Source organism: Oryza sativa, chromosome 6 (genome assembly GCF_034140825.1).
Source record: "Oryza sativa Japonica Group chromosome 6, ASM3414082v1".
NCBI classification, from domain to species: Eukaryota; Viridiplantae; Streptophyta; class Magnoliopsida; order Poales; family Poaceae; genus Oryza; species Oryza sativa.
This window is the reverse complement of record NC_089040.1, coordinates 4931423-4992370: the sequence shown is the minus strand read 5'-3', so window position 1 is coordinate 4992370 and position 60948 is coordinate 4931423. Positions and strand designations below refer to the sequence as shown.

The 60948-nt window shown below is 41.3% G+C and overlaps 1 protein-coding gene and 1 long non-coding RNA gene across 5 annotated transcripts; both read left to right on the top strand.

Moving 5' to 3' along the window:
* The first annotated feature begins 14360 nt into the window (after nt 1-14360).
* Nucleotides 14361-15145, top strand: LOC136357109 (uncharacterized). The gene is made up of 2 exons (XR_010742189.1): nt 14361-14563; nt 14700-15145. It is a non-coding gene; the product is annotated as an uncharacterized lncRNA (long non-coding RNA).
* Nucleotides 15146-23229: 8084 nt separating this feature from the next.
* On the top strand, nt 23230-31187 carry LOC4340386 (sucrose synthase 2-like). 4 transcript variants are annotated; one of them, NM_001402777.1, is made up of 16 exons: nt 23230-23298; nt 26202-26312; nt 26724-26844; nt 26934-27085; nt 27169-27361; nt 27511-27629; nt 27725-27941; nt 28024-28119; nt 28216-28389; nt 28474-28590; nt 28673-28839; nt 28928-29152; nt 29492-29810; nt 29941-30185; nt 30297-30435; nt 30533-31187. In NM_001402777.1, exons 2-16 carry the CDS (start codon nt 26218-26220, stop codon nt 30578-30580), a joined length of 2427 nt encoding a protein of 808 aa, NP_001389706.1. In that variant the 5' UTR covers nt 23230-23298; nt 26202-26217; the 3' UTR covers nt 30581-31187. The 4 variants fall into 4 exon arrangements, with proteins under 4 accessions (NP_001389706.1, NP_001389707.1, NP_001389708.1 ...); NM_001402778.1 differs by lacking the exon at nt 23230-23298 and adding an exon at nt 24923-25035; NM_001402779.1 differs by lacking the exon at nt 23230-23298 and adding an exon at nt 25024-25187.
* Nucleotides 31188-60948: the final 29761 nt, after the last annotated feature.

The window sequence follows — 60948 nt, the reverse complement described above, 5'->3', positions numbered from 1 at the left end:
CCAATGCTTCAGCTGTTGTACGATCCGCAACAAACGTGTCCCAGTCAGCCTGCGATATATGTCCATAATCCGTAAACGGTGGGAGATTCTTCTGAACATAATCCCGATTTAGATCGGACTTCCACTGTCGCCATCGATCTCCCATCTTTTTAAGTGCGTAATCTCTCCCCCTGACCTCTGATCCAGGAGGGAACACAAAATACTTCTGCAACTCATTCCAGAGAAGTGTCTTGATGTTGTCGTCCACTGTTTCCCACAACTTGACATTAATGGGACAACGCGTCCTGACTAGAGTGCCACAGGCGTTGCTGAACTTGGACCGCACTATCGGTGGCTCGATGGGCTTCCCATCCTGATCGAGAGCAATCACGTTATAAGTTTCCTTGGGTAATTTATTCTTGCTTCTCTCACCACGTCTTTTTTTCCCACTCCCGCCTGCACTTGTAGATGTCTCCGTACGTTCAGGTGCAGACGTAGCGGTGTCCATCTCAACTTCTTGCTCTGTCCTGTTCCTCCCGGCTTTACGTTTCAAGCGGCGTCGGACTACCATCTGCACAGAATAGGTAACTCTATACACCATTAGGTTCATGTCACATCATAGTTAGGGAATAATACATGGCTAACGATTTTCAGCACTTACGGCCTGTTCGATAGGTATGTAGTCTGGATCATCATCGCGGGGGGCGATTTGTGTTATTTCCATTGGAAACGGGTCACTTGGTGTGCGCCACGTTTCTTCACTAGAAGCGCCTGGCTGCTTATTGCTACCGGAATTTTGAGGAGCGTTACCTTCTTGAGGCGCTATTGGTGCGTTCGATGGAACCTTTTCGTTCGATATCTTCCAACTTGACGTAAAAAAATTTGACATAAGTCCCAATTTTACGTAAGTCCCAATTTAACGCAATTTCACATAAGTCTCAATTTGACATAAGTCCCAATTTAACATAAGTCCCAATTATACATAAATCTCAATTTAACATAAGTCCCAATTATACATAAATCTCAAATTAACATAAGTCCCAATTATACATAAATCTCAATTTAACATAAGTCCCAATTATACATAAATCTCAATTTAACATAAGTCCCAATTATACATAAATCTCAATTTAACATAAGTCCCAATTATACATAAATCTCAATTTAACATAGGTCACAATTTAACTTATTTTCACATAAGTCCCAATAACTTAATTTCACATAAGTCCCAATTTAACATAGGTCCCAATTTAGCATAAGTCACAATTAAACAGAAATCTCCATTTGACATAGGTGCCAATTTAACAAAAGTCCCAATTATACATAAATCTCAATTTAACAAAGGTCCCAATTATACATAAATCCCAATTTAACATAAGTCCCAATTTAAACATAAGTCCCAATTTAAACATAAATCTCCATTTAACAATCCACAATTAAACCTTCTCAAAATTAAACAATCCACAATTGCACATATCACAATCCACGATGCACAATTAAACAATCCACAATCCACAATTGCACATTTCACATTTCTTTTTTTAAAAGTAAATGTTACCGAGCGACGGCGGGGACGACCTGGCGGCGGCGACGACCTGGCGGCGGCGATGGCAACGGCGAGGGGGGAGAGGTCCGTGCGGCGGCGACGGCGACCTGGCGGCGGCGACGGCGACGGCGAGGGGGGAGAGGTCCTGGCAGTGGCGTCGGCGACGGCGAGGGGCGGGGCGACTTCGGGGAGGAGCCAGCGGTAGCGGGGACGACTTGGCGGCGGGGACGACCTGGCGGCGGCGATGGCAACGGCGAGGGGGGAGAGTTCCGTGCGGTGGCGACGGTGACCTGCCGGCGGCGACGGCGACGGCGAGGGGGGAGAGGTCCTGGCGGCGGCGACGGCAACGGCGAGGGGGGAGAGGTCCTGGCGGCGGCGACGGCAACGGCGAGGGGGGAGAGGTCCTGACGGCGGCGGCGGCGACGGCGTGGGGCGGGGCGACTTTGGGGAGGAGCCGGCGGTGGCGGGGACGACGGCGATGGCGACTTGGGAAATTTTGGCAGCCTGGCGGCTAGGGTTTCGCGGGAGCCGGGACTTAGAAAATTTTGGCTCCCCGCGCTCCCTATATATAGGCGCAGATCATCGCATGCGGGCGGCTTAAGGGACCGCATGGAAAAATATCTTTCCATGCGGTCGACATAAGCCGGCCGCATGCGAAAAAGATCTTTCCATGCGGGCTGTTAAGCCGGCCGCATGCGAAAAAGATCTTTCCATGCGGGCTGTTAAGCCAGCCGCATAGAAAGATCTTTTTACCAAAAAAACTCATATTTTTTTTCTCTAAGTAAACTGTCCATATATATTTTTTTTCCCAATATTTCGCCACAATTATACATTCCAAATGTTTTTGGCACTAAGAAAACTCATGAAAATTGCTCAAAACTCGTAATCAAATGTTACATGCTAATGATTACAACATAAGGGGGACCTAAATTCATGCACGTACATTTGCTAATGATTACAACATAAGGGGGACCTAAATTCATACACGTACATTTGGAATACAATGAGAACTAAAGGTTACGAAATAACTATGACTTAATAACCTTGGCAACACCATCTGCTCGAACGTACGACATATTTGCTTCATCGATTGTTCTCTCAACCTTCTTAATTCGCATAGGAAGATCAGTAAACAATGGTACATCGTCGAACTGGTTGTAATCATTGGGGTCTTCGATGTTGTCGATGCCGACGATCTGTTGCTTTCCGGATATGACAATAGTTTTTCTTTCATCTGAAGGGTCCTTCACATAAAACACTTGAGCCACACGCTCTGCTAAAACCCATGGATCATCCTTGTGGCCTGTTTTACTGTGATCGACTATCGTTAGCCCGTAGTCATCAACGGAAACCCCTATTGTGTCTTTAACCCATTCACAACGGAGCACAGGGATCTGGATGTTTAGGCCATAGTCCAGTTCCCATATTTCTTGAATGGTCCCATAATACGACCTCTTTTCTCCACTCGTGTCAATCGCTTCGACACGGATCCCACTGTTTTGTGAGGTGCTTTTCATGTCCTTCGTAGTCGTACTCAAGGTAAATCCATTGATGTCGTAACCTTGCCATGAATTGACAATACTTGAAGGCCCACATGCCAATCTTTGTAAAGTAAGTTCCTCCACAGAATCACCAACTGGCAGGTTTAGATCTTTCAACCACAGAGGAAAGCGACGCTTGTGCTCTCTTGATATCCAATCATTGGACCGCCCTGGGAAGCAGGCTTTGATTTCTTCTAGGTGTCGCTCAATGAATGGCTCAACGATAGCGAGCTGTTGAAGAACGCTGTTGTGTGTCGCGGACACCTTTTTGTAATCATTATCGAAGAACTGCTTCCTACCAACAGTACCCCTTCCAGACAATCTACCTTCATGTCGATGAACAGGAATGCCAATGGCATTAGCATCCTTTATGTAGTCCATACAACACTCGACTGCCTCTTCAGTTGTGTATCCCTCTATCATTGATTCTTCCGGGTGAGCGCGATTGCGTACATAGCCTTTGAGGATCGACATGTAACACTCATAGGCCCACATCTGATGTAAGTATAATGGACCAAGTTCAATAATCTGAGGGACGATGTGAACGATCAAATGCTCCATCATATCTAAAAATGATGGTGGGAAATACATCTCAAGCTGGCATACAGTCTCGACGGCAAATGTCTGAAGCGGACCTAATTCCAAAGGATCAAATACTTTCTGCGAAATTCGATTGAAAAAGTAGCACAACTTTGTTATAACCACCTTTGTATGGACTGGTTTGACTGCCCTTATAGCAATTGGTAGGAACACCGTTAGCAACCTATGACAGTCATGCGCATTGTATCCCGAAATGGACAAATCCTTTATTGATACTAGCTTCCTGATGTTCGATGCGAAACCAGTAGGCACTCTAACCCCTTGTAAACATTTACAGAAGGCTTTTTTCTCATCAAGTGTCAACGAGTAACAAGCAGGAGGAATCTCGGTCTTCCCATTTGGCAGCAGTACTGGGTGAAGGTCATGCCGTATGGACAAATCTACAAGGTCGTTACGTGACTTCAATCCATCCTTCGTTTTACTCGGGATGTCCAGCAATGTGCCAACGGTGCTATCAAACACGTTCTTCTCGAGGTGCATAACATCAATTGCATGTCGAATCTCTAGGTCCTTCCAGTAATCTAAGTATTTAAAGAAAATTGAGTGCTTCTTGAAAGGCGACGCAGTACCGTTGTCACCATCAGCTTTCTTCCTCTTTACTGTCTTCTTCTTTCCCTTTCCATATACAACCTTAATCTTCTTTGTTATCTCATACACGTATGTACCACCTCTTGCTACTGGGGCAGTGTCATTCTCCACTGTATTATCGAACAATCTAGCCATCTTACGGTACCTATGTCTTTGTGGTAGGAACCGTCGATGTCGCATGTACACTGTCTTCAAAGACGACGTCAGGTATTTGTATGAAGTTTTCTCCAGACATATCAGACATCCAGTCTTCCCTTTAATCTGCCCAGATAATGAAAAGTTTGCAGGTAGGTCATTGATGGTAACGAATATGATCGCACGTAGATTGAAGTGCTCCCGCTTAAACTCATCCCATAGTCGTAACCCCTCTTTCCAAAGCTCCTCCATGTCCTCCATCAAAGGCTCAAGGAAAACATCTATGTCGATTCCAGGTTGGTTTGGACCTTGTATGAGGATAGTGAGTAGAATGTACTTTCGTTTCTGACATATCCATGTTGGAAGATTATACATTGTGAGAAGGACTGGCCATGTGCTGTGCGAGCTGCTTAAGTCACCAAACGGGTTCATTCCATCAGTGCTCAACGCAAACCTTACATTCCTAGGATCCTTAGCAAATTCTGGGTGTTTTGCATCAAATGTCTTCCACTGGCGAGCGTCGGCGGGATGTCGAATCATACCATCTACTTTCCGGCTCTCTTGATGCCATCTCATCAACTCAGCATCAGTCGGGTTTGAGTACAGACGCTTCAGGCGGTCCTTAATTGGTAGGTACCACATCACCATTGAAGGAATCTTCCCGCGCTTACCCTTATCAGAATCTGGATCGGTACACTCTGAATCTACGGGCCCATTCCCCGTTTTATACCGACTTGTGCCACACGTTGGGCAACATTCCAATTCCGCATATTCTTTACGGTATAATATGCAGTGATTCTTACAAGCATGAATCTTTTCTACACCAAGAGATAAAGGACATATGAGTTTCTTCGCTTGATACGTGTTCGATGGTACAAAGTTAGGCTTAGGAAGCAACACACGCAACAAACTCATCAGATCATTAAAACTTGTGTCCGACCATCCATGTTTAGCCTTCAATCTCAGAAGTTCAAGCACTGAACGCAAGACTGTGAAATCCTTATCACATCCCTTCGTTTCATCGTAAAGAAGATCCTTTGATGCCTTCTCTAATGCTTGCCAATTCTCCAATCCTCGTGACCTGCCCGCTAGCACCTCTGGTTCAACATGGCGTAGCATATCCTCTAAATCAAAACCACCATCGAAATCATCACTATCGGTGGAAACATCGACAATCATTCTTTCACGCGACATGTCTTCGATTATAAAATTCTCTGCCTCATTCATCTCGAAACTTAACTCTTCATCGTCATCTTCCGGATTGGCGAATTCCCCGTGATAGGTCCAAACCTTGTAGTTGGCGGTGAATCCGTACTCCATTATGTGACCCAATATTTCACCAGGATCTACCAACAATTTCTGATTCTTGCAATGACGGCACGGACAAAAGATCTTTGTCATATTCTCCCTCAAAGCATGCTCCTTAGCCTGATCAATAAATTTAGATGCTTCCTTAATAAATATCGGCTGCGTTCTCCGCATCTCATACATCCATGACGACCGATCCATCTAATTATATAAAGGCAAAAAAGTTACAGATAAAAAAATAGACCGCAGGTATTTCATACAAAAGTTTAAATGCATTTGTCTCCCAAAAAAAAATACAACAATACATGTAACTAGTATGTACAATTGATTACATGCAAAATTTGCCCATCAAAACATATATTTTGAAGCTAGATTTTGCAAAAAATAGTTGGAACAAACCTTGTCAAAATATTAAAAAAATTCCACTTTCCACCAACGAAATATAACAAAAATGGAGCCAAATGAAGCAGGATAGAGAGTTCTTCACCTTTCGTATAGAGTTCAAGTAAAAATTTCGAGTTGAAAACCTCCCCCCCTAATTGGTGCTTGCTTTAGGAGAGAGAAAGCTTCGTTTTCAAATGGTCAAGCTCGGGCCTGGAGGAGCATATATGGCCGATCATCGCATGCGGTCCCTTAAGCCAGCCGCATGCGAAGATCCATTATCGCATGCGGCTGCTTAGGACAGCCGCATGCGATAATGGGCCTATTTTCGCATGCGGCCGTCTTAAGGAGCCGCATGCCCTAATACATGCGGCCCCTTAAGACGGCCGCATGCGAAAATAGACCTATTATCGCATGCGGCTGTCTTAACCAGCCGCATGCGATAATGGATCTTCGCATGCGGCTAATCAACCCGCCCCCGGGGGGCGGTTTTTGCAGGCGCCGCCACAAGCGGCCCGCATGGAACCTACCGACCCCCTCGTACAGAAAAACGATTTTTGTAGTAGTGTAAATTGCGAGACGAATCTTTTAAGCCTATCTGCGCCATGATTTGACAATGTGATGTTGCATTAAACATTTGCTAATAATGGATTAATTAGGCTTAATAAATTCGCCTCGCAGCTTACAGGCAGAATCTATAATTTATTTTATATTAGTCTACGTTTAATATTTCAAATGTGTGTTCGTATACTTCAAAAACTTTACATCCAAATAACCAGACACATCCTAAGGGCCCATTTGAATCGTAAGAATGAAAAAATAGAGGAATAAGAAAAATATAAGATTTTAACATAAATGTAAGTGTAAAACAGAGAATTGCAAACACACGGGAAAAACATAGAAACGATCATTTGATTGGACCACAGGAAAAACACAGGAATCGAATGAGAGAAATAGACTCAAAGGGTTCTTACCAAGAGGTTGAACCTCTTGCTAAGTTTCCTCCAAAACCTATACGCAATAAGCCATTTCATAGGAATTTTGTAGGATTTAGAAAACTTCAATCCTTTGAATCAAAGGGTTACATACAAAAATTTTCTATAGGATTTCAAACATATGAAATTTCTTCATAATTCTTTTTTTCAGAGAGACCCTTACTGTTGGAACCGTATCATCTGCCTTTACTCTCAACGACAAAGTCGTCCAACAGTGGGTCAACGATGCATGATTGCTCATGGCCCCACCTCCACTATAAATAAAAGAGAGCATATATAGAAGGTAAAGATTGTTACTGCTATCTTCATCTCAGAATAAATCTCATACGAGATGTGATACTACCTCCGTCCTAAATTAGAAGTCGCTTTGACTTTTTTCTTGTAAAGTTTAACCATTCGTCTTATTTGAAAAATTAGATCAAATATAAAAACGGAGAAGTCATACTTAAAGTACTTTTGATAATAAAGTAAATCATATTTTTGGTAATAAAGCAAATCACAAACAAAATAAATAATAATTCCATAATTTTTTTTTGAATAAGATGAAAGATCAAAAGTTACAAACAAAAATTCAAAGCGACAAGTTTTATGGGACGGAGGTAGTACATATTAATATAACTAATATGAAAATGTTCAAATTCGGTATATTAGAAGGTGTCATTCTGTCAGGGTTACGAATAAGACATACCTTATATCCTTGGAGTCATGAGAAATACGAATACGTTAAGTATACAAAAATGATCCATTTGAGTTAAGGAAATTGGTGAGTTTTTAAGTAAATAAGATTCTGTTATTCTTTATTGTACTCTGTAGTTTTTTTTATAATCCCATATAAACTGGATTAGAGCTATTACCTCATGAGGGACATGGACCAACATTGTCGACAGGGGATACTCGTAGACTGGATAAGTGGGGTATTGGGGGACGTTGGTACGAGGATCTACACGATACGACATCAAAGCAAACAAAAGACAAGGATTATACTGGTTCAGGCCCCTCGTAAGGTAATAGCCCTAATCTAGTTTATATGAGATTGATGTGGAAAACCACATAATACAAAGGGAACAGATGAATCCGACGATACCGGCTAGATCCTCGTCGATATTGTTCGACGAGGTCTCATGGCGGCTTCAGCTGATGTCCTTTGGCTTTGTAAACTATGGTGGGTTTGTTGGAGCTATGATTCGATGATCTGAACCCCCTGGGGGCCTCCTTTTATACCGTGGATCGCCTTGATCTCCAAGTAGAATATGGGGACACCGAAAATATAATTCCCAGCAATGACGTAGAAATACTCATGGTATATTATGGTTACAGATGCAATCCGCAAGCGCGTGATATATCATTGTAGTATTTCACCCGGAAGTATTCTAAGGTATCGTATTTTTTTAATCCCAGGGAAAGATATGATAAGAGAGTACTATGCTAATAGTTTGTATATTACCTGTATTTATCAAGGTCTATGTAGGGGTTAAGTAATTTCAAGGGTATGATAAAGGTGACACACAGAAGAAAGAACTAAGATACTCTCACTAAAATATAATCAAAGCTAAGTGGAGAAAGAATAAGAAAATAATTCATTCCTATACTTCTAGTATAGATATTTAGTTTACACTTGCTACTATACAGTCATGCAGCCAATACCCTCCTAACAGTGCCCTCTTGGTATTTCGAGAGACCACCCCTGGTTGCCGAGTTCCTTTCGACAACCCATCATGGCTATCCAACAGAGGCTAAATACGGAGGAGTACCATCCCCAGGAAATTGCACTTAGGATTATATACTAACATGGTGGAATACCCGTACTAAGATGTCACCATCAGCGGCCCACCTCTACTGTCCCGCAGCATATAACCCCGATTAATGATATCTAATAATCTAAGCACCACGCTTACATTATTAAATACTACTCTACATCCGAGCTCCCGACATAGAGTAACCGAATATTTGGACATTAAACCCACACATTTGCACCTCTCTGGTAAGCTAACTACACAACTATATCAATACAAGTATAGAATAAAGTCGGTACCCAGATAATATGAATGGAATAAAATACCAAAGATGTATAAAGAAGGATATTCAATTAATTCAATGAATATTACAAGAGAAGAGAGAAAAGCTTCTAGAGCCATACCCGAATTCTCCTGAAGACTCGAGGACTAAGAACACTATTCTAATTCCTACTCCACTAGCACTAGAACAACCAAACTAAATGAGAGAGCTCTTGATCTTCTTCTTGAGTGTGTGAGGGAATGAATGAGAGGAGAGGAATTTATAGGCCATGAAGTGCCTTGGGAGAGTGGAGATGCTCAAGGTATCCAATGAGCATATTCCCTCTTGCTTCACCTCCCTGTGACATGTATCCACGACGTTTGTTTCAGGTAGAAACGGTCACAACTGCCATTGGATGTCGATAACTACCCGCCTGTAGAATTTCTGGGCTATCTGGGCTGCTTTTGGTTCGAACCCTGGTCTGGCCCATTTGGCCCAGAACTTGGCAGGTGTACTCTTCGTTGATTCCTCAGCCCAGTGATGTAGTAGTTTGGGCCCATTTGATATTATTCATTGGATTTATAGGTCCATCCATCCATAAGTCTACCTCTTGACGGCTTCTGATTAATTGTTTGTTTATGTTCCGTTAATTCTCCTTCATTTATGTGTGCTTATCCTACATATATGTTAGTAGCAAAGCACATAGTAGAAGTAGATATTTTATTTGGGAATTATGCATTGCAAGCATAGCTAGTCTTCATATATTAGGTAATATTGACGTTCGAAACTAGTCGATAACGACCGTCAACAACGATATAGAAACAACCCAATCCTCACCGAGAAGGATTCCTTTAATCTCTTTACACCTGTGAAGACATTTTCCATAATACATTGATGATTTCCTTATCATATGCAGGAACAGGTCGTACACATGAAGGTATACCGTATTCGTATATTCCATAAGTCGTAGGATAGGAGGTATGCCTTATCCGTAACCGTGACAAGTATATTCATTGTCTTCTGTGTGCTTGATGTCGTATCAACGTACCCCAATATCCTCAGAATATTGTTTTGCAGGTATCACCCGTCTACACATTCCATACGAGGCTAGTTTATTTTGAGGTGGAAAGAGTACTCCCTCTATTATATATTAAAAGTTCATTAAACATTCTACAAACGCTCTCAAACCGTAACTTGGCATTCTAGAAACATTCTCAACTCGGGACGTGTTACTCTAGCAAATTAAAGAAAAAAAATCTAGCCATCGATTTTCATTAATATACGGTAGACCCATATTTTCTACCATTAGATTTATCAAAATAAAGAAAGGGAAAAGGCCCATGCCCTAACCCCAGCCATCAAATAAGTTATATGTGTACATAGTTACGTACCATGCATATACCCCTGCCCTCACCCTCCTATTTTCAAGCATTCTTAATTAGTATATGGAAACATATTTTGTGATAATAGTTTTTAATCAATTGTACCATATAATCATATAGCTAAATTATTTTATCCATGCACATCGTGAGATTACTTAAAATAAAATTTAGAATTCAATATCCAAATTATCTATAGTATGTCATATTAAATCGTTCCACATAATAAAAACCAATTAAACGCCCTTGATATTGACTCGGAAATTTGGCAATATAGACTCGGATTTGGAGTTGGATATTGAAGAGGAATCGAAGGAGATTGGATCTTGCCAAATCGGACTGCACATCGGCTGGACAACATATTGGCTGGAAACAGAGTCGGAGTATGGTTGAGCCGATATGGCAAGTAGCCGATACAGCTTGACTTGGCTTGGTTTGGGCGTCGATTGAGATAACCGTCATTGTCATTTAGAGATTGAGCTCAAGACATTTGTATCTATTAATTTGGATATTTATGTTGGTTTGAATTAGAGATATGGTAAGAGTCCGCCATGTGGACTTGTCTGTATTTTATCTTTAGGAAAGTTTGAATCGTGTCCATAATAAACATGTTTTGTATTCGGGGTATAAATATAAACCCTATATTATTGTAATTATGTAATAAGTTAGACAATCCAATCAATACAACTTTTGGCGCATCGCCACCCTTTTCTTTTTACTTTTTGACAAGTTCTTGCTTCAAGTCGGGTCATTGGCTGCGATCTCTCGACAAGAGATAACTTGTCTTGACGGCTTGCGCTATCGGGGCTATTATGTCACCTAAATGTTTTAGTCCTTATATCGTGATCATCGTTATCATATATTTTAGTTAATCTAGTCTTAGTATCTCGATTTAGTTGTATTGGCCGATTCTCGCTTTAGGGTTTATGCCAGTATCGGCTAAATCGTCTTACTAGATTAGATTAGCTAAAGTATCTACCATTCTGAAAAGTGGTTAATTCCTTGATTGTTGAGACTTTAGGTTTGTTTACATGCTTTGAGTTGCATCGACCCTAGCCTTGTCTAGAACCCTAAAAACTAATCTGGAATTAGTCATAACTAAGGATAGCGTCGGGGTTTCAGCCGATCTTACCTAATATACATGATAGTGCATGTTTCATGATCTTTTTTCATGTATATTTTCCACTTATACACATAATTTGCTTTATATAAATACATCAAGTTAGATTGATCTCGCTTAAACTTCATATTTGGTAATCGATTACTATTAGATATATTTATATGGATTGATTTGTTTATATAAGTCTGTATTGGAGTATTGGTCAGTGCATTATCTATATGCACTCTAAATATTGATCTATCGGCTATTTCTATAATATTGTCTTAAAACGATCGATAAAATGTAAAGAAACAATATTACAGTCGATAGGGCATATTTAGGGTTTTGCTTTTCTTATTTACCATAAAGCCACAGCCGATTAGGTTTACCCATATCGGCTGGGTCCTGATGATACGTCATCGGTTCTACCGGCTAATAAGCTATCGTTCATCTAATTGCGGTTTCTGTCTTCCTTGTTGGTTGCAGGATCAAACCAGCTAGCACGCTCTTGACACTCGAGGCAAGCCTTGGACCAGCACTGGAGTGAAACAAATCTCCCAGGTGTTAGCAATGGAATTTTGCATCATATTCGAAAGAAGAAGAAGCAAGATCGAAGCAGATTTGGTGTGGAATCAAGTTGAAATCAAAGTTGGACTGCGCACGGCTGGCATCGTATCGGCTAGAAACAGGACAGGGGATTGACTTAGCCGATATGGCAAGTAGCCGATACAATACAACTTGGGCTCGGTTTGGGCCTAGATTGAGATAACCATAATTGCCAATAAGAGATATAGCTCGTTTAAGGCAATTGTATCCATTAATTAGGATATTTGAGTCGGTTTGTTGGAGATTTGGCAAGAGACCACCATGAGGTCTTGTTTGTATCTTATCTTTAGGAAAGTTTTCAATCGTGTACATAATGTACTAAGTTTGTACTTGGGGTATAAATATAGACCCCAGACCATTGTAATTGAGGAGACAATCCAATACAACTTCGGCGCATCGCCACCCTTTTTTGCTTTTCTTTTCGGCGAGTTCTCTCGACAAGAGGTAACCCGTCTTGATGGCTTGTACTATCGGGGCTATTATATTGTTTTAGATGTTTTAGTCCTTCTATCATAACCATCTGCTATCATATGGCTTAGTTATTCTAGTCTTAGCATCTTAATTTAGCCTTATCGACTGGTTCTCGCTTTAGGGTGCCGGTATCAGCTAAATTGCCTTACTAGATTAGATTAACTACGGCATCTACCATCTTGAAAAGTGATTAATTCCTTGATTATTTAGACTTTAGGTTTCTCTACCTACTTTGAGATGCATCATCGCTAGTCTTGTCTAGAACGCTAAAAGCTAACCAGGAATTAATTATAATTAGAGATAGTATCAGAGTTTCAACCGATCTTACCTAATATGCATTCTATTTTACTAGTCTTATGTATATTTGCCACTTATATAGATAGATCACCCTATGTAAATATATCAAGTCTAAATCAGTACCGGTCGGGTTGCCAAACTTGGTAACTGATCGTTATTTGATATATTTCTATAGATTGATTTGTTTATATAAGTTTGTACTAGAATATTAGCTAGTACATTATCTTTATCAATCTATCTTGCTCTAAATACTATTTCATCGACTATTTCTATAGTATCGTCTGACTTATACTTGACAAACTGATTAGATGATATTACAGCCGATGAGGCATATTTAGGGTTTATGCTTAATTTATATATCAATCCATAGCCGATCCGGACCAACTACATCGGCTGGGATCACTAACAATATGTCATCGGTATATCGGTTGATCGGCTATTGGCTGACTCACTTTGTTTTTTGTTTCCTTGCTGGTTGCAGGATCAAACCAGTTAGCACACTCTTAGCACACTCGAGGCAAGTCTTGGACCTGCACTAGAGTTAAGCAGATCTCCCAGGCCACCGTGTTTCAATTAAATCGATGCATGTCATAAGAAGCCAAAAGTTTTGATGGAATTGATGAAATGTGAAGGTGGGAAAAAATATTTCACTAACATAGTGTTATAGCATCGTAGTTTTAGCACAAGCATATTACTAGTCATTTTTAATCCATCTTCTGTATGACCATCCTTCAATTATTTTTTGGTATTACATAGTGTTCTTCTCTTTGTGGCAGCAGGCAGCAGCGAGCATACGGGCGAGCGCGTGGCGGCTGGCGGAGTGGAGTGGGGCAGCGGCAGCGGCGGTGGGTGAGCGCGTGGCTAGCGGAGCGGAGCAGGTGGCGGTGAGAGGCTAGAGCAGGCGGGTCCATCTCCTCTTCCGCCTACTTTGGCTGCCCGCCGCCGCTGGCGGCGCTTCATTTCGCCAGCCGTGCGCTCGCTATATAAGACAAAAAAAGAAAAGAGAAGAAGAAAAAATAAAAAGAAGAAGAAAAGGGTGGAAAGAAGGGAGGCGGACCCCACATGATTTTTTTTTCTCACTTACATGTGTGTCCAGATTGCTGATTAGGATGTCACGCCAGCGAAACCACCCCTATATACTGCCATGGGACCTTGATTGCATGGTTTTGAATATTTGAGGGGCAAAGATTTTTGGTATTGGGGATTAGGGATGTCATACAGACTCGACGTAAAGTTGAGGGGTGGTACGTGGACTTATTCCTAGATATGTATAACGAAATTTCCACCCAACATGCATTCGGCCCTAGGCCTGTACAGGCTGCAACCCACGGTAGCCCATACGTTTAAGACGGACCAACCGCTCAGTGGACAGTGGCCCACGCCCACCAAGGTGACGACTGACGAGCAAGGCAAACATGGCCGAGTGCCCAACATCCTGGCGGCCGTACCGTAACTGGCTCTTGCTCTCCTGCTCGATCTGCTCGTGCCCTCAACCCCTCGTCCGGTCGCCGCAGGCGGCGAGATGCGCGCACTACTGCAGCTTGGGCTCCGGTGCTTCCTTCTCCACCGGTCTCTACTCCGATGCTCCCACTCTTCCGCCCACCCCTCTCTACTCCGGCCAACGAACGGCTGTCGGCAGCGCTGTTAGTAGTTCTATGATCTGGATATCTCATTTTTTAGTCTCTATTTCTCTCCTTCTTGACTGCTAAGTACTGTGATTTCCCAAAATAGCTAATATCATCAATCGATCTCATTCAAATTTTTTTTTATCTCGTAAAGGATAGAAGATGAAGAGGACAAACAGGCTATCCATTGATATCATTTTGTGCGCCAACGCCATAATCATCAAAATATCCAGTCACCCGCGGATAAGATATATATATATTGGATGATAAGTATTGCAACATTTCTCTACCATTTCTCAACACATCAAAATCCACAAGATCGATAAAGCTACCTCTTGACTATGCTATTTTTACTTCAACATCGATTAGTGAGGTAATTAAAGACGTGATGTTATTAACATTTTTCAGGCATTTTCATTTTGTTTGTAAAATATATATGACTAGAGTGTTTACCCTTTTCTTGGGCTAGGATCTTACGTAGGAGTAAATGTATTTCCATTGCAACAGAAGATATACTGTTGTGTATTTTGTTGTCTTCTCGTACCAACCTGTCTCCCAAAAGGCACATGGATCTTATTATATTGTTATATAGGTCCTGTATAGATCCCACCCTAAAATTTTTCACCATGTCACATCGAATGTTTAAATAACTATATGAAGTATTAAATATAGGCTTAAAAAACTAATTGCACAGATTGCGACTAATTTGCGAGACGAATCTTTTAAGCCTAATTACTACATGATTTAACAATGTGGGGCTACCATAAACATTTGCTAATGATGAATTAATTAGGTTTAATAAATTCATCTCGCAGTTTACAGGCGGATTCTATAATTTATTTTGTTATTAGACTACGTTTAATACTTCAAATGTGTGTCCGTATATCCGATGTGATATGACAAAAAATTTTACCCCTGGATCAAACACAGCCATAATTGGATCATATATAATGAAAAGCATTTCTGATTGTTATGTTATGCTTATCCATGTCGTCAAACTTTGTCATATGCAACCTTTTTCTCTTTAGCGTTTCAAGCGTCAGGTAATAAAGTGACACTAGGGCCCCTTTGAATCGCGGAATTGAGAAAACATATAAATATGAAAAACGTAGGATTTTGATAGGAATGTAAGTGTAAAACAGAGGATTGCAAAACGCAGGAAAAACACAGGAATGACCGTTTGATTGAACCACAGGAAAAACACAGGAATTGGATGAGAGATATAGACTCAAAGGAAAGTTAGCAAGAGGTTGAAGCTCTTGCTAAATTTTCTCCAAAATTTCTATAGGATTGTCCATTCCAAAGGATTAGATAGGATTCAATCCTTTGTTTTAAAGGGCTTCATAGAAAATTTTCCTATAGGATTGAAATCCTCTAAAATTCCTATGTTTTTCCTCCAAATCAAAGGGGCCCTTAGGTTGTATTCAGCAGTAAGAAAGTGACACTTAGGTTGTATTCGGCAGTAAGAGATTCGAACTAATCCCTCCCGTATAGAAAATGGAATGATCCATTTCAATATGATTTTTAAGCAACTTTTTTATAGATTTTCTTTTTCAAAAAATGCACCTATTAACTGTTTGAAAAGCGTGCGCGTGGAAAAAGAGGGGAGTAAAAAATACAGATTTTTCCTCGATTTCAATTAGCGCGTTTTTCAAACTGCTAAACGGTGTATTTTATCCGAAAACTTTCTATATAGAAGTTGCTTTAAAACTTTAGATAAATCTATTTCTCAAGTTTGTAATAATTAAAACTTAATTAATCATGTGTTAATAGTTATCTCATTTTTTACGTGTTTGCTTTTAATCTTCATCTTTAGAAGATTCAAACGGAGCTAAGGTCCCGTATCAAGATTCTGAATTATGCCATATTTCAAGATGGTAAAGGCTGGAGATATAAGGGTAGCTGTGGTGCTTGTCGATCGGTTTATTTAGTATACATAACAATTTAGGCCTCAAGGGGTTAGGCAGGTATACGTATACCATATACCACACCATTTTTATTGGTGTTAATAGGGCTGCCACTACCACTAGGTATTAATTACCTATACACATACCCATATCCATACACATACCCATACCCATACCCATATCAGTAAACATCAATCACTTATTTTAGTTTTAGGTATGGGCGAAGGTACGTAATACCCACTTTACCTAAACCCATTAGGTACATGTAAAAACTGCGGTTCTAAAATTTGTAAACTCGCGTTTATACACTAACAAAAAGTCAAATCTGATTGAATTTTAAAGGCATGATATATTATATGGAAGAACAGCCGCTACTAGAAAAAATATTTTCGCAGGCGGCCAAAAATGATTTTTCCAAGCGGAGGGGAGGACCGCCTGCAGCCCAACGACTGTGAAAATCAATGATTTTCGCAGTCGGGGCAATGGCCCACCTGCGAAAATCCGTTGAACGAGAAAAAAAAAATCGCAGGCGCCTTGCCGCCGCCACCACGCGCCTCGCCGTCATCGTCGCCGTCCACGCCGCTCCGCGCTGTCGTCGTGCCGCCGCCCCCGCCGGCCTCCCCCCTCCCTCCTTCGGCCAGATCTGGGAGGGAGGGGGGAGAGGAGCCGCTGCGCCGCACCACGCCGTCGTCGCCGCCGCCGCCCCCACCGGCCTCCCCCCTCCCTCCTCCAGCCAGATCTGGGGGGGAGGGGAGCCACCGCCGCCGCCCCTACCAGCCTCCGGTCTGCGCTTCGCCGCCGGCCACCGGCCTCCCCCCTCCCCCCTTCGGCCAGATCTGGAGGGGAGGGAGGGAGGGGAACCGCCGCCGGCCGCCCCGTCGCGCCCGGCCGCCGTCCACCCTTCCCAACCAGCCGCCGGCCTCCCCCCTCCCCCCTCCGGTCAGATCTGGAGGGGAGGGAGGGAGGGGAGCCGCTGCCGGCCACCCCGCCGCGCCCGGCCGCCGCGCCCGGCTGCCCCCGCGCCCGACGCCGCGCCCGGTCGCCGTCCGCCCTTCGCCGCTGGCGAGGAGGTGAAGGGGAGGGGAGAGGAGAGTTGTAGGGGAGGGGAGGGGAGAGGAGAGGTGAAGGGAGAGGAAAAGACACTTAGAAAATATCAGCCCATGTGCCTCATATATATACCACGCTAATTTTCGCAAGCGCACACCTTGTGTGGTCCAATTTGCATTTTTGTAGGCGGCTATTTGGCTCTAAGGGTTATGTCCGCTTGCGAAAATAAATATCCAATGTTGGCGAAAATGCTTTTTCTAGTAGTGAACATTGCCCAACTTTTGAGGTATTTATATTGGAATGGGCCACTTATGCCTCTTCTCTTATATCTTTTGGATTACCCATACCATTTTAATTTATTTGAGAATGGATAATCAACTTTTAGATGGGGTATGGAACTATGGATATGGGTTATTCATACTCTCTCCTCAACACTAGGTGTGAAAGTATTATCTTCCCTAAAAGGAAGTGCCACATCCATCAGTTCTGAGACAAATAGTATTATTTAGAATTAATGTACGCCATCAAACCTTCAAAATATTCGCACTAACATACGTCAACCTTAATCAATTGTCCCTAAAAGTGTTTTCGCATCAGTATTATTCAAAATATTTCATGGATACATCGATCCTTACCCAAAATAATGACTAAAATTCAAAATGTGTATAACAGAAACTGTTAATCGTCTAAGGGTCAAGTAAAAAAAAGGATATGAGTTATTTTTTAGTTCAAATGTGATTAAGCCACACGCCTATGAACTACTTTCTGCTACATTTTTTAAGAAACATAGCGCTCACATATACGAGAAAAATATAATTACCTATGTGAGTCTAACTCGTATTACTATCACATGATAAGTAAGCTAATCAACTAAGCTGTGTTCTTTTCAACTGAGTACTACCTCGAAGCGACAAGTAATATGGGACGGATGTAGTATTAACTGAAGAGCGCAAGTCCTTTCAAGCTTTAACTAGCAAGACTATTTGAAGAGACGACGCCCATGCCGGTCAGCAGAGATCAGCAACCCAATCACGGTACTAGGAACACACAATCAAAGCCCATCCATGGAGCCGATCGATCGCCATCTCATGCCTCATGCCCAATCGGAGAGCCAGAATATACAACTGCCAGGTTACTTGTTGGCACGTTCACGATCGACGACAACCATGGCTTTTCCAGCTCCAGTTAGCCGCGTGACTGAGAGCAGCTAGTAGCTATACCATGCATGTGCAAGCTATAGCTAGCTAGGCGACGACGATGGAGACGTGCCACTCCCAATTGGGACCCAGATTTAATCCCTTTTGTACCTAACTCTTCCTCTTGTTTCTGAATTCCGGCCATGGCGGCCGTCGCCGGGTTTAACCGCGAGGTCAGTCGCCGCCGCCAACAACTTGCAGATCGATCTCCAAGCCGCCAGTGCAGTGCCAGTTGCTTCTGCACATGCATAACGCGCAGTGAGATCTCTGAATATTCAGGTAGCATGGGTGCTGATGCTTTCTGTGTCCCTCTTCCATCCCTTTCTCTTTGACAAACTTAATGGTGCTTTGTTTGGACTATAGCTCCATATAATTCACCCAAGGTAAAACTAATGCAAAATGAGGTGAAAGTTATTGCCCGGTTACCTCTCGGTTACCGTACGTGATAACCTCGCGACGGTAAATCCTTTCAGTTTTAGAAACCTGTCGAGCTTTCTCAGTAACCGCTCTATCCGTCGGATATGGATAACCCTATTATAATAGTGAGGGAAAAAATGTGTTTTCCTAAAATAGTACTAAATATGTTTTTAGCTACTATAGACTGACAGTAATATCCCGGCGACTGAATAATAGTAATGCAACCTTTCACAAAACTAAAACTATGAAGATATTTGTTAGTTGGTTGTTGTCAGACTTTCAGGTTATGGACAATGTCAACAGAAAATTAAATCTGGACAGTAGTATAATTACATCTGGGGTCCAGAGCTACTCAAATAATTTTTCCTAAGGTGGGTCTTACCTATTATTGGTGATATTGTACCAGCACAAAAATTTATTAGTGATGGCTATTGAAACGAGATGGTCTCAAAGGATAAGGATTAGAGGCGAGGTGAAGCGTAGCGTGAGCATCCGATGTGGCTGCAGGTTAGGTAGTGATTGATCAACTTGTTAATGGATTAGTAGCTAGCTGATTTACCACTTGGACAATTTTTTAAGCACACACTTTAACACACGTCACACTGCACACGTACACACAATTTTGTCTGCGTCTAGCTAGCACTGTTTGAGAGTATATAGCTCCATGCATACCAATTGGACACGTACGCGTGTACAGTCCTAGAGTTGATGAACACAAAAAAAAAAACCAAATATAAGGGTTCATTTGAAACCTAGCTATGAATTTTATGGGTTTTTCATGCATGAAGCGGTCCAGTTTCTTCGAAATTCCCATAAATTTTCTCCAAACCAAATAGGTCCTGGGTATTTGAAAATCATGGCCCGTATGTGTATGAACAATGGTTTAGCAGCCACAGTAGAATATTTACACATAATATCTAAGTGATATACATAAATTGTACAATAGTTTGTCTGTTAATAAATAAATTATTTAATTATATATAGATACTATGTGGAAAATATTATGGTACTAAGCTATTTATTAGACTGTATTGCTGGTAATTAATTTACAAACCTCATCATTCTCTTCTCTCCTTTTTCTCTTAGCTCCATTTGTTTCATTTAGAAAATGTACCCCCATTTTTTAAAAATATAATTAAGGTTTATTTTGTTTCGTTAGTAGAAGATTTTTCCATCAACAACTACTTTATTAGGATATATGTTTTTGACATAAAATTGATTTTACTAGATTTGTACTTAAAAAGTACTTACTTATGGTTATGCTTTTGTATCACATAAATTATACTATCTCCATTTTTTAAGTAAATGACGCCGTTAACTTTTTGACACGCTTTTGATAATTCGTCTTATTCAAAATTTACATAATTATAATTTATTTTGTTATAAGTTGTTTTATCACTAAAAATATTTTAAGCATGATGTATATTTTATGCATTTGCACAAAATTTGTGAATAAAACGAATGATTAAATGTGTGTCGGAAAGTTAACGGCGTTATCTATTAAAAAATGAAGGGGGGTATTAGTAACGTAATTGTTAGTCACAACTTTATTCTAATGTAATAAAAACATGCCTTATAATAAAAATAAAGAGAGTACATGATATTTTCTTTTTGACGATGACATCACATCATTGCTCACGACCTAACAACACCCTAGCCAGTGGCAAACTTTCGGTACTTGGGCCATTTTTTGCCCCCTTGATCTGAAATGGCGCAAGGGCCATATCGTACAGAGAAAAGGAGGGATAAACAAAGGTAAAAGTGGAAAAGATTGCATTCACTTGTCTCTGAGAGTGATATTAAGCTTATATTATGACCAGTAGCATTTCTTTGCATGCAAAATTTTCAGACATATGCATCCAAAAATTCAATTCTTTTTATGATGTTTTGCTTGTTTAAGTAGCTGGTGTTATTGAAAGCAAGACACTTTTTTCGAGAACACATAAGAGACATACAAATATATATGGAAAAAAGGGGTCCAGAATAACTTGGATTTCTGATAACCTACGGACATGTGAGCCACAGATCTTTGAGACAAGTTACAGGAGATGCAAACACGAAAGCAACCACGACTTCATCGCCGTTGACCGTTGTGTTTGATTCATTGCCACGTATTATCAGTATAGTCAATTCCTAGCAAAGTACACCGTTTCTAGATATACCCTTTGCGTTGAATTCTTTCAGTCTATAAACTCCAGCGACGTACCAGTCGCCACTATTGAAAAATACGGCTCCAAACTTCATGTTCTACTTGTATCCGAATTTATTTTTTTTCGAATTTAATTTGTATCCGGATTTATTGAGAAAATTTCCTATGTCCCTATGAAATTTCACACGATTCTTTCTATAACCATAAGATTCGCTTGATCCCTTTATATACCTCTGAAATTTAAATTGCATCAACACAACTCAAATGGAATTGTCAATTCCATGTTTTTGCAAGAGGATCTGTTGCCTAAAATTTTAAAATCCATGGTTTCAGTAAATTAACAATTGCGCAGAATTCAATCGAAATGATCATGCTAATTACCGGGTATGATCTGAAATAAAAAAATACTACTCACTATGTGTCCTATGTCCCTCTGAAATTTCACACGATTCTTTATATAACCATAAGATTCGCTTGATCCCTTTATATAACTCTGAAATTTAAATTGCATCAACACAACTCATCTGGAATTGTCAATTTCCTGTTTTTGCAAGAGGATCTGTTACCTAAAATTTTAAAATCCATGGATTCAGTAAATTAACAACTGGGCAGAATTCAATCGAAATAATCATGCTAATTACCGGGTATGATCTGAAATAAAAAATACTACTCACTATGTGTACGAGACAGAGTTAGGGAAGCAAAATGTCAGGGGAAGCAAATTTTCATTTTGCTTCTATATTTGATAATTTGATCGATGGAATGTGATTGGATTTTAGCGTTGAATCTGAAAGGAAGACTTTTGTTGATTTATATTTCTATCTCTAGATTGGGACCTGAGAATTTGTTCTTCTGGAAATATTTTGATGGTAGTAGAAATGCGCCTAATTACGTCAACGGAAACTTTTACAATTGATTGATTTCTTTTCTTCAGAAAGATTCTCCATCTTCCATTATCTGAAAATTTCTTCAGAAACACCTGCAATATCTTCCTTTGGAGATATTCAAGATGACATATGCTGTTGCTGGATTTATTTTAGATAACCTTCTGTTGCTTGATATAAGTACTCAGTGATCATCATCATCTTCTTCTTGTGTAATTCTTCTGTATTAGGAACCATGAACTTCTGTACATGTCGATATCATCAGTTTTGACCTTTGAACCACGGAATTGCGCTGAAAATTATTCTCTTGTAAAAATCCAAACGTTTTTTTAGAAGGGACAAAAACCAAACGTTTTCACCAACCTAAACCAAGCAGTCATCCTCATTCTCAGCCCCTGTTTCTGTAGCCAGCAATTGGCGTAAAATCCAGGACAAAAGAAAAAAAAAATCCAGCACAAGGCCAATGAATACAAAAAAGAAAAGGAAAAAAAAGTTTTTTGGAAAGAGAGAAAAAAACCCTCTCTTAGTAATATATCAGGATACGTGTTTGATCAAATTTATACTTCTACTGTATATTGTCTTGTCATATTTACGGTATTTAAAAAAAAGTTGGACCACCCATAGCAATTCTGAATACGCCACTGTAGCCAGTGTACAAAAACAAACTTTACACGATTAGCATCTCACTTAGCAAAAACAATGACAGCTATAAAGGAAACGATCACCTTCTTTTCTTTCCCCCTGAATAAATAATCTACCAGAAAAATTCTCTTTGGTTACAGAAAAAAACACACAAGGCAGCTAGCACGATCGTGCAACTGCAGAGAAGAGAGGCGATCAGAACGTGATCTGCATGCACAAAACCAGAAATCCCCCAAATTTTCCTGCTGATTTGAGAGCTGGATTTGGAACAGACTGGTTACCATCTGAAAAACTGAACCTTTTTCTAAACTTTCTTTTCTTTTTCCGTGGGTCAAGCCCACAGGATTGAAGAAAATCCAGGACCTTTCGTGACTTGTTTTCGCAGGCAAAACAGAAGATTTTTTTCACTATAAAATGCTCTTCTGGCCTTCCCTGCATCTCCATCGTCGGCTCTGAATTCCGTTCACCGCCGTGTTTTTCGTTCGTTCTGTTTCTTGGTGTTCTTGAAGAGGTAATTTCTTGGCCTATTTGCTCTCCTTCATTTTCAGTGCAAATGTGCAATGCTGATTAGAGTTTGCAGATGCTGTTTGGTTTAGTTTAGATGTGGCATTTTGTTAGTGGTTTCTTTGATGAAAAATTCTTGGCTATGATAAAGTTTGCTTTCTGAATATATGAATAGTGGCCATGGTTCAAGAAACTCCAGTTAGGTGGGATAATTTATGGTGATTCTGGGCGCAATTCGGGGAAATTTTTTTTGGCGAGAATCTTATCATTGAGATAAAGAGGGCAAGAATATCAACAGACTTTTAATCTTAATAAAAAGCACTCTTAGCGTAAGAGCAAAGCATTGCAATCTCGTGTGACAAGAACGTTTCTTTTTCTCCATCTTTTTCTTTTTTACCAAAAAATGAGTGTTGCCAACTGCTGCACCTTCTTAGGCCGGTTTGTTCTTGTTTGGAACGCACGGAATGCCCGATGCAAAAAAAAAAAAGAAATGCTGTTAACAAATCACTGTCCTGACACGGCTAATTAGGTGGTAATTTGGTGCATCTGCAAAGAAGCAACAGATGCTTTCTTTCACTGAAAGCATATTTGCATGATTTCTTGTTTCTGCTTGTCCTCTCTCTGATGCTGACTGTATTCCACTCTGCGCTGTAATGCCATGTTAGTGATTAATATGTTCAAAAGAGCATAAAAGAATTGCCAATTGGATGTTAGAGATTACTGTGTTGTTCAAAAGAGCATAAAAGAATTACCAATTTGATGGTAGATGTTACTAGCACCACCTTGGTGTTTCCCCATGGTTTTCTGCAATTCTGCCCATGATCTTTCTGCTTTTCTGAAAGACCTATGTTTCAGAGGTCAAGCTTCTGGAAGGTTATTAGGAGGGATGAGTCGTCATTTTGTCTGTGGGCCCCACTAGTCAGTGTCAATAGTTGTAAAGGGTAGAAATTTTCTTGCTGTTTTTCTTGGAAACAATTTCATTGCGCCTGATCTGATGGTCGGTCTGGTAATCAAATCACCAGATCCTGAAATCCACCAAATCAAACCGTGAGATTTTTGCAGAGGCAAAACAAGAAAAGCATCTGCTTTATTTCTCTCTTGCTTTCTTTTCATCCCCAACCAGTCCTTTTTTCTTCTGTTTATTTGTAGAAGTCTACCACCTGCAGTCTATTATTCTACAGAGAAAAAGATTGAAGCTTTTTTTCTCCAAAGCTGACAATGGTGCCGGCATATGCTAATAGGATACTCCCTTCGTCTAGGAAAAAACCAACCCACTACAATTTTGAATATATATTTATTCAGATTTGTTATGCTTCCTACTCCTTCTCAGGTATGGTGAGATATTTCATAGTATAATGAATTTGGACATATATTTGTCCAAATTCATCGCATTATGAAATGTCTCGTTCGATCTATGTTGTTATATTATAGACGGAGATAGTAGATTCGGTTATTTTTGGACAGAGAAAGTACTCGCCTGTGCTAGTGACATGATTAGTGACACCATCAGATTAAAAAAACATATGTTTTGATTAAAAAAATGGGGAATTTGGGGGGAGCAATAATTTGGGGTTATCCATTGCTGTTTCATCATGTCAGCTGAAAGGCCCTACCACTAAACCAATATCTGTACTATTCTACCACCTATCAGAATTCAGAGCACTGGGGTTTTGCAACTATTTATTGGTCCTTCTGGATCTCGGAGAAACCCTCCATTCGTTTGCTCGTCTCTGACCACCATTGGGTATGTTGCTTCCATTGCCAAACTGTTCCCTTTTACCCATAGGCTGATTGATCTTGGCTGTGTGATTTTTTGCTTGGGTTTTTGAGCTGATTCAGCGGCGCTTGCAGCCTCTTGATCGTGGTCTTGGCTCGCCCATTTCTTGCGATTCTTTGGTGGGTCGTCAGCTGAATCTTGCAGGAGTTTTTGCTGACATGTTCTTGGGTTTACTGCTTTCGGTAAATCTGAACCAAGAGGGGGGTTTCTGCTGCAGTTTAGTGGGTTTACTATGAGCGGATTCGGGGTTTCGAGGAAAACCGGCAAAAAACCTCAAATCCTCGACCTTTAGTTTTGCTGCCACGTTGCTCCGCCCCATTGCAGAGTTCTTTTTGCCCCCAAATTTTTTTTTACTTGGTGCAGTAAGAATCGCGCCTCAGTGATTTTCTCGACTCGTAGTCCGTTGATACTGTGTCTTGCTTATCACTTGTTCTGCTTAATCTTTTTTGCTTCCTGAGGAATGTCTTGGTGCCTGTCGGTGGATGGCGAACCAAAAATGAAGGGTTTTTTTTTTTTGAACTGAGAAAAATCTTTGGGTTTTTGGTTGGATTCTTTCATGGAGTCGCGACCTTCCGTATTCTTCTCTTTGATCTCCCCGCTTGCGGATTCATAATATTCGGAACTTCATGTTGGCTCTGCTTAATCTGTAGCCAAATCTTCATATCTCCAGGGATCTTTCGCTCTGTCCTATCGGATTTAGGAATTAGGATCTAACTGGTGCTAATACTAAAGGGTAATTTGGAACCATGCCATTATAATTTTGCAAAGTTTGAGATATGCCATCGGTATCTCAATGATACTTACTAAAACCCAACAAATCCATTTGATAAAGCTGGTTCTTTTATCCCTTTGAAAACATTGTCAGAGTATATTGGTTCAGGTTGATTTATTTTGAATCAGTACTCGCACTCTGCTTCGTAAACCATAGATGCTTTCAGTTGTGTAGATGAAACAGCTGTTTTTAGTTATGTTTTGATCTTCCAATGCTTTTGTGTGATGTTATTAGTGTTGATTTAGCATGGCTTTCCTGTTCAGAGATAGTCTTGCAATGCTTAGTGATGGCTGTTGACTAATTATTCTTGTGCAAGTGAGTGGTTTTGGTACGTGTTGCTAAGTGTAACCTTTCTTTGCAGTTCCTGAAATTGAGTCATGGCTGCCAAGCTAGCTCGCCTCCACAGTCTCCGCGAACGCCTCGGTGCCACCTTCTCGTCTCATCCCAATGAGTTGATTGCACTCTTCTCTAGGTGAAGATCTCAATATAATATCTTGTGTCTTCTTGGAACCTGCTACTAATTGTTTTGAGTTTTCAATGATTTTATCCATACAGTTGGTTAGTTCTTAGTCAACCCAGATGTGAAACGATAACATGTTAGTATGTTACAAATTCTTAGCTGACAAGGTTATGCATCTCTTTAGTTTTAATGATGGTATCTATAATAATCTGTGATGAGCTCTAACATTTTTGTCTTGAGTCATGAATCTTAGATGATGTTGAAATATTGTTTGTTCATAGCTAGATTAAGTACAGATCATGTGGTCTTAAAAATAAGAAGTAAAAATCAGGTTTATGTGGTAGTGCCATTAACATAGTTCAGCCGCAGAAAGGATGTGAGATCTAAGCATTGGTTCTATTTCTTAAATATCACTCTATGCAGGTATGTTAACCAGGGAAAGGGAATGCTCCAGCGTCACCAGCTGCTTGCGGAGTTCGATGCCTTGATCGAAGCTGACAAAGAGAAATATGCTCCCTTTGAAGACATTCTCCGGGCTGCTCAGGTAAATTTGGCAATGAGCCAGGATGGTTATGATAGTCAACTCAAAGTCAAATACCAGTCTTTCTAACTTACTTCCTTGACTGTATGTAGGAAGCCATTGTGCTGCCGCCCTGGGTTGCACTGGCCATCAGGCCAAGGCCTGGTGTCTGGGACTACATTCGGGTGAATGTAAGTGAGTTGGCAGTGGAAGAGCTGAGTGTTTCTGAGTACTTGGCATTCAAGGAACAGCTTGTTGATGGACAGTAAGTACCAGAACGACGATTTGCAGATTATAACTGAAGCAAAATAACAGTGACTGAATTTTACTTCTGTTTTTCTTAAACAGCACCAACAGCAACTTTGTTCTTGAGCTTGATTTTGAGCCCTTCAATGCCTCCTTCCCGCGCCCGTCCATGTCCAAGTCCATCGGAAATGGGGTGCAGTTCCTTAACCGTCACCTGTCGTCCAAGTTGTTCCAGGACAAGGAGAGCCTCTACCCCTTGCTGAACTTCCTGAAAGCCCATAACCACAAGGGCACGGTAAGCTTCCAATTTGTGGAACATACCAAATGCTTTTATACTAGATGTTTTTTCTTGTGTGAATTGCTTTAAATGTTAGTCCTTTAGAAACCCACTTGACATTCTCTGTAAGTTCCACCAAATGACGGGATCCGAATTTTCTATTACAGACAATGATGCTGAATGACAGAATTCAGAGCCTTCGTGGGCTCCAATCATCCCTTAGAAAGGCAGAAGAATATCTGATGGGCATTCCTCAAGACACGCCCTACTCGGAGTTCAACCACAGGTGATTACTTTATTATTTCTCCTTATCATATAGCCCATGTTATACTACTGCAAATGGAATAATTCCTTACAATGTGATTCATGATTTGAATACAGGTTCCAAGAGCTCGGTTTGGAGAAGGGTTGGGGTGACTGTGCAAAGCGTGTGCTTGACACCATCCACTTGCTTCTTGACCTTCTTGAGGCCCCTGATCCGGCCAACTTGGAGAAGTTCCTTGGAACTATTCCAATGATGTTCAATGTTGTTATCCTGTCTCCGCATGGATACTTTGCCCAATCCAATGTGTTGGGATACCCTGATACTGGTGGTCAGGTAGAGCTTTTTAACAAATTTTCCCCTTATATACAGTACTTCAAATATTTCTAGTTTTGACCTGTTATTCTGTTGTTTGCAGGTTGTGTACATTTTGGACCAAGTCCGCGCTTTGGAGAATGAGATGCTTTTGAGGATCAAGCAGCAAGGCCTTGATATCACACCTAAGATCCTCATTGTATGTTCAAGATGTTGGTCTTGAATGTTTCAAGTTTTAAACACTTCTCAGTGCGAATTGTAGAGTAACGTGCGGACATGATTTTACTTGATGCAGGTAACCAGGCTGTTGCCTGATGCTGTTGGTACTACATGCGGCCAGCGTGTGGAGAAGGTTATTGGAACTGAGCACACTGACATTCTTCGTGTTCCATTCAGGAGTGAGAATGGTATCCTCCGCAAGTGGATCTCCCGTTTTGATGTCTGGCCATTCCTGGAAACATACACTGAGGTAAATGGTTTATCTGACAACGTCCTTCAGAGCTGAGCACAAACCATGAATTCTGAGAGCTCATCTTTTTTTTTTTGGTTGCAGGATGTTGCAAACGAAATTATGAGGGAAATGCAAGCCAAACCTGATCTCATCATTGGCAATTACAGTGATGGAAACCTTGTTGCCACTCTGCTGGCTCACAAATTAGGAGTTACCCAGGTATGTTTGGTTGTAAACCACTCCTTTAAATATTTCTTTCATTAAGTCAATTACTTATGATTTCTCTTCTACATGGATACAGTGTACCATTGCTCATGCCTTGGAGAAAACCAAATACCCCAACTCAGACATATACTTGGACAAGTTTGACAGCCAGTACCACTTCTCATGCCAATTCACTGCTGATCTTATCGCCATGAATCACACTGATTTCATCATCACCAGTACATTCCAAGAAATTGCTGGAAGGTAAAATTTTCTAAAGAGCAGTAGAATATTGCTGCGTTGTGCCAACACCTAAACGGGTATCTGATGTTTGTTTCCTCTGTTTCTTCAGCAAGGACACTGTGGGGCAGTATGAATCACACATTGCATTCACCCTTCCTGGGCTTTACCGAGTTGTGCATGGCATAGATGTTTTTGATCCCAAGTTCAACATTGTCTCTCCTGGAGCTGACATGAGTGTCTACTTCCCGTACACCGAGGCTGACAAGAGGCTCACTGCTTTCCACCCTGAAATTGAGGAGCTTCTCTACAGTGAAGTCGAGAACGATGAACACAAGTGAGTACTGAACTGCTGGTTCCGTCCCTGTTATTCACCTACCATGTAACAAATAATTAAACACTGATTTGTGTGTTTGGTCTAGCTTTGGCTCTTCAGTCTACTAAGTGCCATGCACTAGAACTTTGTAGATTTGAACTGCAATTCTTAATTTTCTCACTCCTTAGTAGACCACAATAATAATTATTGTGTCTGACCCAGCTAGTTTACAATAGTGACTTCAATGCTTGTTTTTTCCCCTTGAACAATTGTTTACTTTCTAGCAGTGGAGTTTGGCATCTAAACTTGAATACACGCTGTTCTTTTTTGTGTATAAAATGTTTATTTAATGTTCTGCAGGTTTGTATTGAAGGACAAGAACAAGCCAATCATCTTCTCCATGGCTCGTCTTGACCGAGTGAAGAACATGACAGGTCTGGTTGAGATGTATGGTAAGAATGCACATCTCAGGGATTTGGCAAACCTTGTGATTGTTTGTGGTGACCACGGCAATCAGTCCAAGGACAGGGAGGAGCAGGCTGAGTTCAAGAAGATGTACGGTCTCATTGACCAGTACAAGTTGAAGGGGCATATCCGCTGGATCTCAGCTCAGATGAACCGTGTTCGTAACGGGGAGTTGTACCGATACATTTGTGACACCAAGGGAGTCTTTGTCCAGGTATATACATACGCTGTCATATTCTACTGCTATATTTCTATTCTGAGCTTCCAGTAGCAAATGATTTCTACTATTTGTAAAGAACAGCCTTGTGCTTGAGACTAAAACTGCTTTTAAAATTGTTTTTTAGCCTGCATTCTATGAAGCGTTTGGTCTGACTGTCATCGAAGCCATGACATGTGGTTTGCCAACAATCGCAACATGCCATGGTGGCCCTGCTGAGATTATTGTTGATGGGGTGTCTGGTCTGCACATTGATCCTTACCACAGTGACAAGGCTGCTGATATCTTGGTCAACTTCTTTGAGAAGTGCAAGCAGGATTCAACCTACTGGGACAATATTTCACAGGGAGGTCTGCAGAGGATTTACGAGAAGTATGTATTTCATGATCTGCAAATATATAACATTTTTTTTTTACGATTGACATATAACTGTAGAAATCATGTGTCCAATCTATATTGATCCTACAAATTTGGACTTGTCAGGTACACCTGGAAGCTGTACTCTGAGAGGCTGATGACCTTGACTGGTGTATACGGATTCTGGAAGTACGTAAGCAACCTTGAGAGGCGCGAGACTCGCCGTTACATTGAGATGTTCTATGCTCTGAAATACCGCAGCCTGGTAAGTTACTCTCGCTGTTCAACAGCTTGTTAATTTCAGTATTATTGCACTGAGCATATCTCTGAATTCTGTTGCTACATTTCTTTGTTGAATCCAGGCCAGCGCCGTCCCATTGGCTGTCGATGGAGAGAGCACATCCAAGTAATGGAGGGGAAAATATGCATCTTCAGCAGGAGAAGCCGTCAGCTGCATTCGAATTTGATAATTTTCTGTAGTTGTCATTTGGCATCCATGTTTGCCATGGATGTGTACTATGTCTAAGGTTTCAGTACTTTTGCGAGATTTTGGGCAGTGCTTGCCTCAAATAAACGCCGGTTCCTGGTGTTTATCGTTCAGAATTCAATGCAATGTTTTATTGCCGCGCTTCCTCAATCTGTCATGTTGAATGACCACTCCCTAGTGCCCTACTGTTAAAAAAGGTTGGTTCAAAGCCATGGATGAACCCAACATTTTTGTTACCTTGTTCTTTTCAGAATTTCCTTAAGAGTTGTGATAGTAGGCCCAGTGCGACCAAAATGTTGGGTTCCTTGAGTTTTCAGTATAAAATTTCTGATATTAAATGCAGATCTTGGCTCAGTACAGAGTCTTGCAAACCATGTGGTTGCATCTTTTCTACTGCTGTAGTAGATGAAACTGAAGATACTACTTATTACTCTTTAGACAAAGTTTCATCATATTCCCAAAATCTTGGTCTAGGATTGGGAGACATCAAGAAGATATAAACTTCACACTCAGGCCCTGTTTGGCAACCCTGAATAATTTTCTTTTGTGTAATGCAAATGCACCTGTAAATTTGGGTGACCCAAAGATGCCAGTGAAATATAAATCCCATGTAGCCAAACTGTTTGTTAGAAGAACTAGAACACTCAGTAGAGGTTTTAGCTAATTACAGTTCATTGCTGATCAAGGTTGCATCAGACATAGAAGTCAGACCGAAACATCAATTTGGAGCTATAATACAAAATTCGATAAACCAATACGAAATTCAAATAAAATAACATTGTTCATCAAAATTTCTGGCCAGAACCATCCAAGAGCAGTTGTAAGCGAGAGCTCGATAATTCCCATGGTCCACAAAAAATTGTGCAGAAGATCAAATGACCAAAATCTAAGAACACGATGATTTGCACCGCACAATTCAAAATCTACCAGATTTTCCTGTTCTCTTCTACTTTTATATCACTATCTCTACTATTATAAAAATTAAAAATGTTTTTGCCGCTACTTTGGTAAGTCATCCGTGTTTTAGTCGGTTTTAATCTTACTCCTCAAAATCCGCAATTTAGAAAAGGACGAAAAGAATCACGCGGAAAAGAAAACGCACCATAAAAAAACAAAAAAAAGTCCAATTCGTACCGGAACGAAAAAAAATTGGCAATAAATGCTGGGTAAAAAAAAAAGCCGATCGACCATTAAAAAAATAAAAAAATCGCCAACTGTAAAAAAAATAAAAAAAAAGTAAAAACCTTTCCTTTTATTCATCCGTTTTTTTTCTGTCCCTATTTTTTTGTTCGTATTTTCTTTTGCATGCGGAAGGGTGTGTGTACATGGTGAGGATTTTTTTAATCTACACGGTTTTTTAGTCGTCAGGTCGAATCCTAGCTCCACCGCCACATCGATCAACCTCCTCATGCTTTCCCTTCTCCGATTAATTGTAAAAATCAATTCTCCACTACTCCATCGTCATTTTCCACATAATTTTTCTTTTCAGTTCCTCTTTAATTCACTAGATTTAATCTCTATTTAGAAATCACCGTTTATATCCCACAGTTTTGTGGATTAGCTCCAATTTTAATAAAAATGAAAAGAGGAGATTGAGTGAATCAAAAGCCCTCAACCAATTTTGGGAGATCGAGGAAGATTCGACCGGATTTGATGGGAGGATCAGTTCTTGCATCGTTCTACACGGACTATCTTCCAGAGGTTGAAGATGCCAATCGACTATGTGAGCTAGACCTATAGTTCTACTTGTGAGCTGGGGTCAAAGAGAAGCATATGGCAATCCACTATGCAAAGCTAGGTCTGTAGTTCTACTTGTGGGGCAGAGAAGCAGGCTAAGCAGAGGGAGGTAGCAGGATGGGCCGAGATTGAAAAGGAAGGAAGAAAATGAGTTTTTACCCAAAACCAAATAGTATAATGTATAGCAATTCAAAAATATTTTTACCCATTACAACGCATGGTCATTATTTCTAGTTTATATAAAAATCTAACTAGTGCACGATCTGAAGCTAAAAATGCAAATAACAAACTAAAAAACAAAATGAACATGCAAAATTGTCCCTATACACCCCATGATCCCTTTCCCCTTGATCCTTTCATGTAGTTCCTAGAAACATCAGATGGCTTGGGTGGCTTTGTAAGAAAAAACCATGAGCTGCCATTTGCACAAACATATTTGTTAACTTTACCTCGCACTTCATGCATGAAATGATATCTTGTGCTAATGTGCTTGCTTCGGTCGTGAAACTTTGGATTTCAGCGAAGCTATATTGCATATTTGTTGCCGATCTTCCAGATGATCTATATTGGCTTATAGCTTGTGATATTGCCCCCATATAGACACATCTGCAATATACTCCCTCTGTCCCAAAAAACCAATCTACTATTGGATGAGATTATTTTCTAGTACAATAAATTTGTATAAACTCTCGTCCAGATTTATTGTACTATAAAACATCACATCTAATATTAGAATTTTTTTTTTGGATGGAGATAGTGCCTTGGCAAGCTGAGATCGCCATGGAAATATACTCTGCCTGGTAGGATGATAACACCACCACCTTTTTTGCTTTTCTGATTGCCAGATGATGGGATTGTTGCTAGCTGATTGGGTGTGTTCTTCTTCCTTGGCAACAAGGCAATCACAAAAGCAGAAAGGTTGCAAGGCCAAGTACATTGTTGAGACGACCACGTTTTCCCAAGGTACAATAATATGGCTATTGTGTTTTCTATGGAACAATATAAACTCACGAGTAATAAGCCTAATATTGTCACCATGAATATCGGCAACAAATCAGCAATCTCCCTCTGCGATTTTTTTCACGACCGGAGCAAGCACATAGACACAAATTGTCATTTCAAGGTCGGCACGAAAATACTAAGCATGGCAGCCACATATAAGTTTACTTGATCTATGAATAAGAGAAGAAAAACAATAAAATAAAATAAAATGCAGGAATTTTTGCAGTGGAAACCGATCATGTTCTTGCCTTATTCTAGCCTTGGAAGATGTCAGCTAGGCTTGATCCGGTGATCACCCACTGAAATCCGCACAACATATACAGAGTAGTAGAATGGAATTGAAGCAAGAACATGATGATTTGTGCAATAGAATCCCACAGCATTTTCTTGTCTTGTTATCCTCCTATTTATAGATGAAGCAAGTATGGATCAGTCCACCATTGTCATGCGTGCCATTCGCGCCATGACGTTGAACACTCTTGAGAGCCGTTCGTTGGCTTATGCAGTGCATGTCGCATCTGCCTGAGAAATGAGACTCGCTCCAACATGGACACATTCTGATCACCTCGTCACCTCGAGCTAAACTAGCGCATGATCACACCTTAATTAGTGATGTACACTAAGATAACGTGAGAGGGCATATAGTTTAGTGGTTACGAGTCATATATAATCATTTCCACCAGTGAACCAACCTGTTGGAATCGGCGATTTTTGGCCGATGACGATTGAGCCACGACCGATTTTTTTTTTTAAGAATTACACAGTACAACACAGACACTCACAACGCACGCACACTCACCCCTATGAACGCACGCACGGTCGATTTCTGTTAAGACTCGAGGCTCAAGAAGTCAAGATGGTTGGTCCATTCCCATCTCTGATAGAGGCGGCGGCGGGCTAGGAGTCCAAGAAGCGGAAGAGGATCCTAACGAAGGCGGCGGCCCTATGGGCGGCGAAGACCTAGGAATCCAACGGAGCGGAAGCGGATGGATGAAGGTGGGCTAATCGGCGGCGCGTGTCATTAGCTCACCTGAAATGGATGAAGATGGCACCAATGGAGGTTCGTAATGACGACGCACTAGAGTCGGCGGCGTCTAGATGACTTCCACTCGTCAAATATGGCTGTTTCTAGAGAGTATGTTGGGAAGAATGGGTGTGCGAGGTTGTATTTTTTTTCATTGGATTGTGTGTTCTCCTCTTGTTGAGATATGAGTCTAAGTGCTCTTGTATTTTTTTTGCTGTGTATATCCTTTGTGGATATAGATACCGGATTAATAAAAATCATTATCTAAAAAACTTCCCATCTCAGTCTGAATGATCGTTCCTATCCTGAGGCCATGGCCGCCGATCCGGCGACTATCCTGGCAAGGATCCTGCTGAGTTGCACGCTCGTTGGCCTGAAACAAACACGCCACACACGCATCCATAGGCCAGGAAAATGTAATTAACTCAATTTTTTTTTCACTTTGGATGGCGTAGCAATTATTAAAAAAAAGTTATATCAGCTTTGCTAAAATTATGTTGATATATTTCTTAGCTAAATACAGTTAGTTTGTGATCTGTTATCTATCTTCATGGTTCGCGCAAAGTGCATCTGGATAAGCCCATAGAACAACATGCCCCCTAATAAGGTGACGACTCCTTTTTGCTTTGCATGACACGTGCTAGTCATCAGTGAATTATTTAATCAATTTACATTGTAATTACATATATAATTACAAATTACACTATAGTTTTTTTTAGATAATGAAAATGGATTATATCTCCGGCTTCTGTCATAAGACACACAGCCATAAGTATAATAGTAATAAAAGGTAAAATAAAAGTAAATCAAAATGAGAAATAAGGTGATGGGACAAATCCCCAACTCCCCTTTATTATTGACTAGCGTTAAACCACATAAAATTTTTTAGCTAACAATTCTTATGGAACTACGCCACCTATAGTGGAATAAGAGACCCTTGGCTACCGATTCCAAGAGTGTAGCACCATTGCGTATAGTATCCTGCTCCTTCTGTGGTAGCATTGTAGACCAAAAGTGGAGCCAGTAGGAAGACATGAAGATAACCTGCATAGGGTTAGATAATTGTTTACCATTAAAAACTTTATCATTGCGACAACGCCAAATTGACCAACATACAGCACTAGCTCCAATTAGAATCATCTTCTTGATGGACCTAGATACCCCTCTAAGCCAATTACCGAAAATGTTTTTGGCGTTACGGGGTGGGGGATATTTAAAAGCAAAAAAAACACACATCTCCAAACAAACTGAGCGACAGGACACTAAATAAAAGATGTTGGATTGTCTCTTGTGCATAGCAGAAAGAACAATGTTTGTCTCCCCCCCATTTTCTTTTAGCCAGGTTATCTTTCATTAGAATTACTTTCTTGTGAAGAAACCACATAAATACCTTGATCTTTAGTGGAATTTTTAAGTCCCACAAAATTTTTTTTATCCGAACATTACAGTTCATGATCGCGGCATATATAGATTTGACGGAAAATTGACCATTCTTATGGAGTGACCGTACAAAGCAGTCCTTTTCATTTGACAGAGTTATATTAGCTAGCCTGAGGATCAAATCGTTCCACTCGATTAGCTTTTGGCCAACAATAGCTCTTCTAAAAGAGATATTTAGCGGCGTTGTGCTCATGACCTCTGCCACAACTTTTTAATTACACCGTAACTTTTATTGTATTTTGACTGTAAAAATTTGTTGATAGTTTTTCTAGATAAAAGTTAATTTTGTTGTGTATTTTAACCAATTTACTTTTATTTTTTTAGTTTACAATAGCATATTAGTGATTTATGTTGTCTTTGGTTCATCCGTAACTTACCCATCTTTTTTTTAATCATGTGATCTCAAATCCGACTATGCGGAGCATAGATTTGTGGCGCTATTATTATAGATAGTCCCATGTTATATTTGGATGGTGTAGCAACTACAAGATAATGTTACATTTGGATGGCGTAGCAACTATTTATAGGCCAAGATGCAGTTACTCTATATTCTGAACTTTAGTGTAACTCCTGTCTTACTAGAAGCAAATGCCTTCCATACTAGGCAGCAATAGTGGATCAAATTAAAGATAGTACAATTTCCTCTTTATACATAAGTCGGGCTGAGGAGGAAGAGAAGGGATGTGTGATCCAAAATATATTTCGAACCAGCTGAAGGGAGCACACACAACTTCACCTCAAGTTCTGTTGGCCACACAATCTAAACTCTAGCCATGATTGCAGGATTGGGATTGGGATGCATTAGGAAACACTTGAATGGCAAAAGTGATGGCTAGTCCTAGCTCATTCCCATATTATTCTATTGCACTTACAAATTTGGCACAATCTTATCTCCATTTGCACAGCTGGTATTGGTCAAACTGTAGTAATTTTAGTTGAACAAACTATATAGATGCATACACCATAATTTTAATTTCAGTTGAGGATAAAGAGAAACTAAACATAGAGAGAGTTGATACAGTGAGACTATGAGAGATACTTCAACTGAACAAACCTTTGAGAGTTTATCATTTGTCCACACTAGCTCAAAAGGTATTGGGGCATAAATCAGCGTAATACCCAATTAATTAAACAAAGAAAGAATACACTGTACGAGTGGTTGGAAACTTGGATTGGATGAACAGCTGGGCCGGATCAAGTTGCGAAATCATCTAACAAAAACTATAATTGATTTGTTCCTAATATGCAGCCAACGGATTGAATTCAAGCTATTTATCAATTTGGCATGATCATTTCGGCTCACTATTCATTAGGGCCCATTCAATCAGTTCATGACAAGCCATAAATTAATACATGGATTTATACTCGTCTCCTTGGATCTCGCCACTCATCGCCGGAAGGTGTCGTTCGTTGCACCATCACCTTTCACCACATAGATGATACCGTCAAATCGGAGAATACAGGGTATTGCGAGGGGATGATCGGATGCTGGAATACATGGACATAAATAGACTAGGTGGAGTGTGGACAAAACAGTAAAAAAAATGTGTGGGCGCCTGAGGGGTGGAGAGAGGGCGAGGGGTGAGGGGAGGGAGGTAAGACGTGTTACGTAGCAAAATTATAAAGTTAACAAATAGCTTGGAACAATTATCTAAGCAATTCCGATGTACAAAGTTATTTTTTTTAAAAGAATCATAATTTTGAAAGTGTGGTACGAATAATCCATACCTCCATCAGCTCAAAAGATGACTACTTAACTATCAACTGCAGCTATACAAGACCTGATCTGGTGAATTATGGAAGTAAATACACGAAAGTACAACCCAGAGCCTTCCTCATATGTAGAAGAGGAGAGGGATATATACCCAAGGATATAAATGTAAGCAACCAGCAGCTTACTTTAGGGGAGGAAAGAGATTCAGACCTCAGAGAGATTCATACCAACAGAGATAAAAGCCGATGAACACTATGTATCAAAATATCAAAGCATGCATTCTCGCTTCAGGAGTAGGAATGTGATGTGTTAGGAAGTTCATCCTTCAACTCCTATTTGATTCTGGTACAAAGCAACTACAAGAGAGGAGGAGGGAAGAAATGAGCCAGAGGATAACCATCTGATGAACATGGCAGAGTGACCATGGACTGAGGTGGAAATAGTGCCCACATAGCTGTAATCCTATTCTTCTGATTCAGGAAACTTCTGCTGAGGGATTCATTGATTCCGGCGAAAGATCTCACATGGACACCTGTTTCTCTGTTCGACCACTATGGAAATGAGACTTCTTAGGTCATGACATTCAGCATGATGAATTGCAGATTACCAGTTGTCACCAACACAAAGTAATCCTAATTGTTCTATAAGGAAGAAAGGCCATTGGATACTCACATATTTGTCACCAGCCTGTGCTATATCCTAATGTTGTTTCTCAAAGTTAGGATCTGCTTGTAGAATCTAAAGCTGAACACCCTACTTGTTATAGCTGACTGATGTTGTTATTATTGTGTAATGCATACACATTAATCCAATGACCGCACTGTGGATAACAGAGGAAACGTTAGGATGCTGGCCTCTTCCTCACATGACTCATCACTCCATTACTCTTGGCCATCTGTCTGAAAGCGGACAGAGGTTTTAGCAGCTGCGTAGCTACCATCTCTGCCTAAATATGTTCTTTCCATATAGGCTAGTTAGAGCTTGCGACTGTACTATTCGATGGAACTCATCAAACAAAAGAAAAAGTTGAAGAGAAGAGATTTATTTTAACTGAACTAGCTAGCTAGTTTAGGAAAATAAAATTTCTTGTTCAGCTCAAAGAAAACATTAAAGACTGTATAAGTGTATGACCTAAGGAATTAGTGAATGCACTCTTTTTAGATGAATGTATATATATTCTTCAAGATATTTTTTAAATAAACTTTTGTCCAGATTTAATGAATAGAAGGTCTCCTGCTTTTCCTTATAATGATATCTTCAAGATCTCTCAGAAGTTAACTCGTAGGAGGGCAGGAAGTGAGATTAGACAAATACATATGCAATGGATTCTAGTTTCAGGAGCTGGTTCTGAGGAATCTGGGACTTGAACCCATAACTTTAAACACTGCAATCATCATACAGTGAGTGAACATAGTACAGTAGTGATCATACAGGGAGAATTGCAAGGTGAAGATAGAAGTAGGAATCAGAGGCATTTGGAAATGCAACGAAGGATAAGATGGCTCAGAGCCACGTTGATCCTGTGATAGCTGAGGAAGAAGCTCTGGATGCAAATCAGAGTCGTTTCCTGATTGCAAACTGGCCTGATGAAACTGCTTTCTCATCTGCTGAGCTACTCACTGATTCTAATGAATGGGATCTGATTGTGTCATTTGGGGCATTCATCAGTGTGATGCATCACAGATTACCAGGTTTCAGGGTGAATGCCGAAATACTGAAGTCCAAACATGTGGTTTTTGCATGATGCAGTTTCCCTGAACTGAAATGTGTCTCACTAAACCACCAGGTGCTTAACATTTGTTTTTTGTACCTTCCAATTTCATACTTATTGGCTCCTAATTAGCAGATCAAACTCAGATAGCACCCTCTGTTAATTGCATATAAAGATGGACCGAGGAGGAAGAGAAGGATATGCATTCTCCTGCATATGAGCGGTGCGGACCAGCATGGAGGGAGGAGGCCGTAAATCTCATGCATCGTCGGATAAACTAATATGAAACTTGATTTGACTTGGTTTGCTAACCCAGTTCAAAATCTAGCCTGCATATATGTAATTAAATCCTACGCCAAAGACTGAAAACTATCTCAATCGCACACACATACTCCGTATTTCACATTCCCACTAATTTTCAAGTTCTGGGATTATATAATGATTCCATCGTTGAGCTATCTGCTGTACGAATTGGAGATCAGTGCTCTGAATCCATGTCTGAACTCTGAAGTTTGAACAGAGCCAGTAGATTAGTTTCATGACTTCATCCATCTATGGTAGGGTGAAGATACTGTGATTGAAAGGCATGAGAGGGAAAAAAAATCAAGGAGATGGGTCTGCCATGGACGAACCCGGGGGAAAAAAAATCAAGGATGGTTCCAAATCTTTGGCGAAGGAGAAATACTGTGCATCAACGAAGGGTGGGCATGGTGAGGCGCCGGTACCGCCAGGTACTCGATTCATGACAGCCGTCCGATCATCCTAGATCAACGGCCTAAATTTAGTACCGGCGTGCACTGCTGGATGGTAAAAACTCTCCTCCAACATTTTGTAGATACCAAATAAATTGAGGGGAGATAGGAGAGGAAGAAGATGAAGAGAGGATATAGAGATGCATATCAAGTTATCAACACACGTTCTTGTGGACAACCTCATCTGAAGTTTCATTGGCTTCAATAGTTCAATTATTTCCTTGCAAATTGCGGGACCAGGACTGGGATGCATTAGGAATGCATCAATTGGGAATGTGATGGGCTGATAGCCAAGCCCCACTCCACTTCATGTTGTGTTACAACACTGTGTTGCTTTGTGGGTGCCTGGGTGGGCGTAGCTTTTGTTTTCTCAATTGAAGTAGTTACGTTGTTCTGTGATGTGCATGTGATGGCATCACAGATCAAGCCTATCCTGTATTTTGTTTTGTGTTTCTACTTTGTAAAAAAAAGTTAGAAAACATTGTTTTTTTACTTCCTCTATTTTAGGTTATAAGATGTAAAGTCAAAACTGCTTCAATTTTAACCAAGTTTATAAAAAAATAGTAATATTTTCAACCCAAGATAAATTTATTATAAAAACAAGAAAGATATCCCGCGCGGATACGCGGGCATGCATCTTAGGTTAGGTTTGAGAAACTTATAAAGATGAATTTTTTTTATCAAAATAAAGATGGAATATTAACCGAAGAATATATGCCACTGTTAATAGTACTATTTCTCCACAATTTTTTTCCGTTAGCACTGCTTATAAAATTTTAACCTATTAGTTACATTTATACTACGTCATATTTAAATAAGAGTAAAATGCACCGGCAGTCCTTAAACTTGTCAGGAGGTTTCACTTAGGTCCACGAACTTGCAAAGCACACATCGAGGTCCAAGTTTAATGTATCATCCCGGTCCAAAGCCGCGTTTGACCGTGATCTTGCCTACGTGGCACGCCACGTGGATGATGACATAGAATTTTTTTTATTTTTTTCTCCCTTCTTTTTTTCTCTTTCTTCCTTGTCGAAAAGGCGAAAATGCCTTGTACACGTCATTGTCTTTTCATAAAAGAGAAAAAAAAGAAGGAAGGAGGGAGAAAAAAATAAAAAAATTCCATGTCATCGTCCACGTGGCATGCCACGCAGGTAAGACCACGGTCAAACGTGGCTTTGGACCGGGATGATATAATAAACCAAGTTTAGGGACCTCGATGTGCGCTTTGCAAGTTCGTGGACCTAAATGAAACCTCCTGACAAGTTTAAGGACCGTTGGTGCATTTTACTCTTTAAATAATTTCTATATGCAATTGTTTATAATCTTCTTCATCATCTAAATAGAAGATAGACTTATTTTGTTTAGAAAACATGCCTACCAAATTAAGTGTAAACTAAAAGCAAGGGTTTTTCATTTTTTTAATTGGATTACTGATGTATTGGGTAGGACATGAGGATACACTGAATACATGGGTTTCTTGAGCCTGATAGACAATCCATATGTGAACGTTTCATTTAGAGTGTGTGCGAGGCTCCACATAGCCTATTATGAATATGATTGGATGGCTAAATATAATTGTGTAATAATTATTTTTTGAATGCTATATATCATGAATACATGGTTCTATAATATGATATAGTAGTAAAAAAATAGCCAACATGGTCTTGAATTGTTGATTTAATTTAAAACTATGGCCACTCAAATCTATCTATCTATCTATCTATCTATTATATACTAAAAGTCCATTAAATTAAACTTCCTATAAACGCTCTCAAGCTGCCATGTGGCGCTCTAATAAATTAGAGAAAATCTTATAAATTCTAAGAAAAAAGCAAAACATCTACCCCTTGATTTTCACTTATTTTGATGGGTCCAATATTATACACCGTTAGATAAAATTGATCTTAAAACAAACCAAATACTATGGGTCCCACCTTTCCTCCTTCTCCCGTGCATGTGTACGTGGGTATATATATACACTTACGTACCGTGTACGTACACCCTTCTTTTCTTTTTTTTCTTCTTTTTCCATTTATATAATATGGATATATACTTTTTTAAATAACCATAAATTTACAACATAAAGAATCTACCATCATAGAATCTACCATCATATAACTCACTGGTAACTAAATTAACTCTACAATTTTTGAAAATAAAATTTAAACCATTATATGTGACCATTAAATTAATAATGTAATATAGTTTCCACTTAAACATGTGTACTCATTATTTTTACTATTATTTTCAAATAATGCACTATTTTAAAATAAAGTTTACACAATTATATTGTGTACCTATCAAATAAACAGTTTAAGATGTATATTAAACCGATGGACCCATTATTTAAATTATCGGAACTATTTTTTATTACATCGGACTATTATTCTCAAATAATGCATGGTTTCAAAATAAAGTCTACACCATTATATTATGTACCCATTAAATTAACAATTTAAAATCTATATTAACTAATGTACACTTACACTAGAACCGGTGGACCCATTATTTAAATCATCTGATATATTATTTGCTAATAAATAAAGCGTCTGAAGTTCTCTTTTTTGCCCGCTGCACAATGCACGTCTGCACCTTTACTTTTTGCACGCGTGACAAAGCATCGTGTCTGAGGCATCTAAGGTGATCACGACTACCGCAGCACTACCATTTTGCTACATATCAAATCATATATAGAGATGATGCAGTGAGAGAAGAATTAAGCACTGTGGGTTGTGTTTTTTTCCAACACTTGGCTTTGTTTAAGCTGAAACCGAGAGTTGATTACAGAATAATTATAATGTATTGTGTTATGTCGTATTTGGATTTTGTACTATTTGTTCGTATAGACGAAAGAAATCATTATGTTATAAATGTGAGCACAATATTAACGAATATCAATAGCACTCTTACAAAGACTAGGGTGTTATAAGGGAGTTTAAGATCCTCTTTTTGTTCCGATTCCATAGTTTGTAAATGGTGTCTTTTTTAAACAACATTTTAACTTTTTAGAAGTCAATTTATTCGTTTATACCCTCAAATAGCTATCACATAAATCAGATAATTCATCAATTTTAGCTGTCCTAAACCCTAAGTAGTACATATTTTTTTTATGCGAGTCATGGTGATCAGTAAATTGGGGATCAATGGATAATCAAAGTCGTAAGATGAATATGTAAGAGCTACTATGAACAACTGTAAATAGGTGTCAAAATTAATTGCTACTAATTAGACATCTAATGGCTTGCTAGCCACATAATTAATTTCTCTCAACATATATATAAACATGCACGAAGCTGGAACAAATATTACCATATGCCCTATACATATATATTAAGCGGTTAATATTCTAATTACACGTGTTAAGTCCTTTAAAATTTCTTAAAACGCTCTCAAGCTGTCACGTATTAGAAATTCTAAGGGGAAAAGAGTATCAATTACTTGATTTTTCACTTAATCGGTACGTCCAATATTATAAACCGTTAGATTAAATTAATCTTAGAAAAAACAAAATACTATAAGGTCTCACCTCTCGTCCCATGGCATAGGTATGCACCTACGTACATGGGTACTTACGCTTCCCCTCCCTTTTTTTATTTTTCCCTTTCTTCTTTTTTTCCATGCATACACTTCCCTCCCTTTCTTACTATATCATGCGCCTTCTTGAGATGATTTAATCATAAGAATTTTGAGTATCTTGCTCTTGCATTTTTCATTTGTGGCCATACTACACGGTATGCATATAGATGGACTGTATGATACTTAACTAGCAATAGTTTCTTATTTACTCGAGAAAAAAAATGATTTAAAAGTCATACCTTAAGAAAAAGTTTGTAAATGGTTTTTTAAGATACCTTAAGAAAAAGAACTTTAGTTTGCCCTTCATCTATAAGACAAAATTTTTGAATAAACAATAATTTTACCTTTCAATAATAAATAATATAAGTGCCCGCGCATGTGCGCGGGCCACCTTCCTAGTGTATCCTAAATTAAACATGTAGATCGTCTAAAGATAATTGTTTATTTAAAGCACCAAGATGACTCCTATGTAAATACCTAGTGCTTGCACATTTACACCCAGATAAGTCTCCATGAAAAATAGATCTAATAATTTATGATAACAAATTATGGTGTACATGCATATCGTGTAAATACAAATAAAATTAGGAACTGGATGCATGCATCAATCGAGCACGCAGAGGCCATACATAATTATCCTGCCTAATGTCAATGATAAATCAAGCAACCAAATAAATAAGCATTGCAACTACCATATGTAATTGGTCCACATACGTACGTGTGGATCTGGGATAGAAGGGTGACGGTGGATTTGGTTTTGATCCAATGGCCAATAATATTGGGTCAACCACTTTAAATAAAAACTGACGGTTAGATGTTTTTTTTTCTCAGAATTTTCTTTAAATTATAAGAGCGCCACATGGCGGTTTAGGAGCGTTTGTAGGAGTCCACGTGGCAACTTGAGAGTATTTGTAAGAAGTTTAATGGACTTTTAGTATATAATAATAGATAAATAGATAGATTTATTCAATTATTAATTTAATAAAACTAATTTGGTAATGTAAATATTACTATATTTGTCTATAAACTTAGTTAAAATTGAAGCAGTTTGACTTTGACCAAAGTCAAAACATCTTATAACCTGAAACGGAGGGAGTAATTTTTTAGTTTAATAAATGAAAGAGCCAAAACTAAACCATGAATGGATTGCGTCAATACAATAAGATAATTTCAACTAGATAAACTTTGGAAGCATTAATTGATGGTTTCTCAGTTCTCTCCACTGGTTCAAGAAGTATATTAGCGTGATCCTCAATCAAATTAGACAAAGACAATATTCATATTATGAACGGTTGGGTTGGAGAAACAACTGATCACATATGCTACAAAATCGTTGAACGCCTTTAATTGATCAGGTCATAAGCAGTCAGTGGATGAGTGGAGTACTTATCAATTAATTTGACACGATCACCTTGCAATGCTTTGTAGCAATTACTCTCTCCGTCCTTTAATATAAAGGATTTTGATATTTTTTTTATTGTTTGGTCACTCGTCTTATTTAAAAAAATGTGCAAATATAAAAAACGAAAAGTTGTGCTTAAAGTACTTTGGATAATAAAGTAAGTCAAAAAAAAATAATAATTCCATTTTTTTCTGAATAAGATGAATGATCAAACAGTGCAAGCAAAATACCAAAATCTCTTATATTAAGGGACGGAGGGAGTACTTTGCCAGGGATGCTTATTGTAGTGCCCGTTCCGTCGTGGCGTCTAGCGGGAAAATTATCTCTAAAAACCCTAATTGCGAAATTTGTTTCTTTGCTTGTTGTCTAGTGTCCGTGCCATCTCAGATCTCAAATCCCCGATCTAACGTCGAGTTCAATCCCGAATCCAAACCCTTCCCAAATCATTTCCTCCGCAAAAGTCTATTTTGCCTCCCCCGGGGTCGATGGGCCGAATTTCTCTCGGCCCATCTTCCCCTCTCCCCCGGCCCTCTCCTCTCCCCCGGCGCGCTCCCGCTCTCCCTCTCTCTCTCTCTCTCTCTCTCTCTCTCTCTCTCTCTCTCTCTCGCCCCCTCCCCTCCCCCGGCGCGCTCCCTCTCCCCCTCTCCCTCCGCTCCGCTCCGCCCCGCCCGCGCGCCGCGCCGAGCGCCCCCTCCCTTTCCCCTCGCTCTACCCGCGCGTGCACAAGCGCCGCGCCGAGCGCCCCTTCCCCTCGCTCTCCTTCTCCTCTCCCTGGCGAGCTCCCCGCTCGCGAAGACGGCCCCCGCGCGCCGTCGTTCGCGCGCGCGCCCGCGTGGTTCCCCGCCCGAGCCGCGTCGTCTGCGCCGTCCGCGTCGCCCGGCCCCGCTGCTCTGCCGCGCCTGCAGCCGCTCGGCCCCGCGAGCCAGCGCGCGTGCCCAGCCGCGCCGCCCGTTGTCTCCCGCCTGGTCGCCGCCGCCGTCACCCTCTGCCGCGCCAGCCCGCGCCTGTCGCCCGTGACGTCGCGCCGCTCCAAACCGCCCCGCCGTCATCGCCGTCGTCATCGCCTCGGCCCCGCCACTCCCGCGCTAGCCTCCAAGGGACGGAGGCAGAGCCTCCCTCCTCCCTCTGCCGCGACGCCCCCGCTCCCTCCTCCTTTTCCCGAAGAGGCAAGGGGACAAGCCCCCTTTTCTCTCCCTCTTTTCCCCTTTTTCCCTCCCGCCGGCGTCATCCTCCTCCCTCCTCCCTATCGCCGCTTTGGCCGCGACCGCCGAGCGCTAGCCCTCTCCTTTGACCGCCCTAAGTCGGTTCCCAAACCGACATTGCCATCCTATAAACCCGAGCTCCCCCCCCCCTTTTTCCTTTCCTCTCCCATTCACCTCCGCGCCATTGCCGCCCCTCTGTTTCGCCGTCGCCGTTCGTCGTTGCGCGTGTCGGAGGAGCCGGCACGAGCAAGGACGTGGAAGGGGACTTCGGCCGCGCCCTCTCCTTCCTCTTCCCCGGCCCAAGGCCGGAGAGATTTCTCCCGCGCCGTCGGCCTCTCGTCACAGCGCCCCTCCTCACCTCGGTGATGCCTCCCTCCGTTCTTCCTCCTTGCTCCATCTCCCCCCCTTAGTTTTTGGTGGTAGCACGAGTAGCCTCCCCGTAGCTAGCCGGCGCCGCCCCAACCGTTGCCGTCGCCCGCCGTGTGCTCGCCGCCGTCGCCGCTCGAGCTCCGTAGCACCCGCTCGTCGCCAGCCTCGCTCGGCGTAGCTCCGCCCAATCCAACGCTAGCATCGGATTCCCGTGGCCGCGTAGGTGCTCTCACCGCCGAGAATCGGCCCCTCGTGACCTCGTCGCTGTTTCCCTCTTCCCTCCCCGCCGGTTGCCGCCGCCGCGATTCGCCGCCGTCAAGCTTCCTCCAGCGAATCCGAGCCGTTGGCTCGTCTCCCCTCGTCTCGTGCAACCACCCGGTGTGCTCGTTTTCGCCGGTATCGCCGTGGTCCGCTCCGCCGCTCGCCGCTGTTGTCCGCCGTCCGTTCCGGCCGGCGTCGTCGTCTACCTCCCGCCAGCCCACGTGGCAGCCACGTAGACGCCACATCAGCGCCAGCTCAGCCGAGGTCGGGACGGGCCGACCCCGGTCAGCCCCTCCAGTGCGCGCGTTCCACCGCGAGCCGTGAGGCTGCGCGTGGGCCCGCCGCATCCGTTCCTCCGCAGACCGCGCGCGTGCACCGCGTCCCTCCCCCGCCCGCGCGCGTGCGCCGCGTGCTCCCTCCGCACGGTAAGCCGAGCCGCTAACAAGCGGGTCCCACCCGGGACCGCGCACGGTGAGCCCGGTCCACCGGCCCACTCTCTCCTCCCCTCCCGCGCGCGCGCTTGGGCCGTCTTGGGCCGGCCGGCCCATTTAGCTCAGCCGGACTGCCCCATCTCTCTCGGGCCGCGCCCTAGCCGCCCGAGGAAAAGTCTAATTTCCATCCCTCTTTTATTTTCTTTTCTTTTCTTTTCCAAAAAGGATTTAATTAAATCCTTTTCCTTTAGACCAAAAATCCAATAATCTTAGAAATTCAATATCTTCCCAACCATAAATCCGTTTGACTCCGTTCAACTTCCAAAATTCCTCAAATCTCGAGATCTATCTAATGGCACGCTTAGAGGCATTAATAGGGCTTTATTTTCGCCGTTTGTTGAGTTGCCCCGTTTCGCGTGTAGTTTCGGAGCCCGAAGACCCGCAGTGCGAGGATTTCGAGGATCAAGCTCCAGATCTCGAGCAAGGCAAGCCACCTTTGAACATCTTGAGCCTATATTTGAAATTTAATTATGTTGCTTGCAAAATATTATGCATTGATAGGATCGCACTTAATCTGTTGTCCCGTTTGCAAGGCAGATTGGCGGACCTACCTAACTTGTTGCATTTGATCCTTCCATTGTTAATTGCTATACCATGTCCCCTTGTAACCATCCAGTTGCGCCTCGATATTCGTGCACTCTGTGCGAGTATCGACGGTCGCCTTCAAACTTAAAATCTAAGTAACAACTTGGGTAAAACTGGAGTTTTACAAAAGACTTGGAAAACCCGACACCTGGGTCGGCGCTTGCGAACTAAATGAATTTCCAAAACTGCGGACCGGGGAACGTACCGGGTGTACGGTTTTTCCCGCTCTCGCACTTAAGGACCGATTCCTTGAAATTTCATCCAAACATAAGACAAGTACGACCACATGGGTGGAATGGGACACCCCTGGCTGAGTAACTAGCTTATCAGGGGAGCCTTGATGTCGAGAGACATGTGGATTCGCCGGGGTGGTGTCGGGGAGGACCCCTGGGCTTCCTGGCACAGTATGGTCTGGGACCTAACCTGTTGTTGGTCTGGGACCCCTCTCGTCGGCATATGGTAAACCTGTATCGGCTTTGGAAATGCCTTGTCATGAAAGCTTGGAGGTCTCTCGACGTGGCTGATCCCCACGAGCTGGGTGATCCGGGTTAGTAATGTCGTGTGGGTAAAGTGTACCCCCTCTGCAGAGGTTAACAAACTGTTCGAACAGCCGTGCCCACGGTCATGGGCGGATGTGAGGTGATTCCTAGCGTAGTTTGTTTGACTACTGCTTGTGAAATTGCTGTTGTGGAAAGGGGTTCGATGTTTGAAAAATCTGCAGCTGATGGGATCAGCTAGGCCCGGGTGGCCGTTTGAAAGTTATAGGCCCGGGTGGCCGTTTGAAAAGCTGTTGGCCGGGTGCCAACCTTGTTTTAAATTTTAAAGACTGATACATTGCACATACTCCGACCGGACGAGACGCACTGTCTCATCCGTGTCGTTTGAGAAGCACTCACTTAGTTGTTTTTAGAAAAGAGTTCAACTAAAATCAATTGCAAAAACAACAGCCTTTCCTTGAAGCCTGCATTAAACACTTATTTCCCATGGCTTGCTGAGTACTCCCGTACTCACCCTTGCTCTATATAAATAATCCCCCCCCCCCAGTTGCTGAAGAAGATGAAGCGGATCCTGCTGATGAGGAGTTCTTCCAGGAGCAAGCCGGCTACGATGAGTTTTAGGGTTTCGGCCTAGTTCCCAAGTCGCGCCTATGTTGTTTGGTCCAAGTCCTGCTTCCGTTTCCCTTTTGTAATGCAGTTGTGAGCTCGGGATCTGTCCGCAGCCCAACATGACTGTACTCCTACTCTATAATAAAGAGACCGCTGTTGCTGTGATATTCTGTCTCCCTGTGATACCAGCACTGTTTCCTGGGACTGGTATCGATCAACAGGTTAATTTGGAGCGTCACGGGCTAGTTCCGGTCGGTACTAGTTCGGGGCGTGACACTTATTAAGTGTAATTGTAAACCATGTGTTGGTGCAGCTACCCCTGATTTGTACAATTATGGGAACAGATCCAATTAAAGCGCAACCAAATCTTCATCATACATAGAAGAGTAGAGATACCTCAAGAATCAAGATATATACCAAAGGAACCACCAGCTTGCATTAGGGGAGGAAAAAGGTACATACTTCAGAGAGATTCATCATATATACATACCAACACACAATGATCGATTTCAATAATTCGATGCACGGGTTGATCTATCTGCAACTTATCTGCTGATGGAAGTTGCATGATGAGTAGGAATGTGATGTGTCAGGAAATTCAGGAATTCTTGAACTGGTAATGGATTGTGCTACCCCAAGTTAACAAGAATAGGGATAGGGGAAGTGGGGAGAGATGGCAACAGATCACCATGTGCTACTGCGACCAAGTGCAGAAGCAACATAGATGGAGGTGGAACTAGTGCTTAGGTAGCTTGTTTGCCGGTGGAAAATGCAAAGTGAATTGGGAGCGTGTTTGCCATCCAAATGACCTAGGTGGCCTCGGAATTCTAGACCTCCAGCACCTTGAATGGATCTGGTTTGAATGAACATATCCGAGCAAACCGTTGAAATTATCTTATTGCATCGACACAATCAATTTGTTCAAGTAGCTTAAAGTGGATATCACATACTCGACGCGGATATGTTCAAGTGGTCTCAAGTGGAAGTGCTATGCGATGAGACAAACAAAGCTTTTTTTCAATGCCACAAGGGAGATCACCATCGGAAACGGAAGGCAAAGCTTCTGAAATTCCAAGTGGCTTTACTACCTGACTCCCAAGGAGCTAGCACCAACCATCTATGAATATTTCCTGGAGAAAGAATATAATGGTAAAAGAGGCTCTTGCCAACAACAAATGGGTGACAGATCTCCAACCTGTATTCTTCACCTCCTCATGCCACTTCCAGGAATACATCGAACTTTGGGCTAAACTATAGACGGTCTCCCTATAGCTAGACATCGACGATGAAATAAGATGGAGATTGGCCATGGCCTAGTTTTCACCGTTAAGATGGTGTGGGAGAAGCCACGTCGTTGATACTGTTGCTTTGGTCGATATATTATATCCACATTCATATTCTAATTCCAATTCGTGCATTACCTTTGTGTGAGAAGTTTATGGAGCCATTTGGATCTATGGCCAGATTAAGCCTGCTTCTCAGACAGAAGGGATATGGCCCGTAAAGGTCCATATGTATTTGGATCTGTCCCAAACACGTGCACTCAATCAATTGGCTATTAGGAAAACGTACTCATCCTTAAGCACATTACAATGTTGTTAATTTCCTTCATGCATTTTATTTGTCACAGAGAAACAATAGGTTAAACTTTCAACAAATAGAGAAGTCATGTAAGTGTTCTGAGCTACTGGTCCTACTCATGAATAGATAATGTGTTAGTGTTCATGGTGTAATTACTCTGAACTTTAGTGTAGTTCTTGCTTGTGTTCAAGTGTTTACAATGCGCACAGAGCTTTCCATCCACACGGCTCAAATACCAGATCAAGTTCTCCCTTTCTTTATATACAGAAATTTTACGGTACTTAAAGTATACCATAATTACCAAAAAAATTGGTATTGTTCTAGTACTGGAGATATTGAATTATCAAATTTTACATTAAAAATTATGATACCTGCAAAACGAGTATGGCCCAATTGGTTAGATTTCTTGCAGTGGAACCAGCCCACCTAAATTCAAGTCCTAAATTTGAGACTGTTGCTCGCATTTACAGCTAATTTTCTTTCAGTGATAACGGATAAGTGATGTCCGTGATGACTTTATCAATTTTAAGATATATCGATCCAATCCTCCGGACCCAATCCTCCGGATATGCTTATAGGGATAAGATATGCGTGTGTTTGTACTATGTTTCTACAAAAGAAAAAGAAAATGTGATACCGTAAAATCACTCTTCGTGCGACTGAGGAAGAGAGGGGATACGCTGATAAATATGCTTCAACATTTCATACAAAACCAGCTCACCGAAGAGATGAAAGAGCTCAAGAGAGGAGTGCTAGATGACATGCATTATTATGTAAATCAACGCGCGTAATTTTGCCCACAACACCACCTGAAATTTTATTAGCCATGCAATGTAAACTCAATGGCAAATATAGCGATGCACATTGCATGGGACTAGCTAGGACTAAGATGCATTAGGAAATGCAGCGATTGTGAAAGTGATGGCCAACCCTAACTCCTCGCCACAACATGATGGAGTGCCGCCTCCTTCTGTTCTATTCCTGTCTCATTTCTATGTTGGTGTCATATTTCACTGTTTTTGGAAGAATTTAGGACATGTGTTGATCACTCAATAGAGTCAAGTATGTAGAGAAATTGTTGAACGGTACATTCAGACTTGAGAGAGATACATAGCAACATTAGATTTATTTTATTATTTCAGGTGTCGATATATATACTACCTTAGGCTTATCTTCTAATGGAAGTGAAATATGATGAACACTGTGTACGTAGCTAAAACATGTTGGTTGCAGTTAGCAGGTAGAGTAGGAATCTGAGGTTTCAGGAAGTTCAGCAATTCTTCTACTTTATCCCCCGGTTCCAAATTTGAACAAGCTACCAAATCACGTTGCATCTATAGTAGTAGTATCTACTATCTAGCATTGTTCGTCAGAGTCTTCGACAACATGAAGTGGCATGACGATCGTCAGTTGAAAGCCAATTGAGGGAAGAACAGCTGAGCTCCGGTCGTCGGAGTGGAATTAATACGGCGAGGGGTTAACATACTGCTTGTCTTCCCTGTTTGTAAGACTATCTCGGCCAATAAGTTTGAGAACGACTCAGTTTTTCTTTTTCAAATAATACACCATATGGTCTCCTCAATTTTTTTCAGCACAACTTCATTATTCAAGAAATTTTATCCTTGAGAGGTACCAAGAGTACTAAAAATTTTTACTGCAAATTTTTGTACCACCTGAGGATACAATACATATGAATATATGGTACTTATCTCCTGTACCTCTTCAAGGAACGTAAAATCACTCTCGGTATTAAGGAAATAGTTTCTCTGTACTTTAGTGCGGCTCTTGTATCATAGTAAATAATTAATCCCTTTGTGTCTGCATAAGGATACAATACATGGATGCAATACCTTAAAAAAATAAAGATTACTACCCTCTCTACTTTATATAAATGGTGCTGAGGAGGAAGGGAAAGGTGATGCTCCCAAATTTCGTTGAAACCAGCTCATTGAGGGGAGGAAGGAGCTGAGGAGAGAAGCACACATTGCAGAATTAGGACTGGATGCAACAGGAAACACTTACATGGAAAAAGTGCCGTGCTGTGGCACATTATTAGCCATCTCTTAAAGATGTTTACAACTTTAGGTAAATATATATATTGCAATTTTACACTCGCAGATTACGCATTAGCGTCGCGCAACAATGCTCAGGGTATCTTCTAGTATATGAGAAAAGAAAGTGCTGCCCATGTAAGACTATCTGTATTTTCGGCCTACACAAACCACAAGATGTTGAGGGCGAAGATGTATTTTTGCAGTATGTTCTAAACTCTATATATTCTCACACTAGTACAAAACCCTTTACTGGTACTGGTTGGGAATCGGCCTAGGTACCAGTTTCTCAGCCTGTACCAATTTAGTGGTACCAATACCGAAAGGCAGGTACCGGTTCTAAAACTGGCACACATAGTCAGGATGAGGGTTTGCAAAACTATAGCATTGTTCCATTGTTTTATTATGTCAAGGAAATAACAAGTGGGACCTTGAATAGTACTCGTATAAAATTAATGTTGCTTAAACACTGCACTCCCTAGTCATCAAAAGATCATGTGTCCAGTTCAGCTGGGTGTGCTCAAATGGATACAGATCCTCCGCAGTACTGCTGATGCAATAGTAGTGGCTAATATGTGGGTTCGGGTCCACATGCCAGTGTCTGCTGTTGCATCAGCAGTATTGTAGACAACCTCCACTGGTGCTCAATGGCTAATTTGTGATAATTATTTTAGGGTACAAAGAACGAATAAAGTTGACATGTAAACCTAAAAAGTTTTCTAAAAATTAAAATATATAAATCTATTATAAAAATCACATTGTTTAGTAGCAGCGGGGCAATTAAGGTGAATGGTGAGCGGCCACCCTTGCTATGGCCCCATGACGGCTTGATCGCCAGCCATAGCTCCTGCTTGCTTTGAGAGAGAGAGGGGCAGAAGGAAGAATTTTTTTAGAAATAATACAAATTTAATAAAAAATTTCTAAAAATAAATGTTGGTTGTCTGAAATGACAGGATTTAAAAAATTGGAAACTTGGGATGTGTGTGCACGCACGTGAGTGGGTTGTGCGACCTATCGAACTTTACGAATTCGATAGGCCACTTACAGCAAAGTACATGCTTACTCGTTTCTTTTTTTTTAATCAACCCATCTAACGTGTCCAATGACCGTTGTGCGACAGGTAGCAACACTAGAAGTGGCCAAAACACATTTTTGCATGTGGCCATAACCTCCGCATACACCTAAAGGCCTGCGAAAATCAATGATTTTTGCAGACGGACCCCTCGTCCGCCTATAAAAATCATTTTCGTAGACGACCTCTCTATCTTCGCAAGTGCTAAATCCACCCGCCCGTGAAAATATTTTCAGCGTACAAAACAAATTCCACCGCCACCACCCCTCCAGTCGGATCTGGGAGGGGAGGGGAGGGAAGGGCCACCATTGACCGGATCTGGGAGGTGGGAGCACCGCCACAAGCCCACAGCGCCGCCGTCGCCGACGACGACCTCCCGCCTCCGCCGCTGCATGCGGCCGCCACCACCGCCCTCCCCCCTTCGGCCAGACCTAGGAGAGGAGGGGAGGACCATCGTTGGCTAGATCTGGGAGGTAGGAGCGCCGCCACGCACCGCCATCACCACCCTCCACCGCACCCCGCTTCTTCCACCGCCACCCTTCCTCCGGTCGGATCTGGGAGGGTGGGGGTGGGGAAAGGCCGCCGCACGGCCACGCTCCGCCGCCTCACGGTCGTCCCTCGCTGCGCCAGCGCAGGGCCACGCCACCGCCGCACAACACAGCTCCGCCATGGCACGGCCGCCCCCTCATCGGCCACCGCAGGGGGCGCGCCGCCACCGCCGCCGCACGGCCCCGCGCTACCGTCGTCCACCCCTCCCTGGTCCTTGTCGGGTCTGAGGAGAGAGAGGGAGAGGGAGAGGAGAAGAGGAGGGGAGGAGAAAGTGGGGGAGGCCGGATTCATATATAATACTGCGCACTGATTTTCACAGGCGGAGCCTTACAAGGTCTGCCTATGAAAATTAATTTTGCAGGCATAGCCTTATGATGTCCACCTACGAAAATATGTATATCTTCGCTGGCGGACGGCCACCGTATCCCCCATCCATGGCAATGTAGACGGCGTTTTGGGCATAAAATTTTGGTCCGCCTGCATAGTAAAATGGGCGTCGTCTATGAAAATAGTTTTTCTAGTAGTGAATGGTTGTTCGATAGGTACTCTATCGAACTACGGTTGTTCGACATGATGCTAAATTTGTGGTTTTTATCAGTCAACATCTGTTTTTACAATTTTTCATTAAAGTTGTATTATTTCTAAAAAATTCCAAAAGGAAGAAAATGAGAGAAGAGTGGGTCCCGCTTAAGAGAGAGATAGAGGAAAGAAACAGGAGATAGGTAGGAGATAGAAGAGGCGAGGTGGCAGCCACATCAATGCCATTAGGATCCTTTAAAGGGTGTGACAATTTTGGACCTGAGATGACATGCTTTAACAAGATTTGAAAATTGCTTATGCATTTTAGAGTTAAGGGACCTAGATAACACACTCCATAAATTTAGGAATTGCGCCGGTTCACTTCACTCTCTATATAAAAGGTGCCAGCAGCAGCAGCACTCTTTAGGGGAGGAAGGAGGTTCAGAGACTTGGAGATATATACCAACGCAACGATCCATTTCACTATTTTAAGAGCAGGGGTTGACATGGTCCGAAACCTCATCTGTTGATTGAAGTGAAAGCTGAGAAACACTGCACGGTAGCTAAAGAAGCTAGTAGCATTCTGGTTGCAGGAGTAGGAATGTGATGTACTAGGAAGTTCAGAGATTGTTCAATTTCTTTTGGACCGAGAAAGACTGAAACTCGTCGAGTAAGGGGATGGGGAGTGGCGACAGTGGGCAGCCGAGCACCCTCTCACGTTAGTCCGCCATCAGAGTGTCGCCATGGATTGAGGTGCAGCGAGTGCACTTCTTTTTTTCCTTTTGAAAGGACTCGGCTAGCTCTGGATGTAACGTCGTGCCAAAAGTGCTTAGCACCCTCTGTAACAAGATTTGAAGACAGCTACTTGCTAATTCTTCTCCCTTGCTCCGAATCTGATCGAATTGGCAGCATATATGCAAGAGTAGTGTGTTAGGAAGTTGAGAAAGTTATCAACTTCTATTAGAGTCCAAGGGCCCAAAATTCCAGAAGTACTGTAGCAAGAGTATGCTGGTTGCAGGGAAGTATGAATGTGAGGTGTTAGGAAGTTCGGAGATTCTTCTATAATATCGGTATTGGATCTTGACAGCCCAAAATTGCACGAGCACGAAGAAGGAAAACTAGCATACATATTTGTTTGCATGTGTAGTACTAGTAGTTTACAGGCATATTGCTTGTATATCAAAAAAAAAAAAAAACTGAGATGGCTATAAGGAACTAGTCAACTAAAGGTATTTAAAATAGGAGAAACCACATTCTTTTAACCATTCATTTAATATAGGTCGATTGAACCTGGATCTGCTAGGTGAAAGCGAAATCAACTGGTCGTATCGACCGAGCTAGGCATATGGTTCTCATAGCCAGTATATATGAGTGTTCGACACATCGACAACATGAAGCAATGTGTTGATGGCCACGGCTAGGTCAGTGAAATGTTGATGACTGGAGAACAGTACGGAGCTCCAGTCGTCGGGACGTGGCACACCCAATTTTGATATGGGAATTGCTTGATTTCGGGCGCTAGAAAATTTATAAATTTTCATGTCACCTGAAATTATGCATTCCTAAGCTTAAAATTAATGTGCAATTTTAATTCGTTTTAATTTTATTTTTTATTATTGTTGGTTTTGCTTTACTTTTTTTAATCTAAGTTTGAATTTCTTTTCACGTATTTTGTGTTTTTATGAGTTATAAGTTTGTTTCATCTAAATTTGTAACTTTTTTATGTTAGAATGACTTATTATTTAACTTTTGGGGAGTGACAATTGATAAGTAATAGTGAAATAAAGAGAGCCATTGGATTTTCATCTAATGGATTAGAAACGTGACCAAATTATTTGGAAGTTTCAAGCACTTGAAATCTAGGCACTCATTGGTCCATTTCTTAGATTGAATCTGTGTTGTGTCGAGCGCTGATGGCATGGCCATCGACCCGATGTACCACGACGAGCTCCCGGCCTCCCGCAACACAGCTGGTTGCAATCTTGCCTACTTTGTTGTTTCTAATTCATGGGTAATAAATACGACTCAAGTAAACCACCCTACCTAACTTTGGATAAAGGGGGTGTTTAGATCTATGGTATAAAGTTTTGGCGTGTCACATTGGATATACAGTCATATATTTGAAGTATTAAACATAGACTAATAATAAAACAAATTACAGATTCCACCTGTAAACTGCGAGACGAATTTATTAAGCCTAATTAATCCGTCATTAGCAAATGCTTACTGTAGCACCACATTGTCAAATTATGGAGCAATTAGACTTAAAAGATTCGTCTCGCAATTTACACATAATCTGTGTAATTAGTTATTTTTTTCATTTATATTTAATACTCTATACATGTGTCCAAATATTCGATACGACAGGGTGAAAAATTTTGCCAGAGGATCTAAACAGGCCCAAAGATAGAAGGGAGAAGGTTGTGAAGGTGGCCTCACTAATCATCCACAGCTCTGTTCGGAGGACCAACCTAGGTTTTCACAAGTGTAGGCGTTTGAGATCATTTCGGCTTCTTTCTAATTTGTTTTTGCAAATACATCATGAGTTCAAGGATGCATTTTTTTCAGAAATTAAAAGCAATTTCGTCCTAGAAATTTTGTAGCACAACTTCAGGGTGTAGTTACTTTGAACTTTAGTGCAGCTCTTGCCTCGGTACAATGGTTACCACATTTTTGTCAAGAGATTGCACACATGGCTGAAATACACACATCAAATTCAAGGTACTGCCCTCTCTTCTTAGTATATAAGTGGCGTTGAGGAGGAAAAGAAGGGGTATATTGTTCAACATTTCGTAGAAAACAGTTAATTGAGGGGAGGAAGGAGATCAAGATAGGACAGAAAGATTCATATACTTTTTGCTCACAACTTTTCACCTGAAGTTCTATTGGCCACACAATATAAACCTTGGGGGGTTTGGGGCAACTCTACCATGCACACACATTGCAGGACTAGGACTAGGACTAGGATGCATTAGGAAGCACAGTGTTGGTGAAAGCAATGGCCATAACCCTCAAACTCGGACACTCCATGATTGGGCACTTAATTAAGTGTTACACTCATGTCCCATGTAGGCTTGCGACCTTGGGAAGATATGTTTGTCACTATAACTTTCACTAATTCTAGAAGAATTTGAGACCTCGGCACTTTGGTTTCACTATCTGGAAGAATTTGGGACCACTAGGAGTGGGAGGCTCTTTGGTAGTCTAGCTTCCACTATTTCTAGAACAACTCAGACACCTCAGACCTCACTTGTTTCCAGCTAGATTGATATGGCTCCTCAAATGATCTCTAGTTAATAATGATGCGATGCTCTTTGGATGCAATTTTATGTTGTGCAAATTTTTTATTAATTCTTGGTGATGGCATCACCAGAAGTGAGTTAAAAACATCCATTGAAGTTGTCCTGTAAAAAAAAAGAGCCTCACTCCGGTGCTTTCTACTCGTAGTAAAAAACGATCTGAACCATTGATCTAATTTGATTGAATGGTTCAGATCTATTTCTACTACCATCTCATCTTATGGTAGTAGAAGCGTGGGTGGGCAAATTTGTTAAAAAAAAAACTATGTGCGGAGGGTAAACTCGTCTTCTAATAGTTACTAAACCTAACAGCGTACATGATCACGACACCGCCGCTGGCGTGCGCGCGCTCCTCTCTACCTGCAGCCGGACGCCGCTGCCGCATGTGTCTCCCCCCATCAGAGGCTACGCAGCAGGGCCTAGCATCTCAGTGAAGCGGGATACTTTCGCCATAGGCTGTGAAGGCCCCACGGTGCACACATGAAAAACCTGAGTTGGATGGATCATTGTTGCAAACGTCTTCGATCGAATCAAATGCATGTCTATTAAATTTCACTGCTACTAATATATGAGTGTTCGATTGGAATGGTCAAAGGTAGATCTACTGAATATCTGAATCTGACGATGAATGGCTCGGGCCGTGCCTTTCACTCTCCGGGGGTGTTTGTGTTGATGGAGATGGCACTGCTGGCTAGATGGGTTAGCAGCTTGCGTACACTGCTCTCTGTTGTCTTTACAGGATTTTTTTGTGCTCAAGCTGTTTCTGGGACAACTAAATTCAGCAACAAATTCTTTATGTAACTTTCTTGACACACCATTAATCAAATGGTAATAAGGTAGAGTCTCGCGTCAAAAAAAAATCATCAACAAAGCGCAATCAAGAGTTATATGAAACAAAATTCAAACATGGATGATTTATATTTCTATCATATTGTTTCATTCATGGCACAAATAGATCCACGTAACATTTGAAAAGCAGCAGGCATTAACCTTTAAACGCGCAGAACTTCAACGAAAATGGCACAATACCAAGAGCTTAACTGCTACTCTGCCATGATGTCTCGCTGCGGCACACACTAGTTACATACATCATCACCAACAGCAGAATTCATGAAACATCAAGCACTACAATTTTTCGTCACCAACTGCACAAGTAAGCACCAGCAGTGCCAGGATTTTTCGTCACCAACAGTATAATTCAGTAGCAGCAACAGCAGTATTTTCCAGAAGCAAACTCTAGCCGGTATGGATCCAAGCGAGTCTCCGCCGCACGCGGAGGGGCCGGGATCGTCGTCGGAGCGGCCTCCGAATTGAACTGCGCACCGCTGCCGCGATTGGATGTTGATCGAAGATTATCAAAAAAAAAACATTTTATAGAAGTGATATCAGTTGATCGAAGATTATCAAATGTTCTCCAAAGTAGAACAATGACCATGTGTTCAGTCTTCAGCGTTATGGCATATCTAGAATTAGGGTCCTCATCATGCACTAAAATAAAAATTAGTAGCAATTCTACCAAGCTTATTCAGAATAGTAATATTGCATTTGCTGATTCAATTTCTTAGGTGGGGTATTAGTTTAAAAACCAGCATACTTGAGGGTATATATGCTTGAAAAGGAATAGAAAGATTCATTGCAGTTATGCACCATGTACCAGTAATTTACAAAAACATCCTCAGCTGCCAATTGCCATGATATCCCCTTACATAGTGCAGGTTTCTAAACTGTGCAAGTTCAAGTAAATCTAACAAATAAACTAATAGCTGGTAGGTAATCTGCCAAATGTAAATCATTTCCATTATCTAAAAAAGGTAATCTGCCAAATTAATATTTTGGACATTCTTTGCTACCCAAAAGACTGACTACTGAGGATAGCTAGTAGTAACAAAACTATTGCGTCACGTCATCAATAGAACATGCACCATCCGATTTTCGCTTTGTAAGTTAGAAGCCTTCGGATTCCCTGATTAGCAAAACTAATTTGGGCCCTTCAGGAAACTTTCTTTTGCATGTAAGTCCTGCCACGTCCGTGGCTAAAAAACAGCTCTAAAAGAAAAAGAAAATATGTGTTCCCCATTTATTCCCTTCGCCATTTTACCCCGCTAGACCGCCAACCAACTAGTGAAACCTCCCATAGTAGAAAACTTAATTACATATTGCATTCCCAGTCATTTTGTCCCAACAATTAATGTACATTCAACGATTTTGTGCCCACGATTTCGCAGCACAACTTGAGGTTGCTTTAGTCAGTTACTCTGAACTTCAGTGCAGATCTTGTTGCAGTACAACAAGTGTTAATTTACTGTGTGTGTAGTGCAGAGCTTTCACACAATCACACATGATTGCAGTACCAGATCAAATTCAAGATGCTATTTGTACCCTCTCTTCTTTATATATAACTGGGGTTGGGGAGGAAGAGAAGATACATGTTTCAGCATAACATAAATAAGCTAATTGAGGAGGAGGAAGGAGCTGAACAGAGGAGAGACACAGAGAGGTGCATACCAAGATACATTTTGCACGCAACTTAATCACAAGTTTTAACCACATACTATAAACCTAATGGCAACATTGCAGGGCTAGGACTAGGATGCATCAGGAAATACAGTGACAGGATTTTGAGGAGTTCTAGACCTTCCTCTTGATTCTGTATTGTGCAGTTTGGCTCTAGGTAATGACATCAAAAGGGCTGAAGCCTGTCCAAAGCTACAAAACTAAAACACTCACAAAAGCTTTCACTAGTGAAAAGTGAATCCCAAAATACAATCAGAATGAGCCACGTCATTGTGAGAACAATGGCTATTGGATGAAGAAAAGGACAAAATAGAGAGGAGAGAGTTGGGCCGTT

What these genes read in the sequence shown, in the direction of transcription:
- LOC4340386 (NM_001402777.1), top strand. Translation starts at nt 26,218, where the DNA reads ATGGCTGCCAAGCTAGCTCGCCTCCACAGTCTCCGCGAACGCCTCGGT. An exon ending in CCCATAACCACAAGGGCACG is followed by an intron (nt 27,362 to 27,510) that starts GTAAGCTTCCAA and finishes TTTCTATTACAG; the next exon opens with ACAATGATGCTGAATGACAG. An exon ending in ACCCTGATACTGGTGGTCAG is followed by an intron (nt 27,942 to 28,023) that starts GTAGAGCTTTTT and finishes TGTTGTTTGCAG; the next exon opens with GTTGTGTACATTTTGGACCA.